Source organism: Coffea arabica, chromosome 10c, assembly GCF_036785885.1.
Source record: "Coffea arabica cultivar ET-39 chromosome 10c, Coffea Arabica ET-39 HiFi, whole genome shotgun sequence".
Taxonomy (NCBI): Eukaryota; Viridiplantae; Streptophyta; class Magnoliopsida; order Gentianales; family Rubiaceae; genus Coffea; species Coffea arabica.
The window spans coordinates 9656108-9728196 of record NC_092329.1 but is presented as its reverse complement, the minus strand read 5'-3'; the positions used below and the strand labels follow the sequence as shown (position 1 = coordinate 9728196).

The window sequence follows — 72089 nt, the reverse complement described above, 5'->3', positions numbered from 1 at the left end:
CTTCCATTTCCCTTGTAGATTGCTCCTTAAAAGGTTTGTATCTCTTGTTTCTTTAGATTTTTTGCTCTTGGGAGCAGTACACACTATGCTTTCTGTACAGTCCTGCAAATCTGCACACTTTTCTGATTTTGTTTTATCTTCTAATATTAGCAGTCAGCAGATCTTCATGATTCTTGAGCTTTAGTGCTTCTTTTTTGTGGGTTCTGCTTGTTTTTTATTTTCTCTTCCGCTATTGACTTTTTGGGTTATATTTGCATTGCTTGCTGGCACTTTCTCAATTTATATGCAAAATTGAGATTTGTTCCCACTAATTGGAAGTTGTTATTGGGTGATGCATCTGTGGTCAAGTTCATTGAACTTGAGAATTGAATCCTAAAATGTCATCTTCCATTATCTGTGTTTTCCACATTGACTAAGCTTCAGGGATTATTTTTTTTGGTTCATTATGCCTCGCTTGTATTGGTACTTGTAGGGAGAAATTCTTGAAAATCTTAATTAATGGAAACTGCGACGCCCCCACTTCTCCCAAGGACGAACCCAAGGGTATCCACGGGACGCCTGTCCAACTCTCGCCAGGACTCGAGACAATTCCAATTCAAACCTAGTCTAATATTAACAATGAAAGTCGGAATAAAGGTACGAAGTCATTTCCATACATAAATATCCAGTCTTATGTCACAATTTCAACTTTACAATCACTTTTTCTCAAAACATACAGCACCCAAAAGTGTTTAGTCGATTACAATTAAAACACTAATACAAAAGTGTCTCAAGTCGGCATTTGCTTAACTCCTTCCAATCGGATTCCTGTTAAGGAAAACAAACTAATGGGATGAGCCAATACTCAGTGAGGCTAAGAAACACACATGCAAACACATAATCCAAATAGCAACAACAATTACATTATAAGTAAAGCTATCAAGTTCGAATAGGAAAAATAAACAGAAACAATTCAAGGATACTGTAACTCTCAGGAGCTAAATTCCACGTAGTCGTGTCCAAGTTTTGATCACATCTCATGTTGACACTCCGTCAACCACATAAGTAGCAAGTCCGTAGATACACCACTTTTTTTCGAATCCCGTCACCGTTACACCCCCTTACTGGGCCCGCTCATTAAAGTTTTGATAATACTCGAGTATATCATGGCAATATTGCACGAGTAATGCCGAGCAAGATCTCTCCAATAGATCATACTCTACGAATATTTCATGGTTTGCTAAGCTTATCGACCAAGCCCATGCTGGCTCGATTCGCAAAGTTAACCAACGAGTTTGGACGTCCTACGAATACGAATATGAATACAAATCCGAATACAAATATGAATATAAGTTGATGAGCAACGCTCGAATCGACGATTCCAAATATGAATCACAAATATGAATCACATATACGAACCACAAATACGAATCACATCCACATTACTATATACAAGTCGGATACGAATTCACATAGCAAAATACGAATATGATTTCATTCGAAAGAGAACGAGTGCGGTAAAGTACACACTCGTCTCAAAATTTTCAAATTTCATATAACGGATAAGAAACAGTTAACCACTTAGCAATAAATTCATGCACTTGACACTCACCAATCAAAATAAGAGAGTGAGTACGTAAACAAGTCTTTAGGTGTTCCCTTCGAGATCCTCGTGAAGGTCTCCTTGAGCACCTAAGCAAATAATAGTTATCTATTACACACTATCGCTTGAAAATCCTTTCTTGTCAAGTGAGGGATTGTACACTTGTAGAATCTAGAAAATACCCTGGAATGTGGCTTTACTTGCTCAAAATTCAAGGTTCAAAAGTAGTGTTTATTAACACAAGGGAAAACTGATTCCTTCATGAAGACAAGTCCAAAATGGTCAATTAGTATTGAAGGATAGGGAAGAGTTTCAAAAACTCAATTCACGTCAAGTTTGAAAATCTCAAATTTGAGGTTTAATTTTTGAAAAATCGTATCTCGCTTTTCGTATCTCCAAAATTGGAAAACTTGGTACCGTTGAAAACTGATTCTAAAGTACTAAAAGTTTCTAGAAGATACTTTTCCATGATTCCAGATGGAAGATATTCGAATTTTGGCTTCAAGTTGCTGTTTTGGCTATCACGACAGTTTTAGGGTTGGTTTTTGGCCAATTTTGAAAATTCGGCAAAATTCACACAATGTAAACTAACCTCTGAAATTTGGAACTCAATTAGAGTTACAATCAAGATTTAAAAAACAACAAGCGGAACAAGAATTGGAGTTTTGAGCACCAAGATATGGCGGCTCAAAGTTACCCAAAAAATGAGACCGTTAGGCAAAATTTTCAGATTTAAATCATGGACTTTGGGACTTTGTTTGAGCATCGAAATGGACTCGGAATGATACCAAATTTGGTAGTATTATCCTACCATATAAGGGCTATTCCTCTGTCAAATTTCATAGGAAAATTCATTCAGAAAATTGGTTAACAAAACCATCAAAGTTTCCAATTTCCAAGGCAAAGTTGCCTTGCACCTCTAGTTTTCTTTTCTCAAACCTTTGGCCAATGAAAACATCCCAAATATGGTTCATTTGTGTAGAAAATGTCTAAGAAACATCCAAGATACATTTGGTAGATGATTTACACCAAGAATTTCGAATAACAAGTACCAAGTCAAGATTGGTTACAAATCAGTCCAAAAGTAGGGTTTTCTTTCACAAAGTCAGTTTTGAAATCCGGCCACAACTCACTCAATTTAACTCATAATTGAGCGTGGTTGATGGCGTTGAAAATTAAATTCATAAAGCTACAACCTCTCTGAAGAAATCATTTTAAAAATCTGTCAACAACTATCTCATATTTGAGCATCAATTCGCTGCTCAAAACAGAGCTTCCAGTATGGACACGAAACAGAACAGGCAAATTTACAAGGTTGGTACAGATTACTCTGGTGGAATTAGGATGAGTATTTTATACCGTTGGAAAGTTGGCACTGTCTAGTTTCCATTGCCACAAATGACACTCGATTTCAATGTCGGAGCAAAAAGTTATAGCTGTTTGAAAAACACTGACAGAGCAATATGGGAAAATTTTCAGTTTGGATGAATTTTCGAAATCACAACATTTGGTCAACCAAATTACGTAATTTTTTGCGAAAACCTTCGACACAGCCCACACAACATATATACATCATAAAAAAGTCAATTGAACCTCAAAAACATGCTCTAAGGGTCACGGCATTGATAGGGACAGAAACAGAAAAATTCCCCTCTTCACTTCCTTTGAGTTTCCATCCACAATATTACTTATTTCTGCTAAATTAAGCATTAATCCAACATTAATAACATCAAAACTCATTAAATCAGTCCATCAAACCATAGTGGGAGTTCATAGAGTCCACACACCAAATTTCTAACAATTTAAATCTACCCATGAGAATCCAAGAGTTCATGAGTGTAATATAACTTCCATAAACTAAGATTTTGGTAGTTGATCGTTGTTTACCTTCCTTGATGAACAAAGCAGAAAATTTCAGCCTCTTGAAGCTAAAAAAAAAACATGTGATGAAACTCTTTTCCTAGCTTGAGGTGATCTCCAAGTGGTTAGCAAAGTGTAGTGTGAATTTGAGTTGGTTTGAGCAAGAAATGAAGTAGGAAATTGAAGAGCTCTTTGGTTCCTTTCCCTCCTTGATGGCCGGCTGTTTGGAGCAAGAGAGAGAGAGTGAAATCTGATGTTATTGGCTTCTAAAGTAAGATTAAAACTTGTGGCCCAAAATTGCTCAAGGTTGTCCACTAAAATAATGCACGTGCGCGCGCGTTTCGTGTTCGATTACTCTCAAGTTTATTTCACTAGTGTACTAAATCTCTAATGCACTTTCATTCATATTATTATTATTCACTCTTAATAGTCCAAAATAAAGGTCTTAAGCCCTTCAATTAATCACGCGCGCAAAAACGCGTACTTCCGATTTGTGCGCAATAAAACGAAATTTTCAAGAAATTCTTATAACGATAGCATCACTAACTAATACTTGAGTACTTAAACATAAAAATACCCATTTCAAGACTAATGTACAAGTCTCCAATTTTTCAAGCTTATTGTGTCCTCGATTCGATTATTGTCTCCAAACGCATATTCGCTATTCTCACTTAATGAGTTTCTAAAAATTAAATTTTGAAGCGAGTCACTTTAAAAATACATGTGAGCTATTATTCTATGTAATTGAGTAATAAAAGATCAAAATAAAATATTCTGAGTAAATGACCAAATAAATAATTAAATAAGTTAGAAATAGAAAATTTAAATAAGTAAATTTTTGCGAGTCCTCACAGAAACAACTACGTAGTCAAATCCAACTGCCAAGCAATTAATGGCTCATGCCTAAATTCTTCAGATTCACACGCTAAAATAAAATGGGATCAAGTGCTTGTTCTCAAGTGTGCCTAGTTCGTAACTAGCTATGATGTTTGACCACCTACATCTAGTAGGTACAAAATTTTCCTGCTTTTTTTAGGTAATATTGAGGTCCTACAGCACAATATTCTAAAAAATTAAACAAATGAGGTTGGAATTCATTTTTCTACAAGTTTTTATTTACTCTCCATGTATGTATCATTCTCTTTGGACATAATCCTCTTTGGACATGTAATTTTCTTCAATACAATTACTTATATCATAGAATTATATATTTTTTGAAATAGAATTTTATTTAGTCTTGTAACTGTCTATTGTAGATAAATGGCACGTCTTCCTATTACAAATAGAAGACGAAAGCGAATGCGCAATTATTGAATTATGTCTGCAATGCTTATGACTTTCATTGTGGTTTTCATGATGTGGTACCATGAGACTTTGGTATATTTGTACAATGTGGGAGGTTCAATAAAATCTAAAGAAGAAAAAAAAAAGAGAGAATGCAATGGTTATTTAGAATCACTAGAGAAAGTGATATTCATTGTATGAGTATACTTCGCATGGATAGACGCACATTCGGCATATTATGTGACATGGTTAGAGATTTTGGGGGTTTGAGACCCACAAGAAACATGAGTTCAGAAGAAATTGTTGCCATGTTTGTGTACACTTTGGCTCACCATGAAAAAATAGAACGATTGGCCTTACATTTTTGCGAAGTGGAGAAACAGTGAGTCACCAATTTAATCTGTCTTCTAACAGTATTAAAATTACATGAGTTGCTACTCGAGAATCTTGAGCCTATTACTGATGAGTGCACAGACGACAGATGGAAATATTTTAAGGTACTGTATATTGTAAATTGACATAAATATTTTGAATTTTAATGAAAATTTTCTTTGATTTACGACATATTTTGTTACTAATTTGATATGTTTGGTTCTATAATAGAACTGTCTTGGTACTTTAGATGGGACTTTAATTAAAGTGACACCACCTAGTAATCAGAAGCCAAGATATCGAACAAGAAAAACAAGTATTACAACAAATGTATTAGGAGTTTGTTCCCCAAACATGAGATTTATATATGTTTTGCCTGGTTGGGAAGGTTCTACACATGATGGTTGTGTGCTTCGAAATGCTATCTTTAGACCTAATTGTCTTAGAGTACCACAAGGTAAATGTATCATTGGAATATCCAGTATCCTGATATGATTATCTTCAAGAAAAATTTTATTAATTTCTATACGATTTAATCTTGAAGGTTGTTATTACTTGGTGGATGTTGGATATTGCAATGCAAAGGGATTTCTTGCCCCATTTCGAGGGCAAAGATATCACCATAATGAATTTCATGGTCGTCGACCAGAGACACTGGAAGAATTTTATAATATGAAGCATTCCAAAGCAAGAAATGTGATAGAGAGATGTTTTGGACTACTAAAAGGAAGATGGAAAATTCTAGCATCACCTTCATTTTTTACAATTCGAACACAAGTACGAATTATAATGGCATGTTGTTTATTGCATAACTTGATTTGAAAGTTCATGTCCTATGATCCACAAGAACAAATGCCATGTGAAGTGTCAGACAGTGAAGAGGATGAAAGTGATGTCAACGATGGAGAAATGGAGTATATAACAACTATTACACCAAGTGATGACTGGATCAATTTTAGAAACAATTTAGCTGAAGAAATGTTCACCACCTGGCGAGCTACATTTGATGGTATTATTTGGCCAATTATGCAATCTTTGGTGTATTATTTGGTACAATTTCAAATTTTTTATTTACTTGTACTTTGAATGAACTTTGCTTCATAATTTGACAATTTATTTCTTGAAAGTTTGTTGTAATAAATATGTAAATTTGTGAATTGATATTTACTTTTAAACTAAAGTTCATTTGTTGACATTATTGTTTATTCTTATAATTATTTAGAATGATATTTTATGATAGGATGGAGAAAGATGAAAGCATTCGGGGACGAGGAAGAAACAAGTGCTTCTGGAATGATAATGAAGTAAAGGTATTGATTGAAGCACTACAAGAGTTAGCTTGTGATCCCTTATGGAAGACGGATGGTGGATTCAGAAACAACTACATGAATGAGTTACACAAGATAATGCTACGCAAGCTTCCTACTTTTGAAAAACAAGTTTCTCCACACTTGAAGTCAAAGGTAAAATGGTTGAAATCTAAATATCATGCAATCACTGACATGTGTAAAGAAAGTGGCTGTCAATGGAATGATGTTGAAAAAAAGATTCAATGTGAAAGGCAATGGTATGAAGATTGGTGTAAGGTAAAAAAACTTCTAACTATAAATTTTTAGTATTAGTAATTATTTATATTTTCAATGGTATGAAGATTTAAATTTCTGCTTATTTATTTGATTACTACTTTTTAGATGCACAGAGAAGCAAAAGGCCTTTGGGATGATAAGTTTTTATATTTGGATGATCTTGACATAGTATATGGGCGAGATAGAGCTACTGGAGTTGTTGCTGAAGGTTTTGCAGATGCTGTCCAAAATATGGAAAAAGAAGTGGAAGAGGTTGCTGCTCAAGTAGACTTAACGAATGATGATAACGGTGATGATGATGATGAAGCAAATTCAGTAACACAAACAGCTTCAACGAGTACAAGAAACTCATCAAAGAAGCAAAAGAAAGCATCACTTACAATAGGAAATCCATCAAAAAAGATGAAATCAACTACAACACAGCCAACCATTGATGTTCAATTTCAACAACTAACGGGACAGTTTGGATCCTTCATGGAGGGCATTGCCGCTAACTTCACCACTATGGTAGCTGTCATGGCAAATGAAGATAAACGTGAACAGTTGGCTGTAAATAGAAGCAATAATTTGCCTACTAAGTTGGTCAATCTTGGATTACCAAGTGGAGATGTTTATAAAGCAGGAAACATTATAGGAGCAGATGCAGCAAAGCTAGATATGTTCTTTAATCTTCTTGCTGACATGAGAAGGCAATATGTCATTAATCTCTTCTATCTTTCATCTAATTTCTGAAGTATGGCTCCTTATTATGAATGTTTGGAAAAGTATGGCTAGTGAACATGGTGATAAACTCGATGGAAACTTTTTGTCTATCTTGGAAGTGACTCTGTTCACGATCTTTTGGGTTATGCCATAAACATGTTGATTTTTTATTTGGATTCTATGTAATATCTTCTACTTTTGATAAAATGAAATGACAAAATATTATTTATGTCATATGATTATTTCTAAGTAATTATTGATATGTTACATTATTATGCTCATGATAACTTATAATTATATGACAAGATTATTAACAAGGTTTATGTATTTTTTCTTTTGAAACCTTAAGACAAAGTCTATTTTCAATTTTACAAGCAGGGTTAAAATTGGAAATTTATTATATTCCATTCCGAAAGAACCAACGAACCAAACATCAAGTATAGTAATGATATCCATTCCAGATATTTGAACCAAACAGATGTATTGGAATGAATGGTCTCATTCCAAACCCAGGATATCCGATTCCAAATCCGAATCCGATTACAAGTTGCGAACCAAACGCCTACTCAATTATCTTTGTCGGTTCACTACGGCTCCTAGGAAACGAGTTAGGAGGCGTATTTTATATCGACGGAAAGCTCTCGGAGTCTATTTTTGGATGCCACAAATAGCACTTGATTTCAACTCCCAAACAGAAAGTTATGATCTAAAACGTGAACATTGGTTGGGTCTCCTAATCAGAAAATTTTTCAGAATTCATCCTCACTTTCATCCCACTTTAACTCAACTAATACAAAAGTTTTTTGGGAGATATTTACTACACATAATCACCAACATGTATCAAGCATTATTGCACCAAAATAACATCAAAATTCGAAATTAACATGAGGGTTTCAGCAGGCTAAAATTCGGACAGCATGTAACTTTCATCTTCTAACTTTCTTTTCCAACTTTCCAACTAAAACTAAAACATATCTTCTCAAAATAAGCATCAAACAAGCAATTAAACATACAAAATTCTCAAGGCCTCTGCCTACAAAGCCACCTCAAGTCCACTACCTAATGTCAAAGTTCTTGTGAACTCATCAACAGTCCAACAACTAAACTAACTAACTACTAAGATTTGAGAGGAAAAGTTGAAGTTTCTTTGGATGATTACCTTGCTGCCAAGATGAAGACTAAACACTAGGGTTTGAGCTCTTAAATTACCAAAGTTTCTTCCTTGTTCAAGTCACCATCCAAGCTTGTGTGAAGAACCAAGATAAGAAGCAAATTTGGAGTGTCTTTGTGGAGCAAGAATGGAAGACAAGGAGCTGAAATTTTCTTGTTGGAAATGAGAGAGGGGAGTCGGCCAAGGGAGAGGAGAGGAAGAAAGGTTTTGGGTGGTAATTGTGAGACCCCGACAATTTACTTGTCTTTATAATTCTTATGTGAAATCACTTACCTTTGTTTCTTGGTTGCTTTAATAGTTGAATTTGAGCCAAGAGAGTGAATTTTGTTAAGAAAAGTTTCATATTCTCAAGTTGTTAGAAAATCTAAAAAAATTTTCACAGGAGGCTCTGCGCAGTTTTGGGAAATTGGCTATAACTTCGTATAGAAAGGTTGGAATTGTGTTCTGTTTCTTCCATTTGAAACTAGACTCATAGGGCTTCCTACGGTATAAAATTTAGAGTTTGATTCAATCTCTATAAATTCTAAAAAATTGGCAAATTTGACTAAAAATTTTGCCCTACACAAGTAAACATAGGAAAGTTGTGATAGCTTATGGCTCAATTTGGACCAACTTATGAGTTGAATCTCTTTGAGGTGTCTTCTAAAGATAATTAGTATTTGAAGTATAGGTTTTAACAGGCTAAGTTGTATGAATTTTTGATATTTATAACTCAAGTTATGATTTTTCTAAATGAAGGGTAGTAGTTAGGATTTTTGTGCATATTAGGGTTTTTGGTATGTCTTTGGTGCATTTTGGTAGTGTAATTACTTGGTGAGATGTGTGTACTAAATTTTTTGAGTAAGAGTGAGTTTTAAATAAGAAATATGTGTGATTAGAAGTAATAATAATAAGTTAGGGAATTATAAGTTAAAACCCTTGTACATGCGAAACAAGGAAAATCGGGTTGAACCGATGTGTACTGTTCGTTACCGATTAAGTGCACCACTTGAACACCACTTTATTAACTTAATCTCCTTGTTATTAATTGAGAAAAATCAGCCCTAAAATATCTCCTAAAGCAGCCGAAATTTTGGACTAAAGAAAAAAAATAAGTAGCCATCTTGAGTTGACACTTGTTGGCAATCCATGGAACTTTGATTAAATGAGTTTCCTTCCTTCTTATCTTTCTTCTTGGCTCCATTCTCTTCCATTTTTCTTCCATCTTGGCCGAAAATAAGAGAGGGAAAAGAGAGTAAAACAACTTCAACTCCGACCTTGATTCTTTCTTGTTGAACTGAAATCAATCGAACCAAACTGATTAAATTTACCTTTTGGTGTTTGGAAGGCTTGTGTGCTGAAATTTTGGGAAGATAGTGGTGCGTTTCTCAATTTTAAGGGACTTTTGGAAGGTATCATTGTTGCCTTTCCTTTTCCTCCTCTTAATCTTGTTAAAGTTTAGATAGAATCTCTTAATCTTGCCTTATGACGGTTAATCGGTTAGTTTTGATTGATTTGTTGGAATATGGAGCTAGGGTTTACATTGTCTGCTTTGATTATAGTGATTTACCTATTAATTGATGCTATTGAGCTAGTAATTGGTGGTTTTGATGATAGAGTACTTGTTAGATATGAATTGCTAGAGTAAGGTGCAAATTCCAGAATTTGGAAACCAATTTGTTATGTTCTGACCAACTTCATATGTCCATGTTAGAGGCCGAATTAGGCTTAAATCAAAACATGAACGTTGTAGGAAATGATGTTATATAGTTGCCTGTAAACTTTCAGCTCAATCGGAGCACTGTAGCATATGAAATGATTAAAATACCCTTGACTGCCAAATGTACAATGTTGCGGATAGTTTTTGTTTTCCTCTGAGATGTCACATTTTGACCTTGAAAATGGACAAATTGGCTATTGATGTCTTCATATGATTTGTAGTTCTCTATCTTAGCTTCAAAACAATATAAATTTTACACCAATCTGAGAAACATAGCTTTAGTTGTGACCGAAACACCAAAAGACGTCAAATCTACCATTTAGCTATTTGCCTTTAAACTTGATTTCCGGATGCCTTGTTAAGACTTGTGTTGTAATTAGATTATTTTGAGACTAGTTGAAGGGCTATTGTGGTACCATTGCCTATGTGTGATCTTGGGACTGATTTGAGGAAAATAATGAAGCCATAAATGGCTGAAAAATAGGTAAACACAAGGGGCATGCCGCCCAAATTTTCACTAGAGGTATAAACTAGCATTTGGAGTTCTAGTTCTATAATCTGCAAATTCGACCTAGATCCACTAAAGACTGGGTTTAGTTGTCTTCATGAAAGTTATAACCCTTTGTCTTAACTTCGAAACACTGCCTAGTACACCTTGATCGGATAACCAGATCTCTGGTTACAGTCAAAACCGTGTAACCCATTTTTATACCGTTTTCATTTTCGCGCACGCGCACATGCATTTCTTTGCCGTTTTTGCCGTCTCCATTTTAGTCCTTACTTCCATTTTTTATGGTCAGTTGACTAATAGTTGAGTATAATCTTCTATCACAGGCAGTGACGAATCGGACGGAGTCAGTGGACCCGTATAAAGTACCTTGATTTGTGCGCTAACTATTTTTAGTGAGTAATTGGATTGGTTTATATGATAAATTGTCGAAATACCTTGTATATGTTAAATGGGTACTTAGGCGAGGGTGTACTTTATCTCACTCGATCTAAACCCATTCTTTGTTCTTGATTTAATATATGAGAATACATGCCTTGTGTTGAGTATCACTCTTTTGCTATGTGCTGTTGGGGTGATTACATGACTTGAGTTAAACTCCTTGTGTTGTGTCTTGTTAGGGTGAATACTTTGTTGAGAGATATCATCTATTGAGAGATTGGATATCTCAGGGTTTGGTTCCAACCCGGTTCCAAGGATAGGCGAACTATTCGAGCCAGCCGCAGCTTGGTCAAAGTTAGTTCCATGCTAATCTTGGGATTTAGTTCTTTGTTAAAGCTTTGATTAAAGCTAAGTTATTTTGTTTCGCTCGAGCTGCTATGTGCTATTGACTGGCCAGTGGGGGTTGATAAGGTAAACGGGGAAAGTTAAGTAGAGTCTACGGTCTATGAGTATTTTGGTTAACGGAGTGTCAACAGGTGGTTAAGCTCGGAGAATTGAACTGGTTTTGAAGCCACTCGTATCCTGCCATTGTGATGTTACATTTCTATCTATTGATATGAAATATCTTGGTTACATGTTTATTTGGATGTGATTTTATGATTTTACCCTCGATTATTCACTAAGCATATAACTTACCCCATTCTATTTGTTTTCCTTAGCAGGGGCCGACGCGGGGAAAGTTTGGGAAGGTGTATAGACTTTTAGTTTATAGAATAAGTGATTTTGCCCTAGTACTTGTTATAAGTTGACTAGTAAGATATATATATTTGTTGTGATGGTTATAGTTAGTAGCTTCTCTAGGATTTACTTTCTGGTACTAGTGGTATGTGTGCCTTGATATAATAGTTTATATAACTTTTGAAGATGTAATAGTGTATATAGAACTTTCTTTTAGCGTGAAATTTATTTTATCGTTTTTGGAATCGAGTCCTGGCGCGAGCTAGGCAGGCGATCCGCTAAGCCCTTTGGTACACCTCTGGGTACGGTGGGGTCGTCACAGGTGGTATCAAAATTATTTCGCGTGGTCTCTGCGCGAGGTGAGCTTAACCCAAGTGGTGATCTGATCCCAATTATATGAATAAGTATAAAAGATTTAGTGCTTTTCATGAGCGTAAGTTGTGAATCATGAAGGTTATAGGAGTAAAATCTTTATCATGATACTTGAGAAAGCTAGATATATATGTCAGGTAGGAATCTTAAACTTGGATGCTTTTCACTTGAGAGCGTATGGCCTGAGATGTGAATTTTCCTAGTTTCAAATTTTTGTACCCGAGTACCAATAGTGGAGAGCACTAGAATAAGGTATATATCTCGATTGAATTTAAAATATATTTGGATGATAAACGTCAAGGCATGAAAGATTCTAATATTGGACTTGAGATTGAATTGATCAAGGAGAGTGGATCAATGAGTTTTGTCATGGACTGATTTCATGCATGTCTGGATAGGGTTTCTATGGATGATGGCTAGTTGTGGACGTCGTGAACGTTACGACACTAGTATTGTAGCTTGTTTCGTTTCTCTCATACCCGTGTTGATTATGGTTACACATGTATTTCTTTTGAATTCATTTTAACTCTTGTTTGACTATTTATTTTCTATTTTCTACCCTTCTACGATACCGCATAGGAACTTGATTTTGATTATTATTGTGCCGAGATTGAGAGTTTTGGAATTAGGTATGGAGATTTTGAGAAAAAGGATTTGAACAAGAATTCTCGCTCTATTTGTGGTTAATAATGAATAAAGGTAGTTCGATTATTAGCATATTAGCGTAGCCTTTACGTGGTAAGATTTTCTCTCTAGTTAAGCTTGTGGTAGTACTATGAGTAAGAGAAAATCACTTGAGAGTTTGATGAAAATTCTATAGCATCAAGTTTTGTGCGAGCAAATGTTAGAATTTCGAGGACGAAATTCTTTTAAGGGGGAGAGAGTGTGAGACCCCAAAAATTTACTTGTCTTTATAATCCTTATGTAAACTCACTTACCTGCCATTCAAGGTTGCTTTAATGGTTGAATTTGAGCCAAGAGAGTGAATTTTGTTAAGAAAAGTTTCATATTCTCAAGTTGTTAGAAAATATAAAAAAATTTTCGCGGGAGGCTCTACGTAGCTTTGGGAAATTGGCTATAACTTCGTATAAGAAAGTCGGAATTGAGTTCCATTTGTTGCGTTTGAAACTAAACTCATAGAGCTTCCTACGGTGTAAAATTTAGAGTTTGATTCAATCTCTATAAATTCTAAAAATTGGCAAATTTGACTGAAAATTCTGCCCTGCACAAGTAAACATAGGAAAGTTTTAATAGCTTATGGCTCAATTTGGACCAACTTATGAGTTGAATCTCTTTAAGGTGTCTTCTAAAGATAATTAGTATTTGAAGTATAGATTTTAACAGGCTAAGTTGTATGAATTTTTGATAGTTATAACTCAAGTTATGATTTTTCTAAATGAAGGGTAGTAGTTAGGGTTTTTGTGCATATTAGGGTTTTTGGTGTGTCTTTGGTGCATTTTTGTGGTGTGATCACTTGGTGAAGTATGTGTACTAAATTTGTTGAGTAAGAGTGAGTTTTAGATAAGAAATATGTGTGATTAGAAGTAATAATAATAAGTTAGGGAATTATAAGTTAAAACCCTTGTACGTGCGAAACAAGGAAAATCGGGTTGAACCGATGTGTACTGTTCGTTACCGATTGAGTGCACTACTTGAACACTACTTTATTAACTTAATCTCCTTGTTATTAATTGAGCAAAATCAGCCCTAAAATATCTTCTAAAGCAGCCAAAATTTTGTACTAAAGAAAAAAATAAGTAGCCATGTTGAGTTGACACTTGTTGGCAATCCATGGAACTTTGATCAAATGAGTTTCCTTCCTTCTTATCTTTCTTCTTGGCTCCATTCTCTTCCATTTTTCTTCCATTTTGGCCGAAAATAAGAGAGGGAAAAGAGAGTAAAACAACTTCAACTCCAACCTTGATTCTTCCTTGTTGAACTGAAATCAACTGAACCAAACCGATTAAATTTACCTTTTGGTGCTTGGAAGGCTTGTGTGCAGAAATTTTGGGAAGATGTACAGTGTTGCGGACAGTTTTTGTTTTCCTCTGAGATGTCACATTTTGACCTTGAAAATGGACAAATTGGCTGTTGATGTTTTCATATGATTTGTAGTTCTCTGTCTTAGCTTCGAAACAATATAAATTTTACACCAATCCAAGAAACGTGACTTCAGTTGTAACCGAAACACCAAAAGACGTCAAATCTACCATTTAGCTATTTGCCTTTAAACTTGATTTTCGAATGCCTTGTTTAGATTTGTGTTATAATTGGATTATTTTAAGCCTAGTTGAAGGGCTATTGTCGTAACATTGCCTATATGAAACCTTGGGACTGATTTGAGGAAAATAATGAAGCCATAAATGGTTGAAAAATAGGTAAACACAAGGGACATGCCGCCCAAATTTTCACTAGAGATATAAACTAGCATTTGGAGTTCGAGTTCTGTAATCTGTAAATTTGGCCTAGATCCACTAAAAATTGGGTTGAATTGTACTCATGAAAGTTGTAATTCTTTGTCTTAGTTTCGAGACGCTACCTAGTACACCTTGATCGGATAACCAGATCTCTGGTTATGGTCAAAACCGTGTAACTCATTTTTATACCGTTTTCATTTCCGTGCACGCGCGCATACATTTCTTTGCCGTTTTTGCCGTCTTGGCCATTTTAGTCCTTACTTCGATTTGTGATAGTCGGTTGACTAATAGTTGAGTATAATCTTCTATCACATGTAGTGACGAACCGGACGGAGTCGGTGGACCCGTATAAAGTACCTTAATTTGCGCGCTAACTATTTTGAGTGAGTAATTAGATTGGTTTATATGATAAATTGTCGATAGGACTGTCAATGGGGTTGGGCCAGTCCAAGCTCAGCTCGTTCGGCCCGACAGAAAATCCGATGAGCCCGATCATTTAGTGAGCCGGTCTGAGTTTGAACCTAAAAATTAGGCCCGAATTAAATGTGAGCCGAGCTTGGGCCTTATTAGGCTCAAATCCGATATAGGCCCGACCCTTTAATTACATATATATATAATATTTATATTTTGATATTATGTATAATTATATATCCAAATATATTTTTACTAAATACTAAATATATATATAAATTAAAAAACACAAAAATACATCTAAAGACTTTTTCATGAGCTTTCTTGAGAGCCAATATTAGTAATGCATAACTAAATCTCTAATTTTTCTTATTGGTTGAGTAAATTTTTGTATTAGCATATTATTGGTTGATTTTTTTTTGGTCTACAAACACAAAAATCATCAAGCATATTTGGATTTAAATCACAAGATTATAAAAAAAAAGTTTCAACTTTTAAAGATGTATTGGCTTATGATCGCATGTTTTATTACTATTTTTCATGCATTTTAAATGGATTAAATATAAATATTGTTGAAAAAATTTTTGATTTATATACTTTTTAAGAACTATTATTTGTTCATGTTTAGTTTTAATATTATAGTCTTGTAAATGTTAAATTAGTTTTACAACTTAATAGTTATAGTAATTATATTAAGAAAATTAAGGAGTAATAAGTGAGATTGAGCTAAGTCCGATTAAGGCTCACAACCCAAATATTATGTGAGTTGAGTATGAGTTTCACATTTACGAACCCGAAACTCATAACCCGAAACTCGAAAATGTTTCAAATTAAATGAGCTGAACTTGAACTCATCAAATCTCGACTCATTAGGCCCGATTGACAGGCCTAATTGTCGAAGTGCCTTGTATATGTTAAATGGGTATTTAGGCGAGAGTGTACTTTATCTCACTGATCTAAACTCATCCTTTGTTCTTGATTTAATATGTGAGAATACATGCCTTGTGTTGAGTGTCACCCTTTTGCTGTGTGCTGTTGGGGTGATTACATGACTTGAGTTGAACCCCTTGTGCTGTGTACTGTTGGGGTGAGTACTTTGTTGAGGGATATCATCTATTGAGAGATTGGATATCTCAAGATTTGGTTCCAACCCGGTTCCAAGGATAGACGAACTATTCGAGTCAGTCGGGGTTTGGTCGAAATTAGTTCCACGCTAATCTTGGGATTTCGTTCTTTGTTAAAATTTTGATTAAAACTAAGTTATTTTGTTTCGTTCGAGCTGCTATGTGCTGTTGACTGGCCAGCGGGGGGTGGATAAGGTGAACGGGAAAATTTAAGTGGAGTCTATGGTCTATGGGTATTTTGGTTGACGGAGTGTCAACAGATGATCAAGTTCGGGGAATTGAACTGGTTTTGAAACCACCCGTATCCTACTATTATGGTATTACATTTCTATCTATTGATGTGAAATATCTTGGTTACATGTTTATTTGGATGTGATTTTACGGTTTTATCCCCGATTATTCACTAAGCATATAACTTACTCCATTCCATTTGTTTTCCTTAGTAGGGGCCAACGCGGGGAAAGTTCGGAAAGGTGTATAGACTTTTGGTTTATAGAATAAGTGATTTTGCCCTAGTACTTGTTATAAGTTAACTAGTAAGATATATATATTTGTTGTGATGGTTATAGTTAGTAACTTTTTTAGGGTTTACTTTTTGGTACTAGCAGTATGTGTATCTTGATGTTATAGTTTACTTAACTTTTGAAGATGTAATGGTGTATATAGAACTTTCTTTTAGCTTGAAATTTATTTTATCATTTTTGGAATCAAATCCTGACGCGAGTTAGGCAGGCGATCCGCTAAACCCTTTGATATGCCTCTGAGTACGGTGGGGTTGTCACAGTAATTGGGTGATTTGATGGGTGTAAGAAGGATTGACATAAAGGTGTTCTTAGTGCCCAAAAGTCAACAACTAATTAGTGAGCAATTAGTACTCCTAATTGAGCTTAACTCACTCACATCCAATTCCTTAATTAACTTTTTTTAGTCTACCATTAATTATTCTTAGTTCTCCAAGATTAATGTGTTCTCGGATCGAATTTGCCTCGAAAAAAGTGCATTCACTATTTCTCGCTAAACGAGCTGTAAAAAAATTAAATTCGCTAACGAAACGTTTTAAAAATATAAATGAGACATTGTTCCATGTAAATGGATTTAAAATGGATGAAATAAATTATTCGGAGTAAACGGGTGAATAAATAATTAAATAAGCCAATAAAATGAAATAAAAGTAAGTAAAATTAAAATTCGGGTCCTTACTTTACCTCGCCCAAGGGGAGATCGATCAAGATAACCTGGCTACACCGAGCAAGGAGGGGCCAGTCCTTCTACTTCTGCAGGTCCCTTTACTTCTGCCGGGCCATCTACTTTTACCCCACCGCTGCCGCCACCTCTTCCACCTCCACAGCTCTCCAACTGGCAGTGCCTCTTCAATATTCTAGACTGCCATCAGACCCAAGTCATTGAGCGACATGATAGCATCAATGCTCGCCTAGATTCTTAAAATGTTAGGATGCGACGAATAGAGGATCATTTAAGCACCGTTCCTCCGCCCCGTTCTCCTCCTGGAGACAATGGTGATGGTCACAGCTCCGCTAGTGAGGGAAGCGTTGGGCCAACACCTTGAGTTGCTGATGGGGTGCGTTTTAGTGGGTTATTTCACTAATATTCCATAGTTGTTTGGACTAAATATTGCACTATTTGGTAGATTCTACTTAGATTTTGTGCTTAGTGTTAATTGCAGAAATTGGTGAAGAAAAGGTGCTGAAAATCAATTCCACAAAACTTTCTGACAGTTAGGCGCTGGCACACCTAATTCCAGCTTTCAAGTCTGGATTCTCGGGATTTATTGCACGTGCGAGGCTTCCAAAAATATATCAAGTAGTTGGCTTCAAATTAGGAAGCTAGTGGTCCACTCCCAAGAAAAAGGAAAGTTGAGAAAGTTGACTTGTAATGGGGTTTTATTCTAAGAAGTTGATTGATATTAGAATACCAATCAATTAGGAGTCAAAATAGGAAAGAAATCGTCAGACAATCTGCTTCCATTTTTTGGGTGGCTAGAAATGTGAGGGATGGTACTTGGTCTTTATTTTTTCTCTCCTTTGGCCGACTTTTGGGGAGGACACGAGAGGACAATTGCTTTAGTCTTTATTTTTGTCTTTTACTTTTCTTTCTTGGACCGAATTTGTAAGACAACAATTGTAAGCTTCTGAAGACACTTTTTCGCATGGCCAATTCTCCAATTATGGAGAATTAATTCATAATTCTAGTCAATGGGAAATTATTTTAATTGTTTCCCTTATTTATTGGTATTTGTATGTTTTTTGTTTTTAATGGTTGTGGCTATTGTGTATGATTGAATAGATGTGCAATATTTAATTATTCACATAGTCTATTTGATAATTGGGGGTAGTTGAATCCGGAATTGTTCGATTACCTTTGTCCCAGTAGCAACTGACATAATTGGATTTATGTCAGGGAAACATACAATCTAGTTTAAGTAAACTCTCGTAGCATGTTTATTGATTAAACTAGAGTTTCTCTAGTTTCTAATGCAATTGAGGAATTATATCCTATGGTCGTACTTAGGGTTATTCCTAAATTAGGAAAATAGTCAATTGTCATTCCTTGACTATCGAAACAATAAGGAGAGATTGACTGTCAGATCGTATCGGTAGTTAAAAATCTACTTTAATGAATGTTAGGATTATATTGAATCAATGATCAGTTGCAAGAACCATTTCTAAAGTGTACCATTGGCTAGAGTTTTTCCAATTATTTCTCTCAATTAATTATTTTTCACAGTTAATTTATTTAGTTAGCAATTCGTTAGCATTTAATCCTCAAACCCCCCCGTTGGTCTTGACTTAAAAAAAGATGAACTTTTTTCCAGTCCTTGAGGAGACGACCCTACTTGCCACTGTCTACTAGTTAGTAATTTGTCAGTTCATCAATTCTGGTATATCGGATTAAGCAAATACTTCAGAGTCATGATGAATCAAGTAACCCATTGCATATCCAGAATCCCCGTTCCAGTACCTGGAATTGATTATTGACTGTTTTTTGTGGTAGTTAGGTTTTTTTATTATTATTGCACAGACTCGACACTTGTCAATCTTTGGCGCCGTTGTCGAGGACTGGTGCTTGAATTATTTGTCTCTTTTTGAGTTCATTTTATTTATGATATTTTTGCTAGTTTATGTCTCGTTCTTTTCGCACAGGTGAATTGATATACGACCTTGAGGTTGAGAAGACAGCATGTGGGCGAAAACAAGAGACCAAGAGACGCAAAGAGGGACAGTCATTTACTGTATACGATTCTGAAGAAGACGAAATTAGCATGGCCAACAACCAAACACTAAGGGAGCTGGTTGCCTCGGAGTTGACCCACCAGCCTTTGTGCATTACATTCCCAACTCTGGCTGAGAATACTTCCTTTGAGTTAAAATCAGGATTAATTCACCTCTTACCCTCGTTCCATGGTCTCTCTAGTGACGAACCCCATAAACACATCCAAGAGTTCGAAATGGTATATTCTAGCATGAACTCTCTTGGGATTATTGAAGAGCAAATTAAACTTAAAGCATTCCCTTTCTCTTTGAAGGATGCAGCGAAAGATTGGCTATATTACCTACCCGTAGATAGTATCACAACATGGGCATAGTTGAAAGAGAAATTTTCAGAAAAATTCTTCTCTGTATCTCGGGCAGCAAGTCTGAGGAAAGAGATATGCAGCATCAAACAGTACCCCGGGGAGTCTTTATATGACTATTGGGAAAGATTCAATAAGTTGTGCACTAGATGTTCTCAACATTAAATTAGTGAATAACTATTGATCCTGTACTTCTATGAGGGGATGCAATCATCTGACAGAAGTATTATTAATACTGCGAGTGGAGAAGCACTAGTGAATAAAACACCAAGAGAAGCATGTTCATGAATTCATATGAATGATAAACCCCTTTCAGTTTACCGAAACTCCTTCCGAATAGGCAGAAATTCGGCTGTCCAATTGGAAATCGACCCTTCAGGGATGTCAGGAAATTCGGCCTCGTTCGGGAAATTGTCTTCAAATATTGCCCCAATGAACAGTTGGGACAAACTATCCTCGATTTCTTCAGTTGAATTACCCTCTGATGTGATTATTTCAGCTGGCCGGGGAAAAGTATACCGTAGCGGTGGAATATCGAAAACCCTTTGCCGGCCCTCTTTTTCTGCTCTTTTACGCTCCTTCATCTCCTTGAAATCCTTGGCGGTTGGTCTGAAACCCAAACCGAAGGTATCCCTCTTTTCTACTATCTTCACTGGCTTCAGGATCCCTTGCAGTTCACGCCCCAACCCCTTGTCGAATTTGTATCCTCCACGAATCATTTCTCTGGCCATCATTACACTGGCCTTTGAGAGAGTTTGTTCCTCCGTGGTTATCCAACTTACGGAGACTATATCGGATGTGCTGTGAGGGGACATGGTAACACTTTGACTACCCTCCTCTTTAACTCCAGAATCGGTGATCACCAGGCAGTCCTCTTCAGCAAAGATAGTGATTAGTTTGTCATTTACCACGAATTTGAGTAATTGATGCAACGAAGACGGCACGGCCCCAGACTTGTGAATCCATGGCCTTCCAAGTAAAATATTATAAATGCTCGGGAAGTTCATGACTTGGCAAGTTATTTGAAATTGGGCGGGCCCTATCTCGATTACTAAATCTGCCTCTCCTATTGGCTCCCTCTGCGCTCCATCAAACCCTCTAACCATAGTCCCTGAAGGCCTCAGCTTGACGTCTTGCAACCCTAGTTTCTCTAAGGTACTCCAAGGACAGATATTCAGTGCGGATCCATTATCGATTAACACCTTAGGCAGCATTTTTCCATTGCACCTCACTGTTATGTACAACGCCCTATTATGTCCGATGCCCTCCGTCGGCAATTCATCGTCAGAAAAAACAATTTGCTTGTTGAATAATACGCTCCCCACCACGTTTGAAAAATTATCAACAGAAATGTCCCTCGGAATTTGAACTCTTGTTAATACGTCGATCAATGCATCCCTATGCACGTCCGAAGAGAAAAGTAGGTCCAACATGGTTATCTGGGCAGGTGATTTGCTTAGCTTTTCCACTATGTTGTATTCACTTCTCTGGAGTCGTTTAAGGAAATCCACGGCTTCTTTCTCGGTGACTGTTGGTTTGATGGGTGGCTCAGAACTATTGGCTTGAATTGGAGTAGTAATCTCAAATGGATTTACAGTCTTCCCCGATCTGGTAACTACTGACACTTCCTTCTTTGCGGTTGAATTCTCCCCGATCTGTATGCTAGGCTCATCGTAATTCCACGGCACTTGTTGCAGACTTAATACGGGCTCCTGCTTCGGGAATTCGATGACTACCGGTTTCAAAGCTTCATTCTCTGCTGGCGTGAGGTCCAAGACAAAAGGCTTGTTATCTTCTTCGAATGGCAACTCTATGACAAACGGTTGGTCCGTGACCCCAAACACTTCAGCTTCTATTGCCAATTTCTTGATTTGTTCCTCGTACTCCGCATCGTCCATAATAACCCCAACATGCTCTGGTAAGGGGTTTTGATTTACGTTTGGCCCTTGCGGCTCCCTCTTTCTGATCACGATTTCTCCAGACTCAACCATATCCTGAACTTTATGCTTTAGCGCCTTGCAATCCAAAGTTGCATGCCCAGGTGCCCCCGAATGATACGCACAAACAGCTTGCGGGTTATACCAAACGGGCATGCCATACGGGTAGGTAGGAGGTGGTATTGTGCCAATTTTTCCGGAGGCCCTTAACTGGTCATACAGTTGGTCTAAAGGCCTACCTAAATTGGTAAAAGTACGGCTTGGGGGTCGGTTGTAAGGTTCATGAGGTTGAGGATGATTGTAAACAGGTCTATTTGGAGGAGGAAATCTTGGGTTAAATGGAGGTCGAGGTCGGTTTTGGGGTGGATTTGGTTGAGAAATTTGAAAAGGGGCTGAAGGTGGGTTAGTATAGTTTGGGCGAGGTCGAGGGTGGTGGATGTTGGTAGTATATACAGGGTTTGGGCTTGAATAGTAGTAAGGGTAAGGTTGCTGGTAGGCTGGGTCGTGTTGGTATCGGGGTCTGGGTGAGGGGTTGTGGTTCCAAACAAATGTTGTATCTCCTTCTTTCTTTTTGAATTGTGGTTTCTTTTCACTGCTTCCTCGCCCTTGCAAAGCTTCCACTTGCGATTTCAGGGCAGACACATTAACAATTTTCCCGGCTCGTACAAAGTCGTCGAATTCTTCAAGTTTATTTACAATTGCCGCGAATGAACATCCAGTCATACGGAAAATTTCTTCAAAATATGGAGGATCATGGGCCTTGATGAAAGTACGGATGATTTCTTCCTCGGTCATCGGAGGCTCCACCTTGGCAGCTATTTTCCTCCACCTCTTGGCATAAGTCTTGTGATCTTCGGAGGGTTTTCTTTTGGTTCCTTCCAAGGTGGTTCTAGTCGGTGCCAACTCACAATTATACTCATATTGCCTTACGAAAGCCTTGGACAAGTCAATCCAGGTTCTTACGTCTTCAGGTTTCAGATTTGAATACCAGTCAAGTGCGTCCCCTTCCAGACTTTCGGGGAACAACCTTAGAGGCAAGTTTTCATCGTCCACAGGCTTTCCCAATTTGTTTGCAAATAATCGGAGGTGCGTCTTGGGATTACCCGTCCCATCGTACTTGTTAAACTTAGGAGTCTTGAACCCCTCAGGCAGTTGCACATTCGAAAAGAGACACAACTCATCGTAATCCAAAACTCCTTGCTTGTTCAGCACCTGACTCTTCCTCATGAATTCATCGAAACGGTCCAGGCGCTTTAATAACTTCACATCAATGGGAGCAGAGGATCCTCCCACCTCTGGTTTGGTTTGAATAAAATGGTCTGGCAGATAAGGCTCAGTGGTGGGGTAATAAAAAGCTTGTGTCTCAGGTGGTATATTTGCAGTGACTTGAGGTTGTGGGCCTTGCATATGAGTAGGGAAAAATGAAGGATTAGGAGGGTAAGTGTATGGCAGATGAACAGTGGGGTAGGTGAAAGTCCCTTCGGGTGGACCTTGCATGGAAACAGTAGTTTGAACTGTAGGAATAACAAAGGGTTCAGATTGCAGTTGTATTACGTGCGGAAGCTCCGGCTGTACCCCGCTACTGACAAGCTCATCTATTAATTTCTTTTGGGTGGCCATTTCAGAGGCCATTTCCCCAAACTTAGCAAGTAACTCGGCCAACTGGACTCCAGGACTCGTGACTTCCGGCTGTGTAGTCGCTGTAGTCTTATCGGATGATTCTGGTTGAATATTCATGTTTACACGATTTCTTTGAGCTTTACTTCGGGATCGCGTAATAATGGGGCTTTTCCGGAAAGCTATTTTTGGAAATTTTACCTGAGAATGCAAAAGACTGCTTTAAATAAACCAATCGTTATTGAATTTCTGCAATTTATTCAAAAGAGGAAAAGAAAAAGACATGAGTTAGTAACTATTCGAACAATTCGGATGCATGTCCTATGGGGGGACCCTTTTTGTGCCAAGGGTAGGCCTAGCATGATGCAACACCTTCGAAGTGGGACCCGTTATACAAACCTACTTGGACAATAATTCCAAATGATTGCAAAAGAAAATTCACTTTCATTGATAAACTTGCCAATATTTACATCATGTCATGAAGACGATTCCGTACAAGATTACCAAAGCTCTTGAGTCTATCTAATATAGAATCCCTAGTTTCCCTAGCATATGGCAACTTGACACGTTCGGCTTGATCATATAATTCCCCACATTTTCTTTTCATCTCCTGACGCTTTTCTCGCTCCCCCTCATACATTTGCTTGTTTTGCTCCGCCATCCCTTTGTATGCTTCGACGGACTTACTTAATTGCAGAATCTCCTTATCCCTTGCTTCAATAATGGCTTTTAACCTTTCCACCTCCTTGGCCGGCTCATCTTGTATTTCTTGTATGGTGGACCTTCCTATCCAGTCTTCATATTGCGGAGTGGTCAATCCCCTTTGTTTGAGTTCCGGAACGTACTTGACGCGTTCGTCATCGGATAATGTTTCCCAGGCCTCATCAATAAGAGTCTTCATTGGAATTTCCTTCGGACATATCCCTTTGTCGAAAACGATGACAAATGGAGTCAGATCCACTGCAGGTGGTACATCTTGGACTCGCCCTAATTGTCGGAGAAACCTCCTCGGATTGTATGCCATGATACCCTGGGTACCCCATAGAGGAACAAATTCGGATGCCTTGGTACGAAGAATAGGTTTGGTACAATTGGTCCAATCCAATACCCATCTAACATTTTGATTGGTCATATTCGTCAAGAAATCCAAAAATTCGGACGCATTGCACGGCAAATTGCTGCTATCAACCCTTTTGTGATGTGTGATTACCCAGTTATATCCGGACATTGGTAGACTCTCAGGAATAGCCGGTCGTCTTATGAAGTGCTCCATCCCCCATACATGTAAGATTAAATTCGAACCACAAAAGAACTTTCCCCCTCTCTGACAGGTAGAGCAGGCTATGAAAATATCGGCTAGAATGGTTGGAATGATAGAACAGGGCTTATTATTGATTCCTAAAAACAGGTCATACATGATTTTGGTGAGCTTGAAGGCTATCTTTTTGTCTTTCCTGGGAAAAAGATAAGTTCCCACCATGACTAATCCATACACCCAAACTCTCTTTCGATCCCATATTTCCCTAGAAGTAAACGAGAAATCCCCTTGATGTCTTTCAAAACCATCCCTTAACGCGAATCGATCAAACAAGAATTTTGCCTCTATATTCTGGTCCAACCCTTGTATTACTGACTCCTTTATACCGGTAAAACGACAAAACTCCACTTTGTCAGATGCTAATGGGAATATAACGGCGGTTCCCTGAACCGGCAAATTGAGAAATCCAGCAATTTCCTCGATAGTTATGGTCATTTCTTCTTTCCCTAGCCTAAAAGTAGAACAGATGGGATCCCATAAGTGCACCAAAGCCTCTACCAAATATCCATCGGACTTAATGTCTTTAAAATCCCCGATAGGTCCCAATCGAGTGGATACTTGATTAATCTCGCTTGACGAAAGCAATGTGGGCCATTTTTGCACCTCAACTGGTATTGCTAACATCTGTTGGACGCGGCGAGGATTTCCCATCTAAGAACGAAAATCGATGTCAAATACCTTACCTACGGGTCCCACCTCTCTAGTTAAACATGAATTTAAACGTGCAATTCCCAAAATAGGGTTAGATACCCACGGGAAAAAAAAAGGTCGGCTTATCCCTAATATAGGATTCCCTATATGGCATTCCATTTCTAGGGCTTATGCATGATGCCATTTATTAAAGCAGTAAAATATGCAATATGACCTAAAGGACCCTTGATTTGCCAGGGTAGGCCCGAAATGACATGACATTATTATTTGTGCACAAAATATACAACACTTCTTAAACGTGCCATGTCCTATCTACACGGGTAGGCTTCTTAAAAGAAGGTCATGCCAGACCTCTTATTTGCTAGGGTTGTGAATGCAAAAACAAGAAACAAGGAAAGTTAGTTCCACAATTTAATCACATAACACGTTGGACAATTAAATGATAAAAAACAGGAAAAGTAAATAAGGAAAAGGATGGGATCCCTCCCCTCGTGAATGGTGTCTCTAATAGGGTTAGGCAGACTCTATCCTAGGTGAACTATATGGATGCATGAGGTTGGGGTTCACTAATGCATCTAACTCGATAAGCTCAGGTCCCCAAGCCTTCAGACTTAGGGCCAAGGGTCATCAATTCCATGGCCCTTTGTCGGTGGCTCGAGCGATTCCCCAAACACCGCTACGCACACGTCGTGTCACGGCCGCATGTTTGAGTGAATCTATAAAAACCCTCAACCTTCGACTAAAAACTAAGGATATTAATCCGAAGTTTAAAGCGGAAGAGTGAGTGACCCATTGGATCGTGCTACGCACACGTTGTGTCACGATCACACGTCCAAGTGGGTCTCCTAATCCTAAAAGGGTGGAGTGGCGTGACAAGCCACTAAAAGAAAAATAAAGGGGGATGAATAGTAAAACGTATGCGCGTATGATAGTGCACGCTTTGGAGGGGAGGGATCAAGAACCCACGCGAGGCTCTAAGGGTGACACACACCCCCCCCAAAATGCAATGCAAAGAGCGAAACAAGCAATTAAACATACATCCACACATTCATACATACGTGAGTGAGGGAATCGTTTGATATGCGCGTATGGGCCAAAATCCTAAAAAAAGGAAAAAATGCACCCTAATATCCAAATGAAATGCATAATAGGGGTAGAAAATAGAAAAGAATGGCTAAATCAAAAAAGCTCGGACCCACTTAGGAAGTCCCCAGTGGAGTCGCCAACTGTCGCGCCCCATTTTTTTGGAAAAATAAAATGATTGTTTTTGTGATTTTATTGGTTTGGGAAAAGTGAATTTTTTTTTTTTTTGATAAAAATAAAAATGGGTCTAAATGGGACTTTTGAAAATGCGACGATTTGACCCAAGAAAAATAGTTCAAAAAGGGTTTTTTATATGGAAAATGGAGTCGCCACTTGGTATAGAGTTAGGGTGTACCAAGTCACCCAAAAAGTGAATTTTTTTAAGGAAAAAAGTAAGAAACCCTTTTGAACGACTCCTAGTCCACGCAAACAAAGAAAAAGGTTCGGGAGTCACATTTGACGAAGGGGAAGGCAAGGATAAAAATCCAAGGCACCCCTTCGACCTAGCCAAGGCTAGTTGCGTGATTTAACCCTTATTTTCCTAATTTTTTTCTACCCAAAGTATGTATTTGCAATTTGGACAAAGACTAATGAATGAGAAATGCAATCCTAAATCTAAGAAATGTCTCTTATGAGGCTCGTGGTCCCATTCATATGAATTGTGAAGGCCAATAAGAAGTACCTCATAGAAAACCATGAATGATGCAAATGAGGACTCAAAATAAGAGTGTAAGGGTGCAAAGTGTAGAAAAGTACATGTTGTGCAATTTGAAAGTGTTTGTGTGCAAATGAATGAAAATATAAATGCTCGTGTGCAAGTGAACAAAAATAGCAAATATATATAAGTAAAAAGATAGGTGCAATGTGTGAGGTGAAAAATAAAGAAGTGAAAGAAGTGTGTGAATATGGCATGTGAATTAAAATATATAATTAGATGGGAAAAATAAAAGAAAATGATATGAAAATGCATGAATTTAGAGGAATGCATTAGGTCGGGTACGGGAATGACCTCTAGTTTTATGATTTTAATTTTCCCTTTGACTAGAAGGTAAAACTAGCGTGCTAAGGCTATTTTGAAGCCACACTCGCTCGTTTTCCTTATCGGAAGGGGATTCGCAAGCAAATGGACCCTATAACTAGCATGAAATGCAAAGAACCTAGAAATGAGGGGAAAAGGGATTCGAGGAACATGCCAAATGATAACAAAAACTAAGAAAAAATGCATGAGATGAAATGAACATGCAAAATATGCACTCAACAAAAGGGAAAATTCCTAAAGGGTCTATCGTTGGACTAGCCCATATCTAGGAATTCCTACTAGCGTTGGACTAGTGGAATACGAGACAATGAGCCACAACTAGCGTTGGACTAGTGTGGTGACGTGCATTCATTCAATCATGTCCATTTATGAATATATAAAGCAAATAGACATGCAAAATCACTTATAACACGTAGCACATAACACTTAGCATGCTTGACTAGATGCAATAGCCTAATAAAGCAAATTAAACACATAGCAAACCAAATTATACACCAAAAGCTAATGAACATTTACATGGGCTAACTAAAACAAATGGGGGAAGGGGAAAAAATGGACAAAAGTGCTCTCCAATGCCCTATCTATTACAAGCCAAGAGGTGTACACATACCCCATTGAATAAAAGAAAAGAAAGACTTAAAAAGGAAAGGAATTAAAGAAAACTTAAGAAAGCCAAGTAGACATGTAACTCTCATTTAGCACATTGTATCACATAGGGAGAGGCAAAAAGATAAAAGAAAGTTATACCTCCCTAGGAATGATGTCCAAATGAAAGAAAAATGGCTTATTTATCCTCCAAAATAAAGGAAATGGTCAAGGTACCAATTTATTTGGGAAAAATTAAAGAAAACATGCAAACACAGGCTCATATGGTCATAAAGCTCTTAAAATTATGAACGAAGAGCCATTTAAGCAAAGCATGGTAATTAATTGAAGCAAAGCAAAACATTGAAATTGCAAAATTAAAACTGCCAAGGATCAAATTGAGGAGATTATTCAATTAATTGGGTCATAGTGAAATGAAAGGAGACTTGGGGGGCCAAAGCGCAATTTTCAGAAACATTTCATGCAGGTTCATGCAATCTCTCGGAAAGAAAAATTGTCTCTGCCATATTTCTGCTATGCCTTCATCAAATCGAGACCAAACTCAAACATAAACTTGTTTTCGGAAACAGATTTCAAATCCAAAACCCAACTTTAAACTAAACAGCAACTATATCATTACCATCATCCAAGCAGGCAAAAAACTTAGAAAAATTCCATACAAAATTCTGGGCAGGAATTCTAACATTTGGAAGAACGAAACTGCTGCAATTTTTCCATTCATTCGAGCAACCAAAATTTGTGTTAACCATTTTATCATAACTATCACATCATTTCATCAATGAATTTCACGCACCATTTTCAATTTGATTCTAACTAACATAGCTAGCACTTATTAACCATACAGTTTCACAAAACAAAATCATGCCAAGAACAACCAATAAATCAGTTTTTTTTGCTTGCCGAAAAAAAATGAAAGAAAAACTGCTGCATTTTTCGTTTGCCAACTCATGTCCAAAACAAATTTTGATCAGATTTTCCTAACCAAGCATTCAAACTCTAAACTAAACAAACAAAATTTAGACATTTAGACAGGCTAAAAACTAGCTAGGGATTATGAAAGTGCTGGAAGACTTATTCACAAAGGATCATGCGAATCTGGAACAAGCGAATGAAATCAGTGGTCTTCACTTTGTTGTTAGCACAGCAATTTATTCATAAAACTCAGACCATTCTAACGAGGAAACTGGACATAAACATACAGCAAATAAACCTGTAACAACCAATGCTTCGGCATTTACAAGGTCAGGCTTATGACTATGACAAACTAGGGAGTTGTCGGGAGACCATAAAGCAGAAAGTGAACAAACTTTGGTTTCAAGCGCTTAGAAAATCTGGGAAAACAATCGGGTTGCTACAATTTATCGACCCCATCATAAACTTCTATGCAATCACACGCAGGGCCAGGGAACAAGAAAACAGAAACAATGAAGATGCAAACAACTAACGAAGAGATGAGGGAACATATCGGCAAATGCAAATTTGGTTGTATGCCAAATCAGACCGACAGCTAACCTTTGTCGTATGGATTTCAAAACATGAACCACATCACAACAACCATCATCATGAACTTTTAGATTTCTATCAATAAAACAATATCCAACACTTCCACATGCGAAATCTAGTCCAGAAATTCTATACTTTTCAGCACCTCTACCGTTAGAACAAACATGAAGAAATAGCCCATAAGACCAAACGGACATGATCAATAACTACCCAACAAATCTGATTCTCCTGACAAACAACCTCCCAATTTTCAATCCCAACCTCCGACAACAAACCCAGCACATCAAAACAAGATAAACACAATATATCAAAACATGTTCAAACCTGCCACTTCCTACCGTGAACTTGTGAACCAGATTGAAGATTTATAAAAGCCTAATGGAAAAGGAAAAAAACATACAAACTGCTGAGTTTGTTTGAAGACACGAAGCAAAAAGGGATTACCTTTGTTGTCTATGAAGTTGAGACGTATGAATCCAGATTTTGGGAGTTCAATTTTTTCTGCCGTTCACTGGAAAAATTGCAACCTTGGAGACCAGATTTTCTGCCGTTTCCCTCTTTTTGTTTCTTTCTTTTTGCCGTTTGTTTTGCTTGCTTCCCGTCACTCTCCCGTAGCTCTCCTTTTTCTCTCTCAGGTTTATAGCTTTCCAAGCTCTTAGACTCTCAGCTCTCCTCTCAAAACCCACGCAGCCTTCAATCCTTTTCTGCCTCTTCCAGCCGTAAAAACCCCTCCCCTAGTTTTTCTCCCTTTCTTTTGCCGTTCCTTTCTTGTTTTTGTCCCCCCTCCGACTCTCTCCCTTTTGCGGCTGCCCTGTTTCTTAACCTTTTATATGATCAATTGGGAGCCCTAAAACCATTGTCCTTTCTCCAGTAATTGCAGCCAAGGAGCCGTCCCAGATTTCTTTTGCAAGCTGCGTAACTCCGCAGCTTTCATGCTGCGGCAACAATTTTCCTCTCTTTTTTTTTTTTTTTTTTAGCTAATTAAAAACAGAAATTAATAACAATAAAAATGAAATAAATGATAAAAACAAAAATTTATAATAACAGAAATTAATATTGAACAGCCAATTACAACTTCCATTTTTCATCCATTTTTTTCTTTTTCCTTTTTTTTCCTTTTCTTTACTTAAATAAAAAAAAACAATAAAATGCAATCAAAAACACAAATGCTTGTAACCTGAAATAATCATATATATTTTTCCTCTTTTCTTTGAAAAACAATTAAAATGTATCAAAAAGTAAATAATGCCTATTACACTAAAAACTTTTTCTTCAAATTTCAAACTTTTCACTTTTTTTTCAAAAATAGGCCAGTATGCATTAAACCATTTTTTCCTTTTCTCTTTCCCCCTTTTTTTCTTTTTGTTTTCACTTTCCTCTTTTTCCTCTAAAAAAAAAATCTACGCTAAAACTTATAAATTAACAACTACAAAAAACTAAAAAGGGAATAAAAATAAAATAAAAACCTAAAAAAACTAGACAAACGAAAATGAACTAAAATGCAAACCGTCTAAACAAAAATCAACCAATTATCACTAAAACCAAACAAACAAAATTAATTCAAAAATTTGGTGTCTACACTCTCGCCCTGAGCGCTAACCATCTGTCTAACCTTGTTCACCTTAGCCTGTAAGTCCAAGTTGGCATTCACCAACTGACAACGCTCGTCGTTCAAGGCCAGTACAACGTGGTTATGATAAGCAAAGGTCATCCTACAAGCACATCGGGGGTATCGAGTAGCAGGCAAGTAGCGTACATGAGTTTTTCCACCTAAAGCTCGGTAGTAGATAGGCTTAGGAGGCACTACATGACCATTTGCATGGCTATTTCCGTTAGCTGCCAGAACTCCATTTTCGTTTTTCATCCCTGCAAAATAATAGCATTTTTCGGGTTAGAAATTTAAATCACTATCTAGTTCGGATGCCATTTATGCATGTCTAATCCAATCACTAGTATGCTCTAAATACCCTTTAAGGTGCAACTTAATTATCCGGTCTCGGGTCTTAAGGATAAAGTATATAATATGTCTCCCATATAGATATCTAACCTAGCGCTAACCTGGCTCTGATACTAACTGTGACGCCCCCACTTCTCCCTAAGGCGAACCAAAGGGTATCCGCGGGATGCCTGCCCAACTCTCGCCAGGACTCAAGCAATTATATTCAACCTTATTACCAGTTTACAAAACACAAGTAAATAATTTAAATATAGTAAATGCGGAAGCGTTCAAATTTAACAATAGTCATCCATTATCCAACCCGCACGTCGGGTGTTCAAAGTACATCATGAATTCCAAATATACATCACGCTCCAAAAGTTACATTTCAATTCCAAAAAGTACAACCCAAAATCAAGGGCATAGCCAAAATGTAATAGAAATTCTAAACAAAAGTACATCAGGAGGGTTTCTCCAACACATCTCCGAGGTCAATCCTGTTAAGGAAAACAAATCTACAGGGTGAGCAAAACGCTCGTGAAGCCAAGAACACACATGCAAGCACATAGTCTAGATAACAGTCCCAAATAACAGTTCAAGAGATAATTACAAGTAATTAATAAAGCCAGTGAAAGTAAACAGAAACAATTCAAGAATATAGTAGCTCTCAGGAGCTAAGTTCCACTTGCTGTGTCAATGACATTTATATATCTCCTTGCGATGACACTCCGTCAATCGTGTCGGTATTTTCAATCCGTAGAACTCCACTAACTTCCCATCCGTCCACCGTACACCGCTCCGAGCCCGCACGACATTTATAAGGCGATACTCCACGAGTATGCCAAGCAAGATCTTTCAATAGATCAAACTTATCATGTGAATCTCATGGCTTACCGAGGTCCCCGACCAAGCCCATACCGGCCCGAGTTCCAAAGTCGGCCTATGAGTTTGGGCGTCCCCATGTACATGTAAATGTCGAGAAGATTTACTCCAACGACGTATGCACTCATAGCATACCAAGTCATGTATACAAGTATTTGACAGGTCCAAACATGTAATTCAGGATATGTAAGTCTAGCAAGCCAGGCCAAGCATGAATTAATTATTTCAAATGAGTACGAGTGCAATAAAGTACACACTCGACTCCATTTTATCAATACCAGGTAGATTAAGCAAGACAAGCATGTATCAGGTTCACAGGAGTTCAAGTAAACATGCACTTGACACTCACCAAGCAATAAGTAGTCTCAACCGAAATTTAAGCGTTCACCGTGGGATCCTCTTGAGGGTCCTCGTGTGCGCCTGAGCAAATAATAGTGAAGTATCACTCATATATGCCAATTATCAAGGAAGATTGTACACTAGTACAATCTAAGGAAATTTCATGAAAGCGAACTTCAATTACTCGTAAATCGAGATTTAAATGGAGTTTCTTAAAGTACACGGGTAATCGAGTTTTCATTTTAGGAAATCAAGTATAAAACGTTTAAGAAATATTGAAGGCATAAGGAGTACTTGAAAACTCCCTTCCCTTGGAATTTGGAAAAACTTCAGGTTTGATACGATATTTTGAAAAATCGTATCTCACATTCTACATGTCAAAAATTGGAAAACTTGGTGCCGTTGGAAACCTCTTTGAAAGTACTAAAAGTTCTTAGAATACACTTTTCTAAGATTTCAAATGAAAAACATTCAAAAATGAGCTCAAAGACGCTGTTTTGGTTCATAAGGCAGATTTAAGTTGGTTTTTGGCCAACTTTGAAAATTCGGCAAAAATTCACTTGATTGAAACTAGTCTTTGAAATTCGTAACTCTATGAGTGTTGTAATCCAAGTTTACAACAAAAGAAGCAGAATGAGAAACGGAGTTTTGAGTACCAAGATATGGTAGCTCAAAATTACCCAAATTTCCTTGTTAAACAAGGGTTTTTCAAAATCAAGTCTTGAACTTTGGTAATTTAGTCGAGCAGCGAAATGGACTCGGATTGGTACCAAATTTGGCATTAGAATACTCCTATATAAAGGGTGTCCCTCTATCAAATTTCATGGAAAAAAAATACCTTCAGAAAGGTAGTCAACCAAACAACCAAAGTTTCGAAAAATCCCAAGGTAGAACTGCTTTGAGCTTTTTGTTTTCCATTCCAAACATTTGGCCAGGGAAAAACCTCCAAACATAGTTTATTAGTGTAGGCAAAGCCTAAGGAACATTCATGGTACATTTGGTAAGTGTTTAACACCCAAAAAATTCAATTAGCAAGTCTACACCAAGCCTTGCATCAAATCTGTCCAAAAGTTAGGGTTTTCCAGAGCAGGGCAAGTTCCGTATTTTGATCACAAATCACTCAACTTAACTCGGAATTGAGCATGGTTTATGGCGTTGGAAAATACATTCATAGAGCTATAATTTCACAGAAGAAATTATTTTTGAAATTTGGCACACAACTAGCTCGAATTCGAGCCACAAGTTGCAGCCTCAGCATTTCGTTTCAGGAAAACAGAGAAACAGAACATCCGACTTTAAATGGTTGGTTCGGCTCACATAAATGGAACCAAAACCTGCGCGCATTTTATACCGTTGGAAAGCTGAGAATGTCTAGTTTCAAATTCCATTAACGGTACTCGATTTCGATGTCAGAATACAGAGTTATGGACGAAACAAGTGAGCTATCTGAGCATTACGGGAACAGTTTTCCAGATTTACTAGCTTTAATCCATTTGACCAACCAAATCTCAATATTTTTCAATGAAATTTTATACACCATCTATACAACATATAAACATGATATATCAGCCATTAAATCCCCAAAATTCCGCAGAAATAGGTACGTTCAAAGCAGAGGCAGAATTGAAACTTTTTCCCTCATGCACTCCTTGAAGTTTATATTAGTTATGCACCATTAATCTACCATTTTGAGCACTAAACCAACATTAAATCCATCATCAATTATCACATCAGCCATCATCCAAGAGTGGGAGTTCATAGAGCCCACATTCAAAAATTTTCAACAATAACAAACCACCCACATGAATAACTAAGCTCATAAGTGTAAAATAACCTCCATAAATCAAAATTAGAGTGTTGGATCATTACTTACTTACTTATATCCATAAATCTCGATTTCTCTCGCATTTGTTTCACTAGTGCACTAAACCTCTAGTACACTTATATTCATACAAATATTATTCACTCTTAATTGTTCCAAAATAAGGGTCTAAAGTCCCTCAATTAATCGCGCGCGTGAAAACGCGTATTTCCAAATTAGGCGCGATAAAGTGAAATTTTCGAGAAATTCTTATAACGATCGTACCACTAACTATCACTTGAGTATTTAAACCTAAAATTACCTATTTTAGGACCATTGTACAAGTCTCCAATTTTTCAAACTTATTGTACTCTCAATCGGTTAAAATTTTTCAAACGCGTTTTCCTTTTTTCACTAAACAAGATTCTAAGAAAATAATTTTTGAAACGAGACACTTTAAAAATATAACGAAACTATAATACCAAGTACTTAGGTCTAATAAGGCTAGAAAATATTATTCGTGGCAAAAATTCAAATAAATAATTAATTTAGCCAAAAATAGGGATTTAAAAAAAATGATAGTTTTTCGAGTCCTCACATGCTGTCTAATGTTGGGTTAGGCAGAAAGTTTTGGGTTAAGGTTGTGACATACGCTCAATATCTCGTTAATCGCTTGCCATCATCTACAATCGGTGGTAAGACTCCATTAGAGGTATGGTCTGGAAAACCTGTAACAGATTATGATTCTTTGCATATTTTTGGTTCTATTGCATATTATCATGTAAATGAATCAAAATTGGATCCACGTGCAAAGAAGGCTCTCTTTATGGGATTTAATGCTGGAGTTAAGGGATAAAGGTTGTGGTGTCTAGAAGTAAAGAAAATCATTATCAGCAGGAATGTTACCTTTGATGAATCTACCATGTTGAATAAGGTAGCACAAGATGGGACCAGTGGTACTCCGCAACAGGTGGAGTGTACGCCGAAGCAGGTGGAGTTTGAGCAAATAATGGTGAGTCCAACAAACAGCACCATCAGTGACTCTCCCTTGGCAGAAGAGGAGTCAAATGAGGAAGAGGTTTCAACCCAAGAACCTCAACAGCAGCAAGAGTCAATTGTCGTCAATAGGGCAAGACGAGAAATTCATAAACCTGCTCGTTTTGTTGACATGGTGGCCTATGCACTTCCAGTTATTGATGATGTTCCATCCACATTTTCTGAAGCAGTTCGAAGTACAGAAAATGATAGATGGAAAGATGCTATGGAAGAAGAGATGCAATCTCTTCAAAAGAACAAGACGTGGAAGTTGACACAACTACCGAAGGACAAGAAGGCAATTGGATGCAAATAGATATTTGCAAAGAAAGAATAATTTTCTGACAAGATTAATGTTCGCTACAAGGCAAGATTGGTGGCTAAAGGCTACGCTCAGAAGGAGGGAGTTGATTATAATGAGGTATTTTCTCCAATTGTTAAACATTTCTCTATTAGAATTTTGTTGGCCTTGGTAGGGCAGTTAAATTTGGAGTTAGTTTAACTTGATGTAAAGACCGCGTTCCTTCACGGTGACTTGAAGGAGGAAATCTATACGTCTCAATTAGATGGATTTAAAGTTGCTGGTAAAGAAAATTAGGTTTGTAAGCTGAGCAAATCGTTATACAGATTGAAACAATCACCGAGACAATGGTACAAACGATTTGATCAGTTCATGATGGGCCAGAAGTACACAAGAAGCAAATACGATCACTGTGTGTATTTGTGCAAGTTACGAGATGAGTCCTACATCTACTTACTCTTATACGTTGATGATATGCTGATAGCGTCAAAGAGCCAAGTTGAAATTGACAAAATAAAGGCTTAGTTGAGTAAAGAGTTCGAGATGAAGGATTTGGGAGAAACCAAGAAGATTTTCGGCATGGAGATAAGCAGGGATAGAACGAGAGGCAAGTTTTGTCTGACACAAAAGCAGTATTTGAACAAAGTACTACAACGTTTTGGTATGAATGAAAATTCAAAACCTGTAAGTATTCCGCTTGCTCCTCATTTGAAACTTAACAGCCTATTATCTCCAAAAACGGATGAAGAGCGAGCGTACATGGCGAAAGTCCTGTATGCTAATGCAGTTGGTAGTTTGATGTATGCAATAGTGTGTACGACACCCGACATTTCACAGGCAGTTGGTATGATAAGCAGGTTTATGCATGATCCTGGCAATGGTCATTGGCAAGCTGTGAAATAGATTCTACGGTATATCCAAAATACTGTAGATGTTGGATTACTATTTGAACAGGATAAATCTCTTAGTCAATGTGTAGTTGGTTATTGTGATTCTGACTATGCAGGTGATTTGGATAAGCGACATTCTACAACTGGCTACTTGTTCACGTTTGCTAAGGCGCCAGTTAGTTGGAAGTCTACTTTGCAGTCAACGGTGGCTTTGTCTACAACGGAGACAGAGTATATGGCGAATACAGAAACTGTGAAGGAGGCAATTTGGTTTCAAGGATTGCTTGAAGACTTGGGAGTTGGTCAAAAACACATTAACGTGTTTTGTGACAGTCAGAGTGCTATTCACTTAGCAAAGAACCAGATTTTGCAGGCAAGAACGAAGTATATTGATGTTCCCTATCACTTTGTGCGGGAAATTCTTGAAGAAGAGGAGATTTTTCTCCAGAAGATTCGGACTACGGAGAATCCTGCAGATATGGTGACCAAGGTGGTTACAAGGTCCAAGTTTGAACATTGTTTAGATTTGGTCAATATCCTGCACATTTGAGTTGGTGCCTGAGGGCGCAAATTTGAAGATACCGCAAGGACCATTTGTTATTTTTGTTTGTGAGAAGATTTGTATTTTTTGGGTGGGACTAGAAATTATGCCAAGGTGGAGATTTGTTGAATTCAAAACCTAAATTGTAGACTTTTTCAAGTCACAATTGTTGAATTTGTGGCATCAATTTCTATCCCTCAATTTCTATCCCACATCGGTAGAGTTGAGAGCTTGGGTAAGGGCTTGAGAGTTATCTCAACTTGGGTAAGGGCTTGAGAGTTATTTATAACTCTCAAGCAAATCAATTCAATTACACCAACCACCAACAAAAGAATTACACCAAAAAGGATTTTGTAATTCTTTCTTCTCCTAAATTTATAAAAGCGGGTCGCTTGAGTGGTGCTCGGAGATTAGGCAAAATTTGCCGAACTCCGTTATCAATTTTTCGGGTGCGTTCTTTTCTTATCTCTTTTATTTATTCCGCACTTATTTAGTAGTTTCTTTTCTATTAAAGTATAGTATTCAATATATTTGTCTATATTTGTCGGGTATATTTGTAGTGTTTTATACGATTCATTTGGGTATATTTTCTTATTCGTGTGTACGTAATATTTATGTATACACGGATCTAGTTGTGATAATACACCGTGTACGTAAATTCTGTCTAGGAGACTGGATTTTAAGTGGGACCACTTGTGACCTCTCCAGCCTTCCCTGGGAATTTACTTGGAATGGTAATTCTGTCTAAGGAGATTGTTTCGACGATCTTTTTTGGGAATTACTGAATGGATTTAATCACTAGTTGTATTTTTGAGTGGAAAATTACCCGATTTCCCCAACAGGCTCAACATCCTGCAATAGATTTAGAGGAGATGGAATCCCTTCTTAGTGATGTTACAATCATTGTTAGCCCAAAAAAACATGTTCTTTTGCCGATAAATGATGGCAGATGAGAATTTCTTGCCAGTATCAAGATATTTATCGTCCACAGGAAACTTAAGTTGATTTTTATTTATTTATCTTTTGTCTTTTACAGTTTCCTGTTGTCCTCTTTCTTCGTGGGGAACTAATTATGAATAGCTATGCCTATAGATTTTGTACAGGAGGCTGGTAATTTCGTGAAAGCTACTGACTTGCAACATTTTTCAACATGTTTGATGGACTTTGGTGACCTCATAGACCAAACAATTCAAAATTTTAATGCTCGAATTCACGTAAAGCCTGATTTGTCATTTTCCTGCTTTTTTTCAAAAAAGGGGAAAAAAAGCACTTGGTCCTTGACTGACAAGCGCTGCCATGACACAAAAGAGCATTAGAGCCGGAGGTTCCTACTACAAAGGCAGTTCCTGTCCAGTCTTTATATTCAAAAAGATAGCAATAAATTAACAGATTTTAAGTGGATTCAATCAGGTTCTATGACTCTGGCTAAGGAAGAAAGATGGAGCAAAATTGATATTGAATCTGATTGCAAATATATCATTGACAGATTACAAGGTAAAGGGCTGAATAATAGCATCATAGGCACTATCGTGGAAGATATAGCAAAGCTGAGGATGTTGTTTCGACTCTGCGGTTTTCCTTTACCCGTAGAGTTGGAAATGATTGTAGTCATGGAAATGCAAAATTTGCAGTTAGGCTCACTGAAGATGTTCAATGGGAATCTGATTTCCCTGTGGCGCTTAGAGAAGCAGCACAAAATGACAGAAGAGCAGTTGCTCTGTTTTGTAACTAACTCTTGTATTTTCAAGTTGGTTCTTTAAAATACAAAATTGACGTTTGTCCAAAAGAGAAAAAAAATGTACGTGCTATTGATTGATATTTTAATATGCTAACTTGCTGCAATTGACAGATTTAATGAGAGGAGCAGACCGAAACATTATAGTAGTTCAATGGTGTATATTGCAATTAACCGTTTTTATGTGGCAGGGAAGAGCAAGCAATTACAATTGACTGAATGAGTCAGAGATGCCGCAAGGAAAACCAGGACAGGGTACAAAGCTTTTACTTTTTGTCTTTTTGGAGTTTTTAATTTTTTTTTAATTTTTAGAGAATTAATAATAGTTCTCCACTTACTTTCTTAATTATTCGATTACAGGTGAAGTGTCTTATTAACTAGACTGTACTTTGTTATCGTCTTTTTTGGAGTTAAGTATTGGAAGATATCTCAACTAATCAAGTCAACCAAATTGGGATGGAGATACAGCATGAGAGATATCCTTATACTATATAAAAAAGGTAGTTTGGTTTCACCTACTGCTTGTGCTTTTAACTACCTCGTTGAAAGCAAATTATTTGGGATTGGGTTGTATGTGAATATACATATTGCATTCTGAACATGTTCACCCTTCTTATCTTTTAGCTTTAAAGACTGGTTGCGCTTTTAGTAATTTTTTTATTAAGATCTCATTTGGGATTGCAGTAACTTGTCTAAAAGCCTTTCAATTGGTAGAGCTTTTGGTCAAACTATTTATTAAGTGTTTAATCATATCATTTAGGTGCATACTTACATAAGTACTTTTTCAATTTGATAATTGTAGTTCAAAATTTATAATAAAATAGCTAAAGTTAGTTTTTATTTTTTGCAATGTAAAAGTTGCCCTAAAAGCGCCAATTTTGAATTTATGCTAAATATGCTTTAATGACCAAAAGATCGACTTTTAAATAGTATTTTTATCCTCGAAAAACACTTTTTTAGCAAAAGTACAGCAATTCCAAATAGGTCCTAACGAATGTTCAACGGCTGGCTTTTCTTTTTCTTTCGTTAGGTCTGTCCTCCCATCTTCAAATTTCAAAGCTAGGTTGATGTTTATCAATTTCATTTGAACCACTAAGGGTTAATTTTGTCGCTTGGAACAATTCTGTTAATTTGGTTAAACTCGTTGTACAAGAGTCTGATGCAGAGGTTTGTCTAAAACGGCCATTTGAATCTTTATGTGTTGGTAGAGTGTGTTCACGATGGAAAGAGTTATTAACTGTTGTCATTGTGCCAATTTACTTTCTTTCCCTTAAATTTGCTTGTGAAGTTTCCTATTTATCTTAAAAACTTGGTTTTCAGGAAGTTTATGGTAACTAATCATTTAGTAGTTGTTAATAAGTTTTTAATGTCCTTTAGTGAAGTGAATTATTTCCTATTGTTACGACTATATAGTTTTTTTAATGCCAGCAATTTGAGACCATCATTTTAGCCTTTTGTAGCATAATGTACTGCTCAAATAAGTATACACATTTTTAAATTTATTTATCAGACCTTAATGCAGAAAAATTGTTTTGGGATACCTGGAAAGACAGCCTTGATCTGTTTTTTAGCCTTGAACGAATTTTGTTTCCGCAATACTTTAATTTAATTATCTAAGTAACTCAGCAGCCCACTAAATCTTAAAATTCTTGAGAAGCGGTCTCAAGAATTTTCTCCATATTTATGGGTAAATTATCCATTTGGCCCTTGAACTTTTAGTTTCAGTAAAATTAAACCCTCTAACTATTTGCAGTCAACTTTTAGCCCTCGAACTTGTAAAATTGGGAACATGTGGCCCTTTTGGCTAGTTTATCTCGTTTTGCAATCGAAAAGTCAAATCGCACGAATGACAATATGCTTTAAAGAAAGGTCTGTTGTCTGCATAGAAACAAGCAAAAAGTGAACAATTTCATCTTTTTCCCTTTTCCTAACCCGAATCGCTAATAGATCTCAACAAATGAGTTGCAGAGGGAAGGCAGAGAATTGTGCCACAAAACAAGCAAAAATGTCCAAATATCGCAGCCCTCCGCTTCCTATTTGTCCTTGTGGTAAAGTTACAAAGATGATTATTTCGTGGATTGATAGAAACCTAGAGAGAAGGTATGCCGTTTGCTCACAAGAAGTTGGTAGCTGTGGGTATTGGGATTGAATTGACAAGGAGATGTGCTGTCATTCTATTGAGTTGATACGGGGCCTTCTAAGGAGGATTAATGCAATAGAAAAGCAAAAAGAGAAATTTGAAATTGTAGCATCAAGATCTGAGGCAAAAGCTGTTAAGTTGAAAGCAAAATTAAGAGAAATAGAGGAGCATCTATAGTGACAGAAATGGTTGAATAAGTTTTTTGTAAGCGTACTTGTGGTGAGATGGTTAGTCACTGTAATAATGATACTTATAGAGAAAAAAAGAGGTGGAGTCTATGCTGGGATGCTGAAAATGGAGGTAAATGTACTGGGATGATACTGAAATTCGCGTGATTTGATTTCGAGTTGCAAAACTGGATAAACTATCCAAAAGGGCTACGGGTTCCCAATTCCCAATTTTATAAGCTCAAGGGCAGAAAATTGACTACTACAAATAGTTTGAGGGCTTAATTTTACTTAAACTAAAAGTTCAAAGGTCAAACGGATAATTTGGCCCCATATTTACAGCCTTCCTTCTCACCCAATCCCTTGATTTTAGCTAGATTTTTCTCCATCCTAATACAATCTAACAATGGTCATCGCTTGTCTTTTCATCATTCTCTGCATCATTGACTGTGCGTTTATCAAGAGCTTTTAGATTTGCTTCTAATCATGTTGTCCTATTTTTTTATTTTTAATTCACAGTCTAGTTGTGTTTGAATTTGCAGTTACAATTTTTTGCAGGCCCTAACAATGTTTTCGAGATAAAGTCTTATTCTCTTGTGCATTGAGAAATGGCCTTATATGATTTTTTCCTTTTTTGTTTAACTTTTTCAAGTAGAGTTTTTCTTAAGGGTGCTCAATTGACACTCATCAACCCACCTACATTTCACCTAATTTACCATGTATAGATGCACTCTAACAATTACCACCTTTCCTTGTATTTATACACTTTCTCTAATTAATCTTAATTTTTTTGAAAATCTAACACCTGAAATATATTTTAACGAGTGCCCATTTAGCACTCGTTAAATAGAACCTTTCAAGTAAGAGGCTACTCTATATTTGTGGAAGTTAATCATCCATTGAAAGGAAGATATTTGATAAGATATACAATAAAATGTAAATAGACTTTTGAAAGTGTTCCATTGGCTAAAATCTCTAATGTACTTCTATTTTCTCATTTGTGCCGGCTTTTTTTATAGGTTCAATGGTTTATGTTTTTAGTGACTCTATGTTTCTGTGGGTGAAGTACTCATAGAAGATGTAGACAAGTATTCTTCATCCTCTTTGCTTGCTATTGGTCAGAGTCACACACAAAAACTCTCCAGCAGCTGTAGTTGACAAGCACATACAATTCTATGTTGTATCTTCACTATAATCGTTCCAGAAAATTATCATGTACATAGCATGTAATAGTTCTTAATGGAGTTGACAGCTGTAGATGGAATTTTGTGTTGACATTTTCAATTATTGCATGAAAAATTCATATTTTTTGACTTTTATCACTACTAATAAAAGTTAATTTCCCTGATATAAATCCTATTGATTTATTGAGCAAACAATAAAATCATATCATAATATTTATGTACTAGAAGAGAATTAAGAAGCTATCATCTCAAAGCTTTTGGCTGATTTCCATTATTGCTAATCCCACTCTTTTTCTATCGATACTATACGCAACAAAATGATGAAGTTGTCGTTCAAAAAAATTAAACTACTATTGGGAAATTTGTTGCTTGAAATTCTAAGTAGAATAATGAACGTAGAGACAATGTCATATGCATTTTGTTTTGGTGAATATTTTGAACACTTCTGATCTTTAGTCAACCTATCAAATTGTGCACTTGTCTTCCTTCATTTTTTCTTTGCCATAGAAGTGCTCAGGATCTAGGGTTTGGTTATGACTGAAAAGATGAATACTGTGGAATCGAAAAAAAGTAATATGGCCTTACTGGTAATTAGGATTTCATGAAATGATTGAGTTCGAATGAAGTATATCATTAATTTTGTATTTTCTTTTTCTTTCTAAAGATAGTTTGGTAATTCAAGAAGATTTTTGTCATATACCTAAAATGCTTGGTAACTTAGGATATAGCATGGATTGCCAATGACAGAATGGCAAATGCCATTAGTCCTTAGCATCTTTTGTCTTTTTTAATTTATATATATACATATATATATATATATATACATATATATATATATATAAATATAACATACGTAGAAGCTCCAAAACAATAAATCATTGCAGTCCAATAGATTTGTGCATATTTTCTAACAATCATCTGATAAAAATGCTTAAAACTCAAAGAGAAATTTAGTTGTCATAGGAGATGTGAGAAATTCCAAAACTAGTAAATAATATGAAATCTCAATCTATCTATTGAGCAAATAGATATTAATGAATATGAAAAACATTAAATCTCGAAAACATCTTCCCTGCATCCAGGTGAATCACTATAACTCAAAAGATTTGTGCATGTTTTTAAAAATGACATTTGCTAAAAAATGATTGAAGCCCAAGGAGAAATTCAGCTAACATGGTAGATGTTAAAATTTTCAAATCTAGCAAACCATATGAAATCTCAAATCTCATAGAAAAAGAGAAAAAAAGGAAAAAATTTCTTACAAGGGAAATCCTAGGATAGAATAAAATTTTCACTAGAAAAAATTAGGAGAGAAGAAATACTTACCAAGAAATGCTAGCAAAGAAAATTCCTCGCTAGAGGGAATTTATTTTAAAAAAGCAAATAAAAGGTATAAAAAACGGTTCCCTCCTATGGAGAAAGATTAGATCTGAAGGCCATTTTCGTTAGAGGAGCCTTAAAGAGAAGAAAGAGAGAATGAATTTTAGAGAGAAATACACTAACACACAATTACTGAAATATTGGATTCCACAGATTAAATATTAGAAGATGTGCATTACAAACATATATCTTAATGACTTTCATGACATATGTTGTATCCAAAAACACATTTGTGAATTTTTACGCATATCAAGTGAAAATTATGCATGAAGTACGATTAATAAAATTATGCATATCAAGTGAATTTTTTTTTTTTAAAAACATGAATAAATGGGAAGACTAGGACGGACTTGGAAGTCTTTCCTTGACAGCTTCATTATGTCATAGACTTGTAGCATGAGCAACCCCTTGAAGACGTCCGAGGCTACTGTGACAACTTCTACAGTAAACACCATACGCAAATCATGCTCGAAATCATAGACCAACAAACAGTTCTTCATTTCTTGTGTTAGCAAAAAGAATCAATTTTCATCAGAGGATACAGTAGCAATCATGTATTAGCCAATAGTTCAATTTCAGTTGTATCAATTGGTTAGGTTTCTTGTTATAGCAGTTAGTTAGTGTTAGGCTCTGCGAGAGCCAAACTAGGGGAGAATTTAACCATGAGCTAGAATGGGAACCACAACCATGGACTTGACACCACATCCAACCCAAAATCTTAAGGCATTGGGCCTATGGATCATTCCCACTTATATGTTTCTCATTTTACTCATCTCTTTCCGATGTGGGATATTGATTCACACTTGATATCCCAACAATCTCCCCCTCAATTGTGAATCTCTTCCACATCGGATCTTTCTCCCTAGCCCATCCACTCCATCAAACCCACTTCAATTTGGAGTGTACGATTCTTGCTCAAGAGCCCACATGCCCTTGCCTTACTGCAGGTCTGCATGATTCTTTTTTTTTCCCTGCTCTTATAACCATCGGCTCTGATACCACTTGTTGGGCTCTGCGAGAGCCAAACTAGGGGAGAATTTAACCATGAGCTAGAATGGGAACCACAACCATGGGTTTGACACCACATCCAACCCAAAACCTTAAGGCATTGGGCCTATGGATCATTCCCACTTATATGTTCCTCATTTTACTCATCTCTTTCCGATGTGGGATATTGATTCACACTTGATATCCCAACAGTTAGATCCTACTAATGGAAGAGAGTATACTAGCCTATAAATAGCCATTGTATGAGGAAGTTGTAATCAGCAACGGAGTGAATGAAAGCCCCAATCCTTTTGCATTGAATATTCTTCCATCTCTGTTTCTTTCTTTCATCTTCTTCTTCCTTTCTTCATTCCCTATTATTCTTGCTTTTTGCTTCTTGCTTCTTGCTTCTTGCTTCTATCTCTTCCTTTCATTCTTTCAACAGTCTATCTAATTATTCTCAATAATGCCCATAGAGATAACTAAAATCCAATTGAAATCTTGAAAACTGTGTTCAATTGCATGTCAACCATCCTAAGTATTTAGAGTGCTTCACATGCCCTCAGCTAATGCATGTGCAGGCTACATTTATGCACAAGGTTAGCAGTCTTTATGAGACTAGAATGTCCAAGAACACTAGTTTATTCACGATTGCATCAACTAATTAAGATGTGGTGAACCAACTTAGGGTTATTTCATACTGATAGGAAAAGGAAAAAAAATAAAGTTTTAGTCCCTAGTGTTTCGCACTTGTGTGAATTTAGTCCTCTCCAATGTTTGGCACCAGTGTAATTTTGGTTCCTAACTTTCAGCAAAAATAAATATGGTTCCCAATATTTCCAATTGAAGCAAATTTAGTGTAATTGACGGATTTTCCCTAATTACTAACGAAATAATGTTATTTGCAGTCACATGTTCACTAGATTGAATTAAAAAAAGAGAATAAAAAAGCACCTGACTTTAGACAATAAGAATATTAACTTATGTGATGACACATGACTAATTAATTAACCACAAAAATGGAAATAAAATAAAGAAATTTGTGGTTAATCTTAAGGTTATTTTGTTCATCTACTATAATTGCAATTCTTCGTTCATTTGTTTGGTAGTGGTGGTAGTAGAGTACATGCTGGGAAACTAATGGGACAAAAAAACCAAGTTTTCTACTGGCGATTTTTCTATTATCTAGAGAGGTGATAGAGGGAAAAGTCAATCATCTGATCTCTTCTTGATTCCACAATTTTCAACACAGAAAAGTTGATAAAATTCCGTTCCCTCGACCACGATGACTGGAGTTTCGTGCTCATATGAATTGATGTTGCAATTGTAGCACAAATGATGAAAAAAAAGTAAAGAGTCCACACACAGAAGATGGCGTAGTGTTAAAAAAGGAAATAGCGCTGAAATGCAATTAGTAACGGTCAGGAACCCATACCACACGGTATCAGAATAAGTCAAGTGAACTTGCCAAGTCAATTTGAGGATGAGTGACTTTCTAATGTTGGGGTGGCTTTGCTCAGGGAAGGATCTATATATTGAAATATGGCCTCCTCCAAGAACACCAAAAAAAACTCATCATCCCAAAATTAAATAGTCATCACAGTCCAAAGTTTCCCCAGTGATGAAGCTTGTTCAAATGATACTTTTCGTGTTGACGGTGTCCTTGAAGCCAGCTATCACACCAGCAGCAACATACCCTCCTGTAGCCAAGGATGGCTGCATTGATACCTCTGGAAAAGTAAAGATCCCATACCCATTTGGCATGACACAAGATTGTTATCTTTGAGTCGAGATTTTCAGTCAATCCTAACTCCTCTTTAATCCTCCCATTCTAAGCATATATATTTTTTATTTTTTTTTAAATTTTTTTATAGTAGAAGAGGAATGAAATTTAAAAAGCGGGGGAAGAGAGGAGAGATTTCAACCCAAGCCCTCTAAATCTTGGAATCTCAATCCTAGGCCTCCGTTTGATAACTAGATTCAACATTTAAATTAAATAAGTTCAAATTTTAATATATTCAAACGCATTTGATAACAAAAATTAGAACTTTTGAATTAATTGAGTGGCACCAACTATTCTAGACAAAATTTACTCTAAAAAATAATTAATAAACTAACCACATATCAGTTAATATGATATACACTCAAATGCATCAAATATGGTATTTAACAATTTAATAATTTAATGAATTTCGCCTTCAGATTTCAAATTTCAATTTTATCAAATACACTCTAAGCAGACTAAAACCTCATCGGCCGAAGCACACATCGTAATTACTTTCATGACATACATTACATCCAAAAACACATTTATGATTTTTTTTCTCATATCAAGTGGAAAAAATTTATCGGTTCCCTTATTGTTTTTCACGTAAATAAATGGAAACAGTAGGGTGGACTTGAAAGTCTTCCCTTACAGAGTCTTTATGTCGTTAGCATAAGCAACCCCGTAAAGACGTGGACCCCATGGTCGTCAGAGACTAGTGTGAACAAATGCTCCTTTATATCTTGACTGCATTCATTTGAAGTTAACCGTCCTATTTGGGGTCTACAGAAGAAGTTTCAATGGTAAAATGCGTAGGCCTTTTGTGCGTTTACTGGCTAAGTCTTCCCTTTACTTGGAATGCCTATAAAACGTCCCTATTTGGGGTCTACAGAAGAAGCTTCAATCTTAAAATGCGTAGGCCTTCTTTGGGTTTACTAACCAAGTCTTCCCTATCGTAAGTATAAAGTCCTTAGAAGTGCACAATTAACAATTGCAACTCTCTTCCGTATAAGGAAACTTGCAACTCTCTTTGAAAAACAATTCCAATGGGCTTCAATCGGTTCATTTTACCGATGCTCTTGCATTTGGTAATTGCCTTAATGCTTTCTTCCGCTTCAACTTTGACACCCCCAACATTTCCTATAGCGATGCCCGGCTGCAAAGATCATTGTGGAAATGTAAGCATTCCATTTCCATTCGGTATTACGGAAGATTGTTACCTTAACAAATATTTTTTTATCAACTGCACCAACTCTTCAACCTCTGTCCCTCAAACAGTTCTGCAGAACGCAGTCGATGTCACAGAAATATCTCTGGAAGGTCAGGTACACCTTATGCAGGATATAGCATCTGATTGCTATGATAAAAACGGAAGTTTATTGGACAACATTTCACCATGGACGAGATTATCTAAACGCTTTACCTTCAGTAGTACAGCTAATAAATTCATTGTCGTTGGCTGTGATGCCTTGGCCTTAGTTAAAGGCTTTGGTCAAAACCGGAGCTACGCAACTGGATGTATCCCTTCCTGTGATTATAAGGAAGATGTAATTGATGGCTCTTGTTCTGGCATCGGTTGCTGCCAGACTGATATCCCACCAGGGGCATGGAATATTAATGTGAGCTTGACCAGTCTTAATAACCACACCAAGGTGTGGGATTTCAATCCTTGCAGCTACGCTTTTGTGGTCGAAGAGAAGGCTTTCAATTTTTCTGCAAGTAACCTCACCAACTTAAGCAATGATTTAAGTCTTCCCGTCGTGGTGGATTGGACCATTGAGGAGGGGTCATGTGAAGTTGCCCAAAGAAACACGACCTCTTATGCATGCTCTGGTAAAAACAGTCACTGTTACGAACCTTTTAAGGGGTTGGGATACCGTTGTTCTTGCGATCAAGGATACGAAGGCAACCCATATCTCCCTGATGGTTGCCAAGGTATGTGCGAAAATTTTGTTAAACTCGTCTAATTAACCAGTATGTATATGTGTGTTTCAATTCACATTTCAAATTATGCTTCTGCTTTCTATTTTTTATTGAATTCGACAGATATTAATGAATGCCAAGATCCAACTCTACACAATTGTACGAAGAATAGTGTTTGTCACAACACATTGGGCAACTACACATGTCCTTGTCTCAAAGGGTATCATGGTGATGGGAGAGGTGGAGATGGCTGCAGTCCTGACCAAATAAATTGGTCTATGATTGTTTCAGGTTAGTCTACACTTTGAAATGATTGGAGAAGCAAAGGAGAATTTATCACTATGGATTGAACCATCTCTTAAGTGGTGTGATAAATATGTGCTGTATCATGAGAGTATTAAAACAAAATGAAGATTTCTTGAAACCCGTTCCATTTGGTTTAAGATGGCAACTAATCATAGTATAAGAGAGAAAGAAACCTAATTCTTTTCTTTACCAGGTAGTGAAAGAACATGAAACTTGATAATCACTTGCAAAATTAGAGTCTTTAGCTGCAAAGCATCCGATAGATCTCATCATTTGCTAATTTTTCAGTCAAATTTGTCAACAGGTGTTGGCATAGGCACAGCAATTCTACTTTTCTGCTGCTTTTATTTGTGTTTGGAATTGAGGAAAAGAAGGGAAAACAGATTGAAGGAGGAGTTTTTCCGGAAAAATGGTGGATTAATGCTACAGCAACGACTGGCTCAAGAAGGAAGAAACACAAATGTTGCTAGAATTTTCACTCTTGAAGAACTACGAAAGGCAACCAATAATTTCGAGGAAACTCGAATTATTGGTCGTGGAGGATACGGCACAGTTTTCAAAGGAATCTTAGTAGACCATAATTCTTGTACTGTTGCCATTAAGAGGTCCAGAGAAGTTAACGAAAATCAAGTTGATCAATTTATTAATGAGGTGATTATGCTTTCCCAAGTTAATAGTAGAAATGTCGTTAAACTTCTAGGATGTTGCTTAGAGACGGAAGTGCCATTACTTGTTTATGAGTTCATCGACAATGGTACTCTCTCCGAGCATTTAAGCAGCACAACAAAATCACAGCATCTTTCTTGGAATATCCGATTAAGAATAGCATCAGAAATTGCTGGAGTTCTCTCATATTTGCACTCAGTAGCTTCACCACCGATTATCCATAGAGATATCAAATCGGCAAACATACTTCTAGATCAAAACTACACTGCAAAAGTCACAGACTTTGGAATATCAAAATTGGCTCCTTTAGATGAAAATCAAGTATCTACAATGGTGCAAGGAACATTTGGCTACTTGGACCCCGAGTACATGCTAACAGGATTGTTGACAGAGAAAAGTGATGTTTACAGCTTTGGGGTAGTTCTTATAGAGCTACTGACAAGTGAGAAGGCATTATCATTGGATAGAGTGGAGGAAGAGAAGTTTCTTGCGAATTACTTCATTTCTTCACTGAAAAGTGGTCACTTGGTCCAGGTTCTTGATCGCAACATTATGTTCGATGTAAGTATTGAGCTTTTGAAAGAAGTTGCAATGATTGCGAAATCTTGCTTGAGTATAAAAGGTGATGATAGACCATCTATGAAGAATATAGCAAGAGAACTTGAGGTATTGGAAATAAGAGCAAAGCAATCTCCAATTCAAGTTTCTAAGATTGATTTCACCGACACTGAGGCCTCCTTGCTTGGTATGCAATCAACAAAAGCATATATCGACAGTGGTGATTCTAGCTGCATACATACTGAGAGTCATAGCATAATGGAGCATATGATGGTACCAATTGCTGGTGGGAGATGAATGATAGGGTGTTCTGGAGCTGCAAGTTTCGACTTTCGAGTTCTGGTGCACTTCTTCATTTATTATTACGAGTTCCTCCTAGAAATGTCAAATGGAGTTGAATTTTCAGCAGTTTTCTTGCAATTAATTTTGATTGTGTGCGAGTAGATTATTTGATCCAAGGCCTCTCAAGTTGAATTGTAGTTCAGTTCTGCTGGGTAATGTAACTCTTACAATATTTAGTGTAAAATGGTATAAATTTGGTCTAAGCATAAATTTTGTCACTCATACGGCTGAGTTGGTGTAAAAATCACGATTAAATCAAAACCATATGAGTTTACACTGGAAGTTATAAGAATTAATCAACTGAACCTAACTACAGAGACCTCAACTTGAGGGCACCACTTCAGCAGATAATGATAATTATTTTTACATGACTGATTAAACAAATAAAAAGTGGTACTATTGAGATAAGGAGAATAAAAAGCACCAGCAACCTGTTGGATGCTGCACCTTCTCACTATTAGCCTAAACCTCCATGCTTGGGGTTGTTGGTGGAGAATGAAGGAAGATCTCCACGTGGCTGTGGAGCTGGTTGTGGGTAGAGAGCTGGACTGCCGTGGGTTTCAGGCAGCAGTCGGCTGCAGCTATGGACAGGGAGGAGGAAATGCGCACAGCTCTGGGGTGGTGGTGATGGAAGAAGCAGCAGGCAGCGGCTTAGCAGGGAAGCTGTGCGTCGTGTGTATGCGAGCTGGTGGTGCGACACGCGCGAGCAACGAGCAGCGTGAGCTGAACTGAGCTGAGCTAAGAGAGAGAGAGAGCTGAGATGCTGTGGAGAGCAGCGCTGTTCATGGCTGTCCGTGAGCTGGGTTGCTCAAGGCTGTGGGCTGCTGATGTGGAGCTTGGGTTGCAGGAGGTTGACGCGAGCTGGTTGTCGTGCGGTGTGAAGAGAGAGAGAAGAGGGAGGCGGTGAGGAGCTGGATGGGTGGTGGACAGTGGTGGCGATGGAGGTGAGGCGCACGAAGTGGAGAATAGAGGTTGGCGGAGAGCGCGAGGAAGAAGAAAACACGGACAGCGGGAAGAAGAAGAAAGAAAAGAAAAAGAAAGAAAGAAAAAGAAAAGAAAGAAAAGAGAAAAAGAAAGGAAAAAAAATAGTTTTTGATCTTACAGTTTTTTTTTTTAAATTCAGAATTGAATTGCGGAAAAACTAAAACAAATGTTAAGAAGGAAAATAACAGCATTTTGATTTTTTTTTTTTAGTTCGTCAAACATGGCGTGAGCATGCCAAGATTAGAAAACATTCTCTGTCCTTGAGAATCAGTTTTTGAACATTAATACGTGCCCTCTCCTCGTGGGCACGCCAAGATTCCACTTCCGAATGTTGAGATTTTACTAACATGGCGTGGGCATGTCATGTTTTAGAAACATCCTCTGACCTTGAAGTTGGAATTTGTAAGATTAATGCGTGCCCTCTCTGTGCGGGTACGCCATGATCACCTGTCCTGATCATAGTAGAGAAAATATCAAGTTTAAGCAATACCCAAATGAGAAACGACATATTTAACGAATTGAACAACAAAAACCAACAAAATCAAAAATTGGGTTGCCTCCCAAAAGCGCCTTTCTTTAACGTCTTTGGCTAGACGGAGTCCAGAACTTGCTTAAACTAAGCAAATCGGGTCTTCCAGTTGCATCATCTCCACCCGTTCAATTGGAAATCCTTCATAATACGGCTTGAGACGGTGACCATTCACCACAAATTTCTTCTCCGTTTTCAAACTTTGGATCTCTACTGCACCTTAATGAAAGACATTAGTCACAACAAAAGGGCCAATCCAACGAGAACGTAATTTACCTGGAAATAGTTTCAATTTGGAGTGGTATAGTAAAACTTTTTGCCCGCAGACGAATGTCTTCCTAGAGATCTGTTGATCATGAAAGATCCGATTCTTCTCTTTATAGATCACTGCATTCTCGTATGCTTCATTTCGGATTTCTTCCAACTCTTGTAATTGCAACTTCCTTTGAATTCCGCCCTCCTCGATATCCATATTGCATTGCTTGACCGCCCAAAACGCTCTATGCTCAAACTCTACCGGGAGATGACATGGTTTTCCAAATACCAATCGGTAAGGGGACATGCCAATAGGTGTCTTGTATGCCGTCCTATATGCCCATAGTGCATCCTCTAGTCTCACACTCCAATCCTTCCTATCGGGTCGGACCATCTTTTCTAGAATTGATTTGATCTCTCGGTTCGATGCTTCCGCCTGACCATTTGTCTGAGGATGGTAGGATGTAGAGACTTTGTGCAATACACCATATCTCCTAAAAATTGCAGCTATCATTTTGTTGCAGAAATGAGTACCCCGATCACTTACAATTGCTCGCGGCATCCCAAAGCGAACAAAAATATTAGACTTAACGAATTCTGCAACCACTTTGGAATCATTAGTGCGGGTGGCCTTTGCTTCTACCCACTTCGAAACATAATCTACAGCAAGCAATATATACAAAAAACCAAAGGACGAAGGAAAAGGACCCATAAAATCAATGCCCCAAACGTCAAAAATTTCAACAAAAATCATTGGGGTTTGAATCATTTGATCCCTACGAGAGATATTACCCACTCTTTGACACTTATCACATGACTTACAAAATGAGTAGGCATCCTTGAATAGAGTTGGCCAATAGAATCCACTCTCTAGCACCTTACGAGCCGTTCTCTTTGGTCCAAAGTGACATCCACATGCAAAAGAGTGACAATAGGCTAAAATAGATTGAAATTCAGCTTCACTTACACATCTACGGATGATTTGATCGGCGCCCCGCTTCCAGAGGTAAGAATCATCCCAAATGTAAGACTTTGCATCACTTTTCAACTTGTCTCTCTTTGCCTTAGGCTATCCTGTAGGAAATTTGTCGGTGACTAGAAAATTAACAATATCTGCATACCAAGGCAAAGATGAATTAATAGAAAATAAATGCTCCTCGGGGAATGCTTCTCTCAGTGGGATGTCATCTTCGACGACTTGTACTCGACTCAAGTGATCTGCTACCAGATTCTCCGCCCCTTTCTTATCTCGGATCTCCAGGTTGAACTCTTGTAGCAACAATATCCACCGTATCAATCGCGGTTTTGCCTCTTTTTTGGTCAACAGATACCGCAAAGCTGCATGATCAGAAAAAATAATAACTTTAGCACCAAGTAAATAAGACCGAAATTTTTCTAAGGCAAAAACAACTGCTAAAAGCTCCTTTTCGGTGGTTGAATAGTTCAATTGAGATCCGTTCAAGGCTCGAGATGCGTAGTAGATAGCATGAGCTGCCTTTCCTACTCTTTGACCCAATACCGCACCCACTGCATAGTCACTGGCATCGCACATGATCTCGAATGGGAGGTTCCAGTCAGAGGGTTGGATAATAGGTGAGGTGGTCAATAACTCCTTTAACTTATTGAATGCCCCCTTACATGTTTCATCAAATTCGAAGGATACATCCTTTTGCAAAAGTTGGAACAAAGGTGCTCCAATTTTCGAGAAATCCTTGATGAACCTTCTATAGAAACCTGCGTGACCCAAGAAGGAACGAACTTCCCGCACAGTCGCGGGGTAAGGTAAAGTAGATATAACATCTATTTTTGCCTTATCAACATCAATACCTGTAGATGATACAACATGACCCAAAACTATCCCGTGTTCAACCATAAAATGACATTTTTCCCAATTAAGCACGAGATTAGTTTCTATACACCTTACTAAGATCAATTTCAGGTTATCTAGACAGTTTTCAAAACTTTCATCATATACACTGAAATCGTCCATGAAAACCTCAATAATCTTCTCAACATATTCTGAAAAGATACTTACCATGCATCTTTGGAAGGTAGCAGGTGCATTACACAATCCAAATGGCATCTTTCGGTATGCAAATGTTCCAAATGGGCAGGTGAAAGTAGTCTTCTCTTGATCCTCGGGTGCGATGGCAATTTGAAAATAACCTGAAAATCCATCCAAGAAACAATAGTAAACCCGACATGCTAATCGCTCCACCATTTGGTCAATGAAAGGGAGGGGGAAATGGTCCTTTTTCGTGACGGCATTTAGCTTTCGGTAATCGATACACTGTCGCCATTCGGTGGGCTTTCGAATTGGTACGAGCTCACCCTCTTGGTTTGATTCTACCGTCACCGCCTTCTTCGGGACCACCTGTACTGGACTTACCCACGGGTTATCTGATATTGCAAATATAATTCCAACGTCCAGCAGTTTTAAAATCTCTTTCTTTACGACCTCCATCATGAGAGGATTTAATCTCCGTTGAGCTTGCCGTACGGGTTTAGCATTCTCCTCGAGTCGAATTCGGTGCATACACACCACGGGGCTAATTCCCTTGATATCGGCGATGGTCCATCCTATCGCCTGCTTATGTTCCCTAAGAACTCGAAGTAGTTTCTCTTCTTGAACCTTTGATAAACCCGCGGAGATGATCACTGGAAGTGTCTCCCCTTCACCTAAGTATACATACTTTAGGTGTTTCGGCAGTGATTTTAGTTCCAAGACAGGTGCCTGCACCACAGATGGAAGTAACCTTTTGTGAGGTTTAGGTATAAAAATGGGTGCGAGGTCATACCTTGTCTTCGTGGTTGGTAACGTTTGCAATGATCCAATCACGCATTTAAGCTCTTCACTCAACTCTACTCCAGAGGTCGTTTCGGACTCGAAGTGCCTGGTCAGAACGACCTCTAGCTCATCCCTGCCTTCAATTTCAAAAACCTCCTGTATAGCAGCGTCAATAACATTTATCGAGAAAACAGAGCCAACATTTGAATCGGATGGATATTTCATGGTCTCAAAGATGTTAAAGTGAACAATCTCACCATCAAATTTCATAGACAAAGTACCCTTATTAACATCAATTTTGGTTCGGGCTGTGCTAAAAAAGGGTCTGCCTAACAACAAAGGTGACGGATCACGGGAGTGTTCATCCTCCATGTCGAGCACATAAAAATCAGATGGAAAAACCAATTCATTAATTTTTACCAAAACATCTTCAATCAACCCGTCAGGGTATGCATTGGTCCTGTCAGCTAATTGGATTATTATCCCAGTCTCTTTCAAAGGGCCTAAGTTCAATGAAGCAGAAATGGACTTTGGCATGACATTAATCGAGGCTCCTAGGTCTAACATGGCCTTTCCAATCAAAATATTACCTATCCTACAAGAAATAGTAAACATACCTGGATCTCCGCATTTCGGTGGAAGCTTTCTTTGTAGAATTGCTGAAACATTCTCCCCAACTATAACTCGTTCATTTCCCTTCAACCGCTTGCGGTTGGCACACAGGTCCCTCAAAAATTTTGCGTACCTGGGTACTTGTTCAATCGCATCCAGTAGGGGTATGTTGATCTCCACCTTGCGAAAGATCTCCAGGACCTCTTTTTCCTTGTCTTGCTTCTTTGGTTTCTCTAACCTGCTAGGAAAGGGAGGTGGATTAGTTTTAGTTGTAGGAATTGGGTTCGAGGGTACCTTTGCATTTTTGTTGTCTGTGCCCTCCTCTTCCAATTCTTTCTCAATCCGTTTTTCGTCCTTGTCTTTAGGAATCACCGGTTTGGGTCCTTGAACTTCCTTGCCACTCCTTAAGGTCATTGCGCTTACATTCTTTGGATTTGCCTCAGGTTGAGATGGCAACTTTCCTTGAATTTGGAACTCCAAACGGTTGATTGTTATAGCCATTTGATTCATTTGATTTTGCAATGATTGCACCTGTCCCAATTGATTTCTCATGCTTTGCAGGTCTGAATCCGTCTTTTGTTGGTTAGCAAGTAATTGCTTCATCATCTCTTCCATGGACGGACTTGAGTTTGAAGAGGATGGTGGTGGTGGTGGGCGAGGATGATACTGCTGTTGGTGCCCTTGTGATCTATTTGGCACAAAGTTAGACTGCCTATTTCCTCCATAGCTAAGGTTGGGGTGATCCCTCCAACCAGGATTGTAGGTGTTTGAGTACGGGTCGTACTGCTTTCTTAGCGCGGGCACGTGGCCAGCCATGTTCACCTGTTCTGCCGTTTCTTCTTGAACCAGTGGACACATTTCCGTAGGATGACCCACGGCAGTGCACACCCCACACACTTTGGCTTGTGAAGCACTCCCCACAGCTAATTGTCTTACGAAAGATGTTAATTCGGAGATCTGCTGTTGGATAGAGGACGTTTCCACCTCATTCACCCTACGCGTCGGGATGTCTTCTCTTGAACCAAACTGCTGTGAGTTCTCAGCCATCCCTTCAATCAACTCCCATGCTCCTCGAGGGGTTTTGTTCACCAACGCCCCTCCACTTGCAGCATCGATTATGCTTCTGTCCCTGAAAAGCAACCCCTCATAGAAATATTGAATAAGCAGTTGCTCACTTATCTGATGCTGAGGGCATTTGGTGCACAGTTTCTTAAATCTCTCCCAGTACTCATAGAGAGACTCGCTAGGGTGTTGTTTGATACCACATATCTCTTTCCTTAGGCTCGCAGCTCAAGACGCCGGAAAGTACTTGTCCAGAAATTTTTTCTTCAATTGGTCCCACGTGGTGATACTACCAGGCGGTAGGTAGTAGAGCCAGTCTTTTGCGGAGTCTTTCAAAGAGAAGGGGAAGGCCCTCATCTTTATTTGCTCTTCTGTAATTCCCGGGGGTTTCATACTGTTGCAAACGACGTCGAACTCTTGCAAGTGCTTGTAGGGCTCCTCGCCTGGTAGACCATGGAAAGATGGCAAGAGATGAATTAGACCAGATTTTAGTTCAAAGGGAGTGTCATCATTTAAATTTGGAAAAGTAATGCACAAGGGCTGCTGATTTAAATCAGGAGCAGCCAACTCCCTTAGTGTTCGTGCATTTGCCATAGTGACTTTCTCTTGGTCTGAATCACTCGAATTGTCACCAGACAAATTTGTCGGCTCAACCTCTGGATCAAGTCCCTGAGGTGCAATACCGTATTGCTCTTCTCTGAGCTACCTGGTTTCTTTCCTCGTTTTACGCGCGGTCTTCTCTACTTCAAGGTCGAAAATTAATTCGCCTGTACGAGAAGAACGAGGCATAAACTAGAAAAATACCAGAAAATTAGAACAAAAATGAACTTAAAAAGAAACAAATAATTAACGCCAGTCCCCGGCAACGGCGCCAAAAATTGACAGGTGTCGTGCCTGTGCAATAATAAATACCTGCTTAAGAAAAATAAATTTTCTGTGTATAGTAGTAAGCAGGGTCGAATCCACAGGGACTAGAAAAAATTCGATTCTTTTTAAATTCGAGACACGAGGGATTTTTATCAGATAAAACTAAAAATAAATAATTAAACAATTTAACTAAAAAATAATTAAACAATTTAACCAAAAATAAATAAATAATTAATACGAATGTAAATGGAAATTAAATAAATAATAAATAAATTCTAGCCAAGGATACAACTACGTAGACACAGTCCATTCATCCGATCATTGATGCAAAGAAGGTTCACTTAATTTTATTAACAGGTTAGTTATAGTCGTCGATAAGCTCTAACGACCAGCTTTTCCTTAATTTATTGATAACCAAGGTACGACCATTGATTACCCCTAACCAGGAAATACTCCTAGGTACGACCGTAGAAATTAATTTCCTAATTGCATTAAAAACTAGAAAAGCCTAACCCAAATTAATAACACGCTACGAGGGTTATTTAAATCAGATTGTATGTTCCCCTAGTATGTGAAAATACTAATTGTCACTAATATTAACCAACTAAACAATTACGGATTTAATTGATTAATTTGACAAGAGATTAATAAGTCAAATTGCACATCGGGCCCTTGATATCCAATTAACAAAATAATCCCATGGAAATTAAAATAGAAAACATGCAAATATTAACAAATTAAGGAACACGTAAAATTAATTAAATCTCACAGATATATGGGACTGCGTCGTCGCGTTGATCCTTGACTAGATGAGAAAATTAGCCACGCCTCATAAGAAAATCTTCACACAATTCAATTGAATTTAAAGACATCATCTTTCTTCGATAATTGAGAGAGTGAATAACAAAGCTTTCGGAAGAGAATAAGAAAATTGCACACTAGAATTCAACAAGCCAAAACAACTCCCTATTCTCTCCTCCGGAACATCCCTCGAAGAGAAAACTAAAACTCCTCTTCCCAGACGGAAGAGAAGAAGAAAAACTAACTCCGGAAATGTGCGGCTCTCCCACGCATAAAAACAAGCCAATTCGAAACTTCACTCCACGCTCACAAAAGAAAACATTCCTTCCCTACCTAATCAACTCCACCGAAAACAAAAGCAAAGCCAACTATGGTTTGTCGGTTTCCTTTGACCAAGTGCACAAGTTCACAAATAAGAGAGCAAACCAAAAATGTGTTTTTACACAATGGTCAATTCTTCACGGTCCCCACCTAATTGAGATGTTGGCCAGTCAAATGCAATTCAATTCCTTTTCATCATAGAAAGAAATGGACGTTGGTTTACACCATGCATATGGGCCAATTGTATAGAGTTTCACAATAATCTTCTCAAGAAGGTTTCTGCTCCACTTTAATTTGCGGTCCCCACCAATTTTGATATGTTGTCTAGCCAAATTGAATTCCCAAATGCAATTCCATTCTTTCTCGTTGGTTTGCACCAGAATTGTGTAAAGTTTCACAATAATCTTCTCAAGAGGTTTCTGCTCCAATTTCTGAAATTATATCCAAATACCAAATATAAATATATATTGACAATTAAAGCAAATTAAAGCAATATTTGGCAAGAATAAAAAGGAAAATTAACAATAAAATTACTAACAATTAACATCCTATCAATTCTAATTTCCTAGAGTTGGCAAAAAAGATGGAGCACTGATGAAACAAGGTACAGATTGATCTAATGTCCTCTATTAATGTAGTCATCTGCTGATTGTTGAGCCTTGCTCCCTTAATGGCATCTACCACCTTGCGGTTGTCCAGTTCCATTCTGATGTTCCTCCAGCCTTGACTTCCAGCTTTCAGTAGAGCTAGCCTAACTGCAACAACCTGGTCTTGTAAGGTGTCGCCTGATAACCATTCTCTTAGTGCCCAAATTGCTTGCAATCTTCCCATGTTGTCTGTTGCTGAGATTCCAATCCCTACTGCTGCTTGCCTTTTGTCCTGACTGGTGTGGATCTTTAATATCAATCCAGCATGGCTCTCATTTTGATCTTGGTCATTCCATTGCTGTAGCTCTGTTTCTTGAGTGCTCTTCCTTGAATCTTTCCCTTTGTTAGCTTTCTCAAATTCTATCCATTCCTTCAGCGCCTTCTCAATTACCTTGGAAGGCTCCTTTTCCTTATGGTTAAACTCTCTATCGTTCTTAGCTTTCCATATCTGCCAGAGTATGTTTATGGTGAGATTGACTTGATCCTTAACACCTCTGCTGTCTTGAGCTTCCTGAATTGCTATCCACCATTTTGTAAAGCAGCCTGATAGATGTGCTATTCCATCCCATTGTACTGGTGCCAATTTCCAGATTTCCATAGCCCTATTGCATTGGAACAACATGTGCTCAATGGTTTCTTCCTTCTCCCCACATCCAGTACATATGGGATGTCCTTGCCTTGTTCTAGTATAGATTGTCTCTCTGACTGGGATACCATTGTGCAGGCATTTCCAAACAAAAACTTTCATTTTCTGACTTACATTCTGCTGCCACAATGAATTCCAGATTCTAGGATTGGTTCCTTCATAGCTTGTTCCAGCTTCTTTCCGCATTCTTGATCTCTCTGCTTCTGTTTCCTTCATCCAAATCTTATATCCAGATTGAACCGAGTACTGACCATTTTGAGAATGCTTCCACCAGTAGCTGTCCTCTATTCCAGTCATACTTATTGGTATGCTTAGTATTCTCTCAGCATCTTGTGGATTGAAAGTTTTGAATACCAGCACTCTATTCCATCTGTTATTCCTGATCAGTTCAGAGACATACTCCAGTTGACACCCCTGTGGTTGAACTGATGTTGGTCTTCCTTCAGGTCTATCTGGAATCCAGTTGTCCCACCAAATTCTGGTTCCTTTTCCGTTGCCAATTTTCCTCCTAATTCCTGCTTGCATATCCTTTCTGATATCTGCTAAACTCTGCCAGATCCAAGATGCATTCTGAGGCACCTTGCATTTGAAAATAGATTGCTTGGGGTAGTACTTTCCTTTTAACACTTTACTAACTAACAAATTTGGTTGCGTTATCAGTTTCCAAACTTGTTTAGCCAGAAGAGCTTTGTTAAACAGTTGCAGATCTTTGAACCCCATCCCTCCCTTGCTTCTTTTCTCTGTCATCTTCTTCCAGCTTATCCAGTGAAGCTTTTTCTTACCATCAGTATCACCCCACCAATAGTCTGCCATTTTCGAGCTTATTTCTCTGCACAGCTTTGAATTTAGTCTGAAACAGGACATTGTGTAGGCAGGCATGGCCATTGCCACAGCTTTGAGCGTAATCTCTTTCCCTGCCTGGCTCAGAAGCTTATTTTTCCATCCTTGCAGTTTCTTATCTATAGAGTTCCTTATGAATCCAAAAACCTGGCTCTTAGATTTTGTAATAATCATGGGCAGTCCCAGGTATTTGCCTTGCTCTACCTGTTTAATTGACCCCAGCGCCTGACAAACCTCATTCCTCACATCTGGCATTGTATTTTTGCTAAAGAACACTGATGACTTTTCCAAGTTAATAAGCTGCCCAGTTGCCTCTTCATACTCTTTAAGTATCATGATCAGTTTCTCAGCTTCTTGTTTACTAGCTTTGCAGAACACCAAGGAGTCATCAGCAAAGAATAGATGAGTGATGACTGGCGCCCCCCTGCTGATTTTAACTCCTGTTAACTCCTTCCCCATCTTTGCTTTCTGTAATAAGCTTGATAGTCCTTCTGAGCATAACAAAAATAAGTAAGGAGATAGAGGATCTCCTTGCCTGATACCTCTTGAAGGTGTAATAAGCTCCTTGTGTTCGCCATTAATGTTGAAGGAATAGGTAACTGAGCTGATACATGATATGATCCAATTTATCCAAGTAGAGCAGAATCGCATTTTCTCCATTATTGCCTTCAAAAATCTCCATTCTACCCTGTCATAGGCCTTAGACATATCTAGTTTCACAGCCATATATCCCATTCTACCATGCCTTTTATTTTTGAGAAAATGCATCAATTCATGGGACAAGATGACGTTGTCTAGGATTTGCCTACCTGGTACAAATGCAGACTGACTTTTACTAATGCATCTACTGAGATAAGGCTTGAGTCTGTTAACAAGGATTTTAGCTAGTGCTTTGTAAACCACTTGGCAAAGACTAATAGGCCTATACTGGTTAATCTCTGTGGGGCATTCAACTTTTGGGATCAGAGAGATAACAGTATGGTTTATGGCCTTTAGAATGACACCATCATGGAAGAAACCTTGGATTGCATTTACTAGATCCTTTTTGATAAGACTCCAGAATTTTTGGAAAAAGAGGGGGGACATGCCATCACTACCAGGAGCCTTATTAGGATCCATAGAGAAGAATGCATTCTTTATCTCATTTTCATCCACTTTTTTAGTCAGTTCCTTGTTCATTTGTTCAGTTATAGTGATAGGAATCCCTTCTAAGATCTCATCAAGCTCCCCAGCTGCCGTGGACTTGAACAATTCACCATAGTATTTAGCAACTTCTCTACCCAGCTCATCCTCATTTGCTGTCCAATCACCACACGCCTTTCTTAACTTGTGCAATCTATTCCTTTTCCTCCTCCCCTTCACTGTTGCATGGAAGAATTGAGTATTTTTATCCCCTTCCTTCAGCCAGCTTATTCTAGATTTCTGGTTCCAAAAAGCTTCTTCCTCATTATAAGCCACTTTTAGCTGTTTTTTCATTTCCTGTACTTGCTGTCTTTTATCATCTGATGTCGATGCCTTAATGTCTTCAATCTGTTTTTTGCACCATTTAATCTTTTCAAACGAGTTCCCTTTCTTGCAGCTACTCCATTTCAATAACTCCACCCTGCAGCTTTTTATTTTCTCCTTCACCTTAAACCATCTTGTTCCTTTACAGGGGATACTCCATGCCTTCTGGATCACTCCTTCTATTTCTTCTTTCTGCAGCCATCTCTTATCAAACTGGAACCTTTTTTTCCTTCTCTTTTTTTCTCTCTGGGTTTCCAGCACCAGCATACTATGGTCTGAAGCATGAGATTCAATGTGTGTGCAATAGGCTTCATCAAAACATTGTGACCATTCTACATTGCATAATCCCCTATCTAATCTTTCTTTTACTTCCCCAATCCCATACCAGTTGTTACTCCACGTCCATGGCTTCCCTTCATAGCCCACATCTATCAACTGGTTATTATTAATGAAATTCCTAAAATCTTGGAAACTTCTATTATCCCTCATCCTACCACCCATTTTTCATCGTTGGAGATAATATCATTGAAATCACCCATGATAATCCATTTTTTCCCCCACCCTGTTTTTCTTCTGTTAATTACTTCCCACTGCCCCCTTCTTATAAGACTATCACAGCTGGCATATATTCCAATGAACCACCAGTTTTTCTTCTTCTCCTCATCTTCCACTTTTGCCTCAATTGTGAAAGCTGTTCCTAGTACTTCAGAGATCTTCACTTCATTGTTCCAAAAAAGTGCCATACCTCCCACTTTGTTCATGGCTTCAACTATAAAGTTGTTCTCAAACTTCAAAATTTTTTTGACTTTTTCCATGTAATTTTTCCTATTTTTTGTTTCGCTCAGGAAAATTAAATTTGGGGAGAGGAGTCTGTTTTCCTCCTTCAAATGGGGAACTGTCAAGGGGCTCCCAGCACCTTGGCAGTTCCACACCAGAGCTCTCATGGTTGATTGAGAGACCATGTTGGGCTGGCCTCTTCCTCCCATCTGCTCCTGCTGCTGTTTTCCTCCTCTCCTTTTATTCTATTCTTTTTATAAGCCTGATCAGGTGCGTCCAATTCCTCCATTTCCTCATCAACAATGTAAAACTTTCTCTTGATGTTCAGTCCAGTTCCAGTTCCCAAATTTTGGATCTCTTTCAGAGGATGTCTTCCTCCAGTGTTTGTCTTATTCAGCAGTTTCACTCTTCTTCCTCTCTTAGTACCACCTCCTTTCAATTGATCAGGTTCCTCCCCATCAACCTGCATATCTATTTCCTGACTTAATCCTTCAACCATCTGGTGTCCTTTATTCCTGTTCCCCAACTCTCCCGTCTGTGCTAGTGTCTCCATTGGTACTATCTCTTCCCCCCTTCCACTCTCCACATGAACAGAAAGACTTCCTTCCTCTTTTCTCACCTCCTCCATCTTCTTTACTTTCCCAGTTTCCAATACATCCTGTGATTTCTCATCCTCCATCCCTGGTCTCTGATCTCTCTCCCTAGACCCTCCCCCCTGCCTTGCACCACTATATCTGTGCTTATAGTTTCTGTCACTTCTTTCTCCTTATCAGTCCTGGGAATTGTTACATCATTTACTACAGCTTTTCCACCTCTTTTCTTTATCCATTCTCCATTTTGAAATCCCCACACCTGTTTCTCTGGGATGTACGTATTGGATGTACTATCCTTCTGAGGGGAGCCTTTCCCAACTTGGGCTCTCAGCCAGGGACCAAATTGATTTTCCTGTTGCCCTTTTCTTATAGCCACCACATTTTTGCATTTCCTTTCACTGTGGCCAATTATTCCGCAGTTGTAACAGAAATCTGGTACCCTTTCATATCTGAAACTAATCCATTTTGTTACTCCATTCATCTTAACTGCAACTCCTCTGAGCAACGGCTGAGTCATATCAGCAGTCACTAGCATCTTAAGATGTTTTCCTTCCTTACCTCCAGAGTGAGGTATTAACACTTCCTTGACTTCCTTAAACACCTTGCCTATTTTCCTCCCAACTTCCTTAGAAATCCAGTGGATTGGCAAGTTCCAAGCTTGTACCCATATTGGTGCGAATTTAAAGGCCTCAGGGTTTTCCTCAATTCCTTTCTCCCATCTGTTTAACACTAATATTTGACTATCAATCAGCCAAGGCCCTCCATTAAGTATTCTTAACCTGTTCTCCTGGTCAGGTATGAAAAACTGGAATAGATTAGGCCCCAATTCAGTTATAGTGAGATCCTTAGGATATCCCCAAGCTACAGTGACAAAATTCTTAACTCCCGTAAAATTTGCCACTTTTTCTCCTCTTATCTTCCCAATGAGACTAGTCATACATTCGGAAACTCCTAGATCTACATCATCCAGCTCCAACCATGCTCCATCCTGTTCTAAGTTGGACAGAGCAAATTTTTTCAAAACCTCCTCCAGTTCATCCGCCATGGAGCTTAGGAGATCTAAGAGGGATTCCTCTAACTATATCAATGCAAATGATAGAATTTGACAAACTAGTAGGAAAAGGAAATACAGACTACACTCTTCTAAATGTAAAAACACTTTCAGATAGGCAAATGCAACTCTAATCGTGCATGTGAATATGCATGAAGCAGGCACAGTAGAGCAGAACAAGACTGTTGTACCTTGATTATGGGTGGCCTAGATTTGAAACAAACATTTGCTGTCTTGGTGTGGCCGACCACCTTTTTGCTTCCTCCTTTATGGTTGGCCTTTCTATCAACCCTTCAAGTCTATTGCATCCTCAAAGTTTTAAAGTATCTTTTTGGTTTTTCTAGATTCCTCAACTTCCGCACTTCAAAGGTTGTTGTCTGGTTACAGAATTTTGGCAACTATAATTGGGAATCAGAAGTATGTTGAGCTTAACAGATATCTGATCGAGTGAATAGGTGCTGGTAGCGTTTGAGCGGGGGTTTTGGAATTTGAAATTTCACTCTCCCACCCAGAGGAGAAAAAGGTCTCAGCTAGAGAGAGAAAGCTCTCAAGTAGAGAGAAATTTTTTTTACTGATTTCCTTCCCTTTACTTCGAATGCCTATAAAACGACCCTATAGGCAGTTCGAAGTCCTTTGTAGTGCACAATTAACAATTGCAACTTTCTCTTCCGTAAAGGGAAACTTGCTTCTTTGAAAAACCATTCTAATGGGCTTCAATCGGTTGATTTTACCGATGCTCTTGCATTTGGTAATTGCCTTACTGCTCTCTTCCGCTTCAACTTTGACACCCCCACCAAGGACATAAAGAACTACAGCCACACATAGGAAAGGCACATTAATACGTAGAAAACTTAGACAAGTAAACCTTTTCCTCTTTCTCAGCCCAAAAATCTCCCGGCCAAAGCCACCACCCACAAGAACTTCAACTGGCAACTCGTTTGAAACCAATCTTTCAGTGTGTGTTAACTGTAATATGCACCGTGCTTGTACAACAACAGTCTCGACTCTAAAAATTTGCAATCATTGCAATATCGGATTTGTACAGGTACTTTTGCGGGTGTTGGCGTACTATTTCTCATGATAGCTACTTATACCTTGTACAAAGTAGTGAAAAAGAGACGCAACAAAAAGCGCCAAGAGAAATTTTTTAAACGAAATGGAGGTCTTTTGTTGCAACACCAGTTATCTGCTGATGAAGGTGGGGTTGAGAAAACAATGCTATTCTCTGCTAAAGAATTGAACAAGGCCAGTGATGGATTCAATGAAAATCGCATACTAGGTCAAGGAGGTCAAGGTACAGTTTACAAAGGGATGCTAACGGATGGCAGAATCGTAGCAATCAAGAAGTCAAAAAAGGTTGATGAAAACCAATTGGGGCAATTCATCAACGAGGTTGTCTTGCTTTCACAAATCAATCATAAGAATGTGGTAAAGCTTCTAGGTTGTTGTCTGGAGACTGAAGTCCCACTACTAGTTTATGAATTTATCCCTAATGGAACCCTCTTTACCCTCATACATAATGGAAATAATGAGGAGCTTCCCTTGACTTGGAATTTGAGACTAAGAATAGCCATCGAGGTAGCAGGAGCATTGGCGTATCTACACTCAGCAGTTCAATTCCAATCTTCCACAGAGATATCAAATCCAGCAATATACTTTTGGATGAAAAATACATAGCAAAAGTATCAGACTTTGGAACTTCAAGGTCTGTGACAATTGACAAAACTCACTTAACTACTGTAGTTAAAGGGACTTTTGGCTATTTGGATCCAGAATATTTCCAGTCAAGCCAATTTACAGAGAAAAGTGATGTTTACAGCTGGGGTGGTCCTTGCTGAGCTTTTGACAAGACAAAAGCCAATATCCTCAGCAGCAACAGATGAAGATTCTAACTTGAGTTTGGCAACAAGGTTCCTGATATCCATGGAACAGGATTCTCTCAGAAATATTCTTGATCCTGAGCTCATAAATCAAGGGAATGAACAGGAGATCACAGCAGTTGCTAAACTTGCACAACGATGCTTAAACTTAAATGGGAAGAAAAGGCCAACTATGAAGGAAGTTGCCATTGGATTGGAAAGCATGAAACTATCATCAGTGCAGTCAACTATTCCAGAAAATTTTCAAAGTCCAAGCCACATTGAGGGAGAATCTGTCGTGTTTTCTGATAACAAATTATACATGGACAACTGAAGGTGATAGCTTTAGATCTGTTTCGGATGTCGATCCACTTATGAATAAGCACTAGTTCATTACTCTGTTAGTGGTTAGAGTTGTACATTAAGTTCCCAGATATGCTCATACTGGCCATGTCATGCCTTGGGCATCCTGAAATTTGTTATGGTAACAAATAAGGAGTTTATGTTTTCTAAAATAACTTTGATTATGAAAAATTTTTCATACTAACGTAATTCTTCAATGCTTCTTTTAGTGCCATGTGAATTTCTAACTGGCCATCATGCCCATCACTGGGAAGATCACCTATGGAACTTTTGCTTAATTCAGCTTTTAAGTTTAGCCATATTCTTTGAACTTCATTTAGTTCATGGTTGCTAGTTTCATTAATAATTTCATAATTCAGTATCATAAGTCGATGGCTACTCTGTCCATATTTAGTATAGTTGAAAGGCCTAAAATGAATTCAAAACAGCAGTATTTTCGCAAAGTTCCAACCCATTCTCAATTAGCATTCCATCATAAATATTGGCACGAAATTACACATCGACTTCTATAATACTTCTTCATAAAGCCTACACTCTTTTATCAGTACAGTGAAAATTAAATAAAAAAAAATCTTGCTTGCTTCTGAGTGCTAAACTGACTAAAACATTATCCCTCATTATATATATTGGCCCAAGATCGATTATTGTCTATCACTGTAGGTTCTTTTTAAGTTTTTGACTCACCAGCAAAAAATTTCAAAGCGCAAAACACAATAAAGAAGCTGCGAACATATCAATGGCGAATCCTCTCTCTCCTGAAGCCGAACTAGATGAATGTGTCAGTGTTGCCCACAAGGCTGGAGGAAATCATCGGAAGATGCCTACCGTGGCCAAAGGAGACGAATCAAGTCCTGTGAAAAGAATGGTGAGGGTCGAGTTACAGAGGCCGAAATCAGAGCAAAGGAAGCCATGCTTTCAATTATTTTAAAGATGTTCCCTTCTCATGCAGTACTGGAGAAGAAACAAAGTGGAGTAATCTTCAGGCCATGGCAGAAGGGGCGGCTGCTCCTGATTTTGTTTGGGATTTGGACCTTGTTCATGGCACTGAGGCCTTTATCTGCAATTACCAGGATGGATTTGGGACTTTAATTGCATTGCTTCACAAGGGAAAACCCATTTTAGGCTGCATTATTCAGCCATCCAAGAGAACCTAATGGTTTGCAGACTTGGAGTTAACAGGGAGAAGAGCAATTGAGATTGGAAAACGGCAAAGCAGTTTCCCTGGATTCTTGCGAAGAAGAGTTGGATTCATGTTGCAAAATGTTGAATGAAGCATATGCTGTGATCAAAGCCTGAATTACAATGTTGACGCTGAAAAGGTGAATGGTAGGATAGCTCATCAGTTGGGGCCTTTTCTCCATGACGGGAGCTGTATTGCATACGGTTCGTTGGCACCAGATCACGGTTCAAAGTCACGCTCGCGGTCGCGGTCGCGGCCTGGAACGTTCCACATCGGTCTCGGCATATCGATCGCGGTCTCGGTGAGATGCCAATTTTAAAGTATTTAATATTCTAAAAATTGTTAATAATATAAAAAAGTATGCTAAATAAAAATAATTAAAAAATGGCAAAAGAAACGGCCAAGTCAATCCGTCGCGGTGTGACTCGGCTGATTTCTCGTCTTGACTCGGGATAACTCGGAGTGACTCAGTGTAACTCGGCCGAGTCAATCCGTCGCGGTGACGACTCGGCAGATTTTTCGGCGAGTCAAGTATTTCGGTATCGTTTCGTCACGGTATCGTATTGGTAGGGGCCGAGACGGTGACGACTCGGCCGAGTCGTCTCGGTCTCGGCCGAGACTTCGAACCATGCACCAGATTCATTGGATGTGGTGATCGATTGTGCATTGGATCCTTCGTATGGCTCGTGCCTCTTGTAGAGGCCATGGGATCGGAGAGATTATTACAGATTGGGATGGACATGAGATGTGTTGGGATATTTGAAATCTAGACTTGGTCCCAGTTCCCGCTTGAAATCATGTGTCCCAAATTTCGTCTCTGTTCCGTCCCGATTAATAACTTTCAGGATTCTATTGGGGATAAATCCAACAGCACAATACATGTGACAGTTAAACAAAGACTTGTAGAGACAAAATCTGAGGCAGATGATTTGAAGCGCCCGAAAGGAGATTTCAAAATGGTAGCAGCAATGGAGAAAAAGATTCATGATCATGGCTTGCCATTCACGAATTATCATATATTATCCATTAAGAGGCCTCAAGTTTTCTAGTTTCGTTACCACTGTACTCACATTTTTGGCTGACTTCTGTTGTGTTTTGTGGAATATTTTAAGAATGTAAAGTGGCTTCTACTAGTACAAATTTAGGGATTCTGGTTTGATCTTGGACTTGGGCTTGCTGAGGCTTCCTGTTACTTAAATCCAAGCTAATTTTGTAGAAAGTGAGGATTTTCTTTTTCAGTTGTAATTCAACAGGTTATCTATGATTTCTTGGTCATTATAGTAATTAGCATCTAAGTTCCGAGTCTTGAGTAATGCCTTATTAATTAGACAAAATGCATTGGGTCCGTATATGGCCCTTTCTGTTCTTGATATAGAACTAAAGGTTCTCAAAGCAGAATGTCGCAGAAGGCTGTTGAGCGGCTTAACTTAAAGTCCAAAATAGTGAATGCCTCAGCATATAATCAGGTTTTTAGTGATAGATGCATATATCAGCTTTTACACACAATTACCTCCAGATTTAAGTCATCAGAGCAGATAAATCAGGTTTTGCATGCTATGTTATATCCAGTCTTCCTCAGTATTACTATTATAAGGACAGTGAGTAAAGAAATCATCAGTAGCTTCTTTTTGGAAGCCATAGCTTCTTACATGTCTTAGAGCCAGAAGAAAAGTTGGGAAACTATCCTTCCAACTTCAATCCCTTCTCTTTTTCATCATGTTTTATACTGCAGTATCTTGCAAGCCTTCAGAGAAGAATGAACAAATTATGTCTGAAAAAAAAAATGGAATGGAGAAATTAGACCACACTAGTCTCGCAAGGGAAAGTATGTAACTGTGTTATGTCTGCTATATTTCTGTTATCTGTCCCTTTATTCATACCAGATGTTAACACCTCTTATATTTCTGTGCTAATCCGATTCAGTGTACATATTGCTGCTGAAAATTAAGTATTGAAGCAGTAATTTGCTTCGGCTCAAATAATACGAAAATTCATTGAGGATAATATTGACATTCCCACAAAATGCAGAGGACAGAATTGAAGGAAAACAGAGAAAGAAATTGTTGTAGAGGGAGTTACAAGAGAAAGCTAGAGGAAGAGAGAGATGCTTGAGGAGAGCAATTCCATTTTTCAAGCTAAGTGCTAACATGGTTATAATTCTGGCAATGAAGAAAATGATCCTAACGTTTAGGTAGTGGCTGTCCTAACTAACTTCAGCTTACAGAAGAAAATTAACTGCTAAGAAGTGGGCTAGTGAGTGACTGCCATCCGAAATAAATTACAGAAGGCGTGATCGCCAGACCAAGACATTATCTTGCTGGAATAAGAAAACGTGGTTTTTTCTTGACGATGTCACTCCATGCATTCTGTCATGTTTCTTCAAGAATTAAACTCCCAGCTTCTAATGAATGGCTTACCTCGTATTTAAGATGCCAAATCTGAATTTCTTCAGTTAAAAACTATTCCTTCAATCTGCTTCATGACATGTATTTCTGCTAATTTGTCCAGTTATTAATAACAGAGGTAAGATAACACATGTTTTTTTTTTCTTTTGGTTGACAGAGGAAATTGCAAAAGATTTAACCCAGAGGAAAGGAGTTTTAACGGCCAGGTGACTGTGTTAAATGGCCATACTATTTCAACTTGTATAGCAACACGTGTCCTAATTGTTCATTTGAATTGACTACTGAATCTTATTTTATCAATAAAATGGTCAAAGCCCCGAAATATCCCTATTGGCTTGATCCCCAGCTGCAAATTGCTGCAACATTTCATTTAGACGTTAACATATGTGCAGAGAGTGTACTTTGGCATCTCACATGCGTACATTGATCTTCATAAATGGGTATATTGGGCGAGGCAAATAGTCAAAAAATAACCCCTAAAATAGATAATCAGATGGAGCTATGGATGAATTTTGATGGAGTTTGGAGAACTAGTTGGATAATTAATTCTAGACAAAAAAAAAAAACACCAAGATGAGACATTTAATTGAAATTTAGTGGTCACTTGCGCACCCTGGCAAGTGGGGACAAAATTGAACTGCCAATTATGCATATCACTATATTTACATGACACAATCACTTAACTTTTAGTACTGATATCCACTTGTTATACATAAAAGCATGATTTGTGAGTAGTGAGCTTCACTAAACTTCCAAGATACTACTAATTTTAGTACTTAAGCGTCTTTTGTAAACGAAATTGCCATGAAAAAAAATATCTTTTGAATGAAGAACAATAAATATAGATATTATGTTAGCCAACCCAAACTTAAATTATGTTTCCGCAAATTTGGATACACCTATAGATCTTGCCATGGTTGATAATCAAATAAAAAATAGAGAAAAAGCAACTCTTGGTATCCTTAGGATTCAAAAAGTTTGGATTGCACTTTCTGGAGAAAATTGTTTTCTATCTTCAGTGAATATTTTTTTTTATATATTTTCTAATCACTTTTGTTTACCTCATATTATATTACATTTTAAAAAGTGCTAAAGTAATTTTTTTCTCGAAAAATTCTTCGAAAACTGTAATGCCAAAAAACTTCTTACTCTCATGTGGCCGACATTTCTACATGGTAAAAGCTTGGATAAACTCGATCTATAGTCCCACGTGTAGACCAAGAGACTTACAGTTTGCCACGACCTCCCATTAAATCATTCACTGCTTTCACCATATTAATAACTCCAAGTCTGTTCGCCAGCAGGCCTCATCTCCACCTCCTCTCCTGAGTTCCTCTGCCACCACTATCAACAGTGATCAACACCACCACACCCCACATTTGTAGACTCATGAAAAACACATCAACTCCTACCAATGAAAACATCCTCCTCCCCCACGAAATCTTTCTTGTAGATCCAGAAATCAGAGGAAAGGTAGGAGTGATGAATTTTCTTCCTCTCTTCTTCTCACAAGGCTTTCTACCCAAATGCGCCCCCCCCAAACCACAAAAACACCCTTTCGTCTCCTTTCTC

The 72089-nt window shown here is 37.9% G+C and overlaps 3 protein-coding genes and 1 non-coding gene across 4 annotated transcripts; 3 read left to right on the top strand and 1 right to left on the bottom strand.

The window, feature by feature from the left end:
* The first annotated feature begins 47653 nt into the window (after positions 1–47653).
* LOC140015655 (wall-associated receptor kinase 2-like) lies at positions 47654–50653 on the top strand. The gene is made up of 3 exons (XM_072068395.1): positions 47654–48571; positions 48683–48850; positions 49170–50653. The coding sequence occupies exons 1-3, from the start codon at positions 47683–47685 to the stop codon at positions 50384–50386; spliced, it is 2274 nt and encodes a 757-aa protein (XP_071924496.1). The 5' UTR covers positions 47654–47682; the 3' UTR covers positions 50387–50653.
* Positions 50654–56776: 6123 nt separating this feature from the next.
* On the top strand, positions 56777–56883 carry LOC140016351 (small nucleolar RNA R71). Its single transcript, XR_011822745.1, has one exon. It is a non-coding gene; the product is annotated as a small nucleolar RNA R71 (small nucleolar RNA).
* A 2307-nt stretch (positions 56884–59190) lies between these two features.
* On the bottom strand, positions 59191–62778 carry LOC140015731 (uncharacterized). Its single transcript, XM_072068548.1, has one exon. It carries the CDS (start codon positions 62776–62778, stop codon positions 59191–59193), a length of 3588 nt encoding a protein of 1195 aa, XP_071924649.1.
* Positions 62779–65787: 3009 nt separating this feature from the next.
* Positions 65788–66903, top strand: LOC140015730 (wall-associated receptor kinase-like 9). Its single transcript, XM_072068547.1, has 2 exons — positions 65788–66288; positions 66454–66903. Exons 1-2 carry the CDS (start codon positions 65788–65790, stop codon positions 66901–66903), a joined length of 951 nt encoding a protein of 316 aa, XP_071924648.1.
* The last annotated feature ends 5186 nt before the right edge of the window (positions 66904–72089 follow it).

Coding starts and splice junctions, on each gene's coding strand:
- LOC140015731 (XM_072068548.1), bottom strand. CDS start 62,778: ATGAGGGATAATAGAAGTTTCCAAGATTTTAGGAATTTCATTAATAAT.
- LOC140015730 (XM_072068547.1), top strand. CDS start 65,788: ATGATAGCTACTTATACCTTGTACAAAGTAGTGAAAAAGAGACGCAAC. Junction 66,289..66,453: donor GACTAAGAATAGCCATCGAG/GTAGCAGGAGCA, acceptor TAACTACTGTAG/TTAAAGGGACTTTTGGCTAT.
- LOC140015655 (XM_072068395.1), top strand. CDS start 47,683: ATGGGCTTCAATCGGTTCATTTTACCGATGCTCTTGCATTTGGTAATT. Junction 48,572..48,682: donor TCTCCCTGATGGTTGCCAAG/GTATGTGCGAAA, acceptor TGAATTCGACAG/ATATTAATGAATGCCAAGAT. Junction 48,851..49,169: donor TTGGTCTATGATTGTTTCAG/GTTAGTCTACAC, acceptor ATTTGTCAACAG/GTGTTGGCATAGGCACAGCA.